Source organism: Bufo bufo, chromosome 6 (assembly GCF_905171765.1).
Source record: "Bufo bufo chromosome 6, aBufBuf1.1, whole genome shotgun sequence".
NCBI lineage: Eukaryota > Metazoa > Chordata > Amphibia > Anura > Bufonidae > Bufo > Bufo bufo.
This window is the reverse complement of record NC_053394.1, coordinates 165706366-165778454: the sequence shown is the minus strand read 5'-3', so window position 1 is coordinate 165778454 and position 72089 is coordinate 165706366. Positions and strand designations below refer to the sequence as shown.

Sequence of the window (72089 nt, the reverse complement as noted above, 5' to 3'; positions counted from 1 at the left end):
TAAAATCATTTTCCTCACCCTGATGGTCCAGAATTTTTTTGTTATGTGTAGCGGATGCGAATGTCTTCTACTTTGAATCGGTGTTGCGCCCTAAATTCTTACTTCCACTGAGCAAGAATAGGTTGTTTCTTGTAGGAAGAATAGGATTGGTGCACTTACGACATACTGGAAGAGTGCAACTGCACTGGATGACGAGGACCGCGTTGCGAACATACTCCTTTTGGACCTTGGAGGAACACATTAAGGTAAAAGTTAATTTTCAAAGCATTTTCATGCCGAACAGTTGAAGTTTCTGGACCGTCGGGTGGTTTGATATCTTTCACTGAGGTGAAAGTAATTGGTGTAAAAAATGCAACAATTCTGGAAATGGATAGCTGGCTGTACTGCATTGAAGAGGGACTTTTTTTTAACATCATGTGCGCAAGTTTTGAAGGCCCACATAAATGTTAAAATCATTTTCCTCACCCTGATGGTCCAGAATTTTTGTGTTTTGTGTAGCGGTGGCGAATGTCTTCTCCTTTGATTCGGTGTTGCGCCCCAAATTCTTGCTTGCACGGTGAGCAAGAATAGGTTGTTTCTTGTAGGAGTAATAGGACCCTGCCATTTGACTTTGCACGAACTGGATAACCCAACTTGGGCTATGTGGAAGACCCTGACAGTGGACTTTAGATCGTGCAAAGGACCCCGTTGCTAGAATTAGGACCAAGTGCAGATCCTCGCCGCTGGATTTTTAACCATGTGAAGGACCCCGCCGCTGGATTTTTAACCATGTGGAAAAATCAGTCGCTAGATTTTGAACCGCATGGAGTTCCCCGCCTCTGGATTTTTCGTGAAACTGAAGGATCCCACCGCTGGATTTTTCACTAAGTGGAGGACCCACTTTTTAAAATCTGCATTGCATCCAAATTCTTGCTTGCAATGTGGGCAAGGGTAGGTTGTTTCTTGTAGATAGAAGAGGATTTTAATAATTGTAAAGACAGTATGAGTGGGACTGCAATGCACAAAGAGAACCTAGATCCATCTACACACCCATTGGACCTTGGAATAATATACTAAGGTAACTTCAGACACCTAGTCCATGCCGGACAGTCGTAATTTCCGGACCCTCAGGCTGATTGCTATCTATCAGTTAGGTGAAAGTAATTGGTGTTAAAAAGGCACCAATACCAAAGATGGTAAAGCTAAATCTAGGGGGTTAAAGATTTTTTAAAACCATGTGTGCATGCTTTAAAGACATAGACACAGGTTGCTAAATTGTTCGTACTCATCCTGATGGTCCAGGATATGTTTGCTTTGTGTAGCAGAGGCAAATGTCTTGCATATTGAATTGGCTTAGCTCCTCAAAATTCTTGCTTGCACTATGAGCAAGAATAGGTTGTTTCTTGTAGGAAGAATAGGATTGGTGCACTTAAGACATACTGGAAGAGTGCAACTGCACTGGATGACGAGAACTGCGTTGCGAGCATACTCCTTTTGGACATTTGAGGAACAAATCAAGGTAAAAGTACATTTTCAAATCATTTTCATGCCGGAAAGTTGGAATTTCTGGACTATCAGGTGGTTTGGTATTTTTCACTGAGGTGAAAGTAATTGGTGTCAAAAATGCAGCAATTCTGGAGATGGATAACTGGCTGTACTCCATTGAAGAGGGACATTTTGTTTAACATCATGTGTGCAAGTTTGAAGGCCCACATTAATGTTAAAATCATTTTCCTCACCCTGATGGTCCAGAATTTTTTTGTTATGTGTAGCGGATGCGAATGTCTTCTACTTTAAATCGGTGTTGCGCCCTAAATTCTTACTTCCACTGAGCAAGAATAGGTTGTTTCTTGTAGGAAGAATAGGGTTGGTGTGCCTACGACGTACTGGAAGAGTGTAACTGCACTGGATGACGAGGACCGCGTTGCGAACATACTCCTTTTGGACCTTGGAGGAACACATTAAGGTAAAAGTTAATTTTCAAAGCATTTTCATGCCGAACAGTTGGAGTTTCTGGACCGTCAGGTGGTTTGATATCTTTCACTGAGGTGAAAGTAATTGGTGTAAAAAATGCAACATTTCTGGAAATGGATAGCTGGCTGTACTGCATTGAAGAGGGACTTTTTTTTAACATCATGTGCGCAAGTTTTGAAGGCCCACATAAATGTTAAAATCATTTTCCTCACCCTGATGGTCCAGAATTTTTGTGTTTTGTGTAGCGGTGGCGAATGTCTTCTCCTTTGATTCGGTGTTGCGCCCCAAATTCTTGCTTGCACGGTGAGCAAGAATAGGTTGTTTCTTGTAGGAGTAATAGGACCCTGCCATTTGACTTTGCACGAACTGGATAACCCAACTTGGGCTATGTGGAAGACCCTGACAGTGGACTTTAGATCGTGCAAAGGACCCCGTTGCTAGAATTAGGACCAAGTGCAGATCCTCGCCGCTGGATTTTTAACCATGTGAAGGACCCCGCCGCTGGATTTTTAACCATGTGGAAAAGTCAGTCGCTAGATTTTGAACCACATGGATTTCCCCGCCTCTGGATTTTTCGTGAAACTGAAGGATCCCACCGCTGGATTTTTCACTAAGTGGAGGACCCACTTTTTAAAATCTGCATTGCATCCAAATTCTTGCTTGCAATGTGGGCAAGGGTAGGTTGTTTCTTGTAGATAGAAGAGGATTTTAATAATTGTAAAGACAGTATGAGTGGGACTGCAATGCACAAAGAGAACCTAGACCCATCTACACACCCATTGGACCTTGGAATAATATACTAAGGTAACTTCAGACACCTAGTCCATGCCGGACAGTCGTAATTTCCGGACCCTCAGGCTGATTGCTATCTATCAGTTAGGTGAAAGTAATTGGTGTGAAAAAGGCACCAATACCAAAGATGGTAAAGGTAAATCTAGGGGGTTAAAGATTTTTTAAAACAATGTGTGCATGCTTTAAAGACATACACACAGGTTGCTAAATTGTTTATACTCATCCTGATGGTCCAAGATATGTTTGCTTTGTGTAGCAGAGGCAAATGTCTTGCATATTGAATTAGCTTAGCTCCTCAAAATTCTTGCTTGCACTATGAGCAAGAATAGGTTGTTTCTTGTAGGAAGAATAGGATTGGTGCACTTACGACATACTGGAAGAGTGCAACTGCACTGGATGACGAGAACTGCGTTGCGAACTTACTCCTTTTGGACATTGGAGGAACAAATCAAGGTAAAAGTACATTTTCAAATAATTTTCATGCCGGAAAGTTGTAATTTCTGGACTATCAGTTAGTTTTGTATTTTTCACTGAGGTGAAAGTAATTGGTGTCAAAAATACAGCAATTCTGGAGATGGATAGCTGCCTGTACTCCATTGAAGAGGGACATTGTGTTTGGCATCATTTGTGCAAGTTTGAAGGCTTATATAAATTTTAAAATCATTTTCCTCACCCTGATGGTCCAGAATTTTTTTGTTATGTGTAGCGGATGCGAATGTCTTCTACTTTAAATCGGTCTTGCGCCCTAAATTCTTAATTCCACTGAGCAAGAATAGGTTGTTTCTTGTAGGAAGAATAGGATTGGTGCACTTACGACATACTGGAAGAGTGCAACTGCACTGGATGACGAGAACCGCGTTGCGAACATACTCCTTTTGGATGTTGGAGGAACAAATCAAGGTAAAAGTACATTTTCAAATAATTTTCATGCCGGAAAGTTGGAATTTCTGGACTATCAGGTGGTTTGGTATTTTTCACTGAGGTGAAAGCAATTGGTGTCAAAAATGCAACAATTCTGGAGATGGATAGCTGGCTGTACTCCATTGAAGAGGGACATTTTGTATAACATCATGTGTGCAAGTTTGAAGGCCCACATAAATGTTAAAATCATTTTCCTCACCTTATGGTCCAGATTTTTTTTGTTATGTGTAGCGCCCTAAATTCTTGCTTGCACTATGAGCAAGAATAGGTTGTTTTTTGTAGGAAGAATAGGGTTGGTGTGCCTACGACGTACTGGAAGAGTGTAACTGCACTGCATGTTGTGGACCGCGTTGCGAACATACTCCTTTTGGACCTTGGAGGAACACATTAAGGTAAATGTTAATTTTTAAAGCATTTTCCTGCCGAACAGCTGGAATTTCTGGACCATCAGGTGGTTTGATATCTTTCACTGAGGTGAAAGTAATTGGTGTCAAAAATGCAGCAATTCTGGAGATGGATAGCTGGCTGTACTGCATTGAAGATGGACATTTTTATAACATCATGTGTACATGGTTTAAAGGCCCACATAAATGTTAAAATCATTTTCCTCACCCTGATGATCCAGATTTTTTTTTTAGATGAGGTATTGGTCATTTCAAAGACAACGTATAAGAAACTGGTTATACTAAAATCTTGTTAATGTGATAGTTTGGTAGATCGCTACTTATTGGCACCAACATTAAAGTCCACTAAAATCTGTCTAAATTCAGATGTAGCAAATGGACTTGAGGGCATGGGTGTGCATATTACACCACAAATCTGTCATTACACTCAATAAATTACTATTGTTAGGGCAGTTTTCAAATGCCTTAGTGATTAGGGGCCTTTCTAGTGACAAGTACATTGAAAGGGTTAATACTTGGGACCACTGTGGCTGACTTCATAGTTAAAGTGCATGAGGTAGGTAGCAATAATAAGCCCCTGTAGTAACTATGGCAACTGTGCTGCTGATGTCATAGATGCATAAGTCTATGACATAAAGAACCCACAGATGAAGGTTCCATAACAGAAGGACAAACGGCCATTTGCAGAGCCATGCTTGATGTGTCTGGAGACCTGGAGCTTCACCATCTGCAGAGGGAGGAAGGGAACGCCCGCCTTGTACTGTATATAGTGTAGTATATGTAGTGTGTATATAGGATAAGTGTTGTCTTTATGTTTTGCATATAGGATAAGTGTAATCTTTATAGTTAGTCTGTATATAGTGTATGCATAGTGTTTATATAGGGTAAGTGTTGTGTAATTTATATAGTGTCTGTATATAGAGTAAGTGTAGAGTATAATTTGTATGTATAGGATAAGTGTAATTTTTATAGTGTCTGTCTATGCGGTAAGTGTAGTGTATATAGTGTATGTATATGATATGTGTAGTTAATATAATGTGAGCATACTGAAAGTGTAGTGCATATAATGTGTATATATTATAATTAATCTACATAGTGTCTATATATATGGTAAGTGTAGTGTATTTAGTTTATGTATAGTGTATATAGTGTTATATAGGGCAAGTGTAGTGTCTATAGTGTATGTGTAGGGTAAGTGTAGTCTACATAGTGTGTACATAGGTATAATCTATATAGTGCGCTTATAGGATAAGTATAATCTATTTAATGTATGTATATAAGTTAAGTGTAGTATATATAGTGTGTATATAGGGTAAGCAATTTATATAGTGTCTGCATATAGGATAAATGCAGTGTATATAGTTTATGTATAGGGTAAGTGTATTGTATATAGTATATCTGCATAGTGTCTATGTAGTATGTATATAGCATAAATGTAGTATTTATGTTTTGTATATATAAGTGTAATCTTTATAACTAGTCTGTATATTAGGTATGTGTAGAGTTGATAGTAAATGTATAGTGTATATAGTGTTTGTACAGGGTAAGTGTTGTTTAATTTATATATTATCTGTATATAGGGTATGTGTTGTGTGTGTGTGTATAAATATATATATATATATATATTATGTGTGGTAATTGCAATGTATATATTGTATGTATAGGATACGTGTAATTTATATAGTTTCTGTATATGGGGTAAGTTTAGTGTATATAGTGTATGTATATGATATGTCTAGTCATTATAGCATTACATTATCTTTTGGGAGACACCTATATCATTTCCCATCAAAAAATCACTTGCTGGTCGAATAAAAGTAACTTTTTAAGTCAAAATTTGCCAGGGGTATGAATAATTATGGGCAGCACTGTATATAGTGTATGTATAGTGTATATAGTGTGTGTGTATAGGATAAGTGTAGTGTATACAGTTTATGTGTAAAGTAAGTGTAGTCTACATAGTTTGTACATTGGACAGGTGTAATCTATATAGTGTGCTTATAGGATAAGTGTAATCTATTGTCTGTAAAAAAGGGAAGTGTAGTGTATATAGCGTGTATATAGGAAAAGCAATCTATATAGTTTCAGCATAAAGGATTAATGTAGTGTATATTGCATATGTATAGTGTAGTCAATGTAGTGTGTATATAGGTGTAATCTTTATACTTAGTCTGTATATTGAGTATGTGTAGAGTATATAGTATATATAGTGTATGTAGTGTTTGTATAGGGTAAGTGATGTCAATATTGTGTGTATAGGGTATGTATACAGTATATAGTGTATGTATAAGGCAAGTATAATGTATATAGTGTATATTTAGGGTATATGTACTCTATGTAATATATATTTAGAGTAAGAATAGTCTAGTGTACATTTATGGTAAGTTTAATCTATATAGTATGTATATCAAGTAGGTGTAATGTACAGGGTGAGCCATTTATATGGATACACCTTAATAAAATGGGAATGGTTGGTGATATTAACTTCCTGTCTGGGGCACATTAGTATATGTGAGGGGGGAAACTTTTCAAGATGGGTGGTGACCATGGCGGCCATTTTGAAGTCGGCCATTTTGAATCCAACTTTAGTTTTTTCAATAGGAAGAGGGTCATGTGACACATCAAACTTATTGGGAATTTCACAAGAAAAACAATGGTGTGCTTGGTTTTAACGTAACTTTATTCTTTCATGAGTTATTTACAAGTTTCTGACCACTTATAAAATGTGTTCAATGTGCTGCCCATTGTGTTGGATTGTCAATGCAACCCTCTTCTCCCACTCTTCACACACTGATAGCAACACCGCAGGAGAAATGCTATCACAGGCTTCCAGTATCCGTAGTTTCAGGTGCTGCACATCTCGTATCTTCACAGCATAGACGATTGCCTTCAGATGATACAAGATGTGCAGCACCTGAAACTACGGATACTGGAAGCCTGTGCTAGCATTTCTCCTGCGGTGTTGCTATCAGTGTGTGAAGAGTGGGAGAAGAGGGTTGCATTGACAATCCAACACAATGAGCAGCACATTGAAGACATTTTATAAGTGGTCAGAAACTTGTAAATAACTCATGAAAGAATAAAGTTATGTTAAAACCAAGCACACCATTGTTTTTCTTGTGAAATTCCCAATAAGTTTGATGTGTCACATGACCCTCTTCCTAATGAAAAAACTAAAGTTGGATTCAAAATGGCCAACTTTAAAATGGCTGCCATGGTCACCACCCATCTTGAAAAGTTTCCCCCCTCACATATACTAATGTGCCACAAACAGGAAGTTAATATCACCAACCATTCCCATTTTATTAAGGTGTATCCATATAAATGGCCCACCCTGTAGTATATATATATATACTGTGCATACACAGGGTAAGTGTAGTCTATATAGTGTATGTGAAAGGTAATTGTAGTCTATGTATAGGGTAAATGTATGCAGTGTGTATATAGGATCAGTGTAATTTTATAGTGTCTGTATATAGGTTAAGTGTAGTGTATATAGTGTATGTATAGTGTTTATTGTGTTTGTATAGGGTAATTGTAGTGTATACAGTTTATGTGTAAGGTAAGTGTAGTCTACATAGTGTTTACATAGGATAGGTGTAATCTATATAGTGTTCTTTTAGGATAAGTGTAATCTATTTAATGTTTGTAAAAAAAGGGAAGTGTAGTGTATATAGTGTGTATATATAAGTAATCTATATAGTGTCAGCATATAGGATTAATGTAGTGTATATATTTGTATAGTGTAGTCTATGTAGTGTGTATATCAGTGTAATCTGTATACTTATTCTGTATATTGAGTATGTGTAGATATATTGAGTATGTGTAGAGTATATAGTGTATATATTGTGTATATAGTGCTTGTATAGGGTAAGTGTTGTCAATATTGTGTGTATAATGTATGTGTACAATATATAGTGTATGTATAAGGCAAGTATAATGTATACAGTGTATATTTAGGGTACATGTACTCTATGTAATGTATATATAGAGTAAGAAAAGTCTAGTGTATATTTACGGTAAGTGTTCTCTATATAGTATGTATATCAGGTAAGTGTAATGTAGTATATATATATACTTTGCATACACAGGGTAAGTGTAGTCTATATAGTGTATGTGAAAGGTAAGTGTAGTCTATGTATAGGGTAAATGTATGCAGTGTATATATGGTGTCTGTATATAGGTTAAATGTAGTGTATATAGTGTATGATATCACTTCCTGCGTGATATCCATAAAATGTTACACAGTAATAGGAGAAGAGTTCTGTCCTAAATTTTACATTTTAGAAAAATCAAAGCTTGGCCTCCGCCACATAATGCACCAAAAACAAAAAAGCTTTTCCTCTGCAGTGACTGACTATACAAACATTGCATGGTGTACCAGTTGTACTCAATATTGTTATAACATTACATGGGTTGAATTCTATTTCATATATTAACTTCACGTCTGTTTTGTTCAGTGCTTAATCCCTCCTTGTTTAGGTGGGTCCCTACACTAACACTTTATACATATAACAGGATATATTGAGTGTAACTGGTGTTATCACTTGCAATGTGCTTTTACATTATTTTATATACAGTAGTCAGTTGTTATAGAGAAACACCAATATACTGCTTATCAGTTTGGCTTTTCAAATTAATAGTGCAAATCACTGTTAATCATGTTGTTAAAAAAAAAAGAGTCTTAGTGTAGGGACCTATCTGAATGAGGTCGCCTTGACGTGGCAGATGGGCTCACACAATGTCATCAGATTGTGTGCTAAGAATCTCATATTTTTAAAAGTGTAGGTGACAAGATTCTCAAGTTTTTGAGCTTCCATATCTTAACCACTTCCCATCTGGGCCATTTGCCCCCTTCCTGACCAGGCCTAATTTTGCAAAACGGACATATCTCATTTTATGTGGTAATAACTTTGGAACGCCTTTACTTATCCAAGTCATTCAGAGATTGTTTTCTCGTGACACATTGTACTTCATGACAGTCATAAATTTGACTTAAAATATTTCACCTTTATTTATGAAAAAATCTGAAATTTACCAAAAATTTTGAAAAATTCGCAATTTTCTAAATTTCAATTTCTCTGCTTTTAACCACTTCAGCCCCCAGTGCTTAAACACCCTGAAAGACCAGGCCACTTTTTACACTTCTGACCTACACTACTTTCACCGTTTATTGCTCGGTCATGCAACTTACCACCCAAATGAATTTTACCTCCTTTTCTTCTCACTAATAGAGCTTTCATTTGGTGGTATTTCATTGCTGCTGACATTTTTACTTTTTTTTGTTATTAATCGAAATTTAACGATTTTTTTGCAAAAAAATGACATTTTTCACTTTCAGTTGTAAAATTTTGCAAAAAAAACGAGATCCATATAGAAATTTTGCTCTAAATTTATAGTTCTACATGTCTTTGATAAAAAAAAAATGTTTGGGTAAAAAAAAAATGGTTTGGGTAAAAGTTATAGCGTTTACAAACTATGGTACAAAAATGTGAATTTCCGCTTTTTGAAGCAGCTCTGACTTTCTGAGCACCTGTCATGTTTCCTGAGGTTCTACAATGCCCAGACAGTACAAACACCCCACAAATGACCCCATTTCGGAAAGTACACACCCTAAGGTATTCGCTGATGGGCATAGTGAGTTCATAGAACTTTTTATTTTTTGTCACAAGTTAGCGGAAAATGATGATTTTTTTTTTTTTTTTTTTTCATACAAAGTCTCATATTCCACTAACTTGTGACAAAAAATAAAAACTTCCATGAACTCACTATGCCCATCAGCGAATACCTTGGGGTCTCTTCTTTCCAAAATGGGGTCACTTGTGGGGTAGTTATACTTCCCTGGCATTCTAGGGGCCCAAATGTGTGGTAAGGAGTTTGAAATCAAATTCAGTAAAAAATGACCTATGAAATCCAAAAGGTGCTCTTTGGAATGTGGGCCCCTTTGCCCACCTAGGCTGCAAAAAAGTGTCACACATCTGGTATCCCCGTACTCAGGAGAAGTTGAGGAATGTGTTTTGGGGTGTCTTTTTACATATACCCATGCTGGGTGAGATAAATATCTTGGTCAAATGCCAACTTTGTATAAAAAAATGGGAAAAGTTGTCTTTTGCCAAGATATTTCTCTCACCCAGCATGGGTATATGTAAAATGACACCCCAAAACACATTCCCCACCTTCTCCTGAGTACGGAGATACCAGATGTGTGACACTTTTTTGCAGCCTAGGTGGGCAAAGGGGCCCATATTCCAAAGAGCACCTTTCGGATTTCACTGGTCATTTTTTACAGAATTTGATTTCAAACTCCTTACCACACATTTGGGCCCCTAGAATGCCAGGGCAGTATAACTACCCCACAAGTGACCCCATTTTGGAAAGAAGAGACCCCAAGGTATTCGCTGATGGGCATAGTGAGTTCATGGAAATTTTTATTTTTTGTCACAAGTTAGTGGAATATGAGACTTTGTATGAAAAAAAAAAAAAAAAAAAAATCATCATTTTCCACTAACTTGTGACAAAAAATAAAAAATTCTAGGAACTTGCCATGCCCCTCACGGAATACCTTGGGGTGTCTTCTTTCCAAAATGGGGTCACTTGTGGGGTAGTTATACTGCCCTGGCATTTTCCAGGGGCCCTAATGTCTGGTAAGTAGGTAAATGACCTGTGAAATCCGAAAGGTGCTCTTTGGAATGTGGGCCCCTTTGCCCACCTAGGCTGCAAAAAAGTGTCACACATCTGGTATCTCCGTACTCAGGAGAAGGTGGGGAATGTGTTTTGGGGTGTCATTTTACATATACCCATGCTGGGTGAGAGAAATATCTTGGCAAAAGACAACTTTTCCCATTTTTTTTATACAAAGTTGGCATTTGACCAAGATATTTATCTCACCCAGCATGGGTATATGTAAAATGACACCCCAAAACATATTCCCCAACTTCTGCTGAATACGGAGATACCACATGTGTGACACTTTTTTGCAGCCTAGGTGGGCAAAGGTGCCCAAATTCCTTTTAGGAGGGCATTTTTAGACATTTGGATACCAGACTTCTTCTCACGCTTTGGGGCCCCTAAAATGCCAGGGCAGTATAAATACCCCACATGTGACCCCATTTTGGAAAGAAGACACCCCAAGGTATTCAATGAGGGGCATGGCGAGTTCATTGAAAAAAAAAATTTTGGCACAAGTTAGCGGAAATAGATTTTTTTGATTTTGTTCTCACAAAGTCTCCCTTTCCGCTAACTTGGGACAAAAATTTCAATCTTTCATGGACTCAATATGCCCCTCAGCGAATACCTTGGGGTGTCTTCTTTCCAAAATGGTGTTATTTGTGGGGTGTTTGTACTGCCCTGGCATTTGAGGGTCTCCGCAATCATTACATGTATGGCCAGCATTAGGAGTTTCTGCTATTCTCCTTATATTGAGCATACGGGTAATGAGATTTTTTTTTTCCGTTCAGCCTCTGGGCTGAAAGAAAAAAATGAACGGCACAGATTTCTTCATTCGCATCGATCAATGTGGATGAAAAAATCTCTGACAAAAAAAGAAAAAGGAGGGGAAAGGCGTCTGCCAGGACATAGGAGCTCCGCCCAACATCCATACCCACTTAGCTCGTATGCCCTGGCAAACCAGATTTCTCCATTCACATCAATCGATGTGGATGAATAAATCATTGCCGGGATTTTTTTTTTTATATATACAAAGTGTTTGCCAAAGTATATGAACACCGCCACCTCCTCAGCTCATATGCCTCGGCAAACGTATCTTTTACTGCAGAGGAGAAATCTCGTCTTGCAGCGCCGCATACACCGACTTGCGTGTAATCTGACAGCAGCGCAATGCTTCTGTCCGAATGCACATCAGTGCTGCAGCTAGTCGATCGGTTGGTCCACCTGAAAGGTAAAAAAAACAAAACAAAAAAGAAAAAACCAGGCCGCAAAGCAATAACTTTATTAACTGTTGAACAGAACATAGAAACTTTTTTTAAACTTTTTTAACTGAACATTTAACTTTTTTACTTACCGGTATTTTTTTTTTTGTTTAGTTTTTTTTACCTTTTATAGAACAAACCTCTCCTTCCCCATGGGACAATGTGCAAAGCGCAAATCGCCCAAAGATGTGGCGAAGTACGTTATGCACTTTATCCCAGGTGAAAGGAGAGGTTTGCAGCAGCTGTGAGTGAATGGGCCCTAATAGCCCTGTGTGCCTGTCCTGGTGAGATGTGATCCCTATGCTAGGTGTACCTGTGTGTGGTACTTCCGGAAACACTCTCCATAGCATAGGGCAGGGTGGTCAGCACAGTCAGGACAGAAATAGCGGGTGTCACGTCTTATTCCACTCCTGCTACAGACACGACATCTTTTTCGGGGTGACGGTTGGGTTGAGGTACCAGGAACGACACTGGGGAAATGTCGCTCGTGTAGACGGCTAACTACACTGGTGGATGGGGCCACGGAACCTCCTGGGTAAAGGAGGTTCTCGATGATCTCTTCCTGGAATTTGAGGAAGGATCCTGTTCTCCCAGCCTTACTGTAGAGAACAAAACTATTGTAGAGCGCCAATTGAATTAAATATACAGACACCTTCTTATACCAGCGTCTGGTTCTGCGGGAAACTAAATACGGAGACAACATCTGGTCATTGAAGTCCACCCCTCCCATGAGCGCATTATAGTCGTGGACACAGAGGGGCTTTTCAATGACACGGGTTGCTCGCTCAATTTGGATTGTCGTGTCTGCGTGAATGGAGGAGAGCATGTAAACGTCACGCTTGTCTCTCCATTTCACCGCGAGCAGTTCTTCGTTACACAAGGCAGCCCTCTGCCCCCTTGCAAGACGGGTGGTTACAAGCCGTTGGGGGAAGCCCACGCGACTAGTTCGCGCGGTGCCACAGGCGCAAATCCGTTCTAGAAACAAATGCCTAAAGAGGGCCACACTTGTGTAGAAATTGTCCACATAAAGATGGTACCCCTTGCCGAATAAGGGTGACACCAAGTCCCAGACTGTCTTCCCACTGCTCCCCAGGTAGTCAGGGCAACCGACCGGCTCCAGGGTCTGATCTTTTCCCTCATAGATCCGAAATTTGTGGGTATAGCCTGTGGCCCTTTCACAGAGCTTATACAATTTGACCCCATACCGGGCACGCTTGCTTGGGATGTATTGTTTGAAGCCAAGGCGCCCGGTAAAATGTATTAGGGACTCGTCTACGCAGATGTTTTGCTCAGGGGTATACAAATCTGCAAATTTCAGGTTGAAATGGTCTATGAGGGGCCGAATTTTGTGGAGCCGGTCAAAAGCAGGGTGGCCTCTGGGACGGGAGGTGGTATTGTCGCTAAAATGCAGAAAACGTAGGATGGTCTCAAATCGTGTCCTGGACATAGCAGCAGAGAACATGGGCATGTGATGAATTGGGTGCGTTGACCAATATGACCGCAATTCATGCTTTTTTGTCAGGCCCATGTTGAGGAGAAGGCCCAAAAAAATTTTAAGTTCGGAAACTTGGACTGGTTTCCACCGGAAAGGCTGGGCATAATAGCTTCCCGGGTTAGCGGTTATAAATTGTGTGGCATACTGGTTGGTCTCTGCCACGACTAAGTCCAAGAGCTCCGCAGTCAAGAACAGCTCAAAAAATCCCAGGGCCGAACCGATTTGAGCCGTCTCAACCCGAACTCCAGACTGGGCGGTGAAAGGGGGAACTACTGGTGCGGCTGAAGTTGGTGACTGCCAATCAGGATTTGCCAGCACCTCAGGGACTCTAGGGGCTCTACGGGCCCGTCTTTGCGGTGGCTGCGACGGGGTAACTATTGCACGTGCCACCGTACCAGCTTCAACTGCCCTTCTGGTGCTCGCTACTTCACCATGTTGTACGGCAGTGCTGGTACTAGGTCCAGGAAGGGCTGCGCTGCTGGTGTATGCCTCACCACGTGATCCGGCAGCGACAGCCCCACTCTGCTGCTCTTGAAGCGGATCCTGCGTAACCTGTGGTCTAGCGACATGGGGCCGGGTACGCCTGGTGCTGCCAGGGACCTCCACCTCCTCGTCCGAACTTTGGGTCAGAGAGCCACTGCTTTCCACAGGTTCATATTCTGACCCGCTAGATTCGTCAGATGAGGGTTCCCACTCCTCATCCGACTGGGTCAGAATCCTGTAGGCCTCTTCAGAAGAATACCCCCTGTTTGACATTTTGGACTACTAAATTTAGGGGTATTCCCTGAGACTACCCAAGAAAAAAAGCAAACCTGTCTTACAAAGGGGAGGCTAGCGAAGTACCGGAGGCTGCTGCGGTTGATAAAAAATATCAAAACTGATTTTTTTATCGCCGCAGTGCGTGTAAAATGAATGTACAGTGATCAAAAAATATATATTTTTTGTCACTGCGGTGGGGCGGGCGTGGGTGAACGCACGTGTGGGCGACCGATCAGGCCTGATCGGGCAAACACTGCGTTTTGGGTGGAGGGCGAGCTAAGGTGACACTAATACTATTATAGATCTGACCGTGATCAGTTTTGATCACTTACAGATACTATAAAAGTACAAATGCTGATTAGCGATACGCTAAACAGCGAATAAAAGTGACTGCGGTGCGGTGGGGTGGGCGCTAACTGACGCTAACTACCTAACCAAGGGGCCTAAACTATCCCTAAAACCTAACAGCCAATACCAGTGAAAAAAAAAAAGTGACAGTTTACACTGATCACTTTTTTTCCTTTCACTAGTGATTGACAGGGGCGATCAAAGGGGTGATCAAAGGGTTAATTGGGGTGCAGGTGGGTGATCTGGGGCTAAGGTGTAGTGTTGGTGTACTCACAGTTCAGTCTGCTCCTGTGCTGGATCCAACCGACGAAAAGGACCAGCACAGGAGCAGACAAGCCATATAACAGATCATATTTACTAATATGATCTGTTATATGACTTTGGATTGGATTTTTTGAAAATCGCCAGCCTGCCAGCCAATGATCGTTGCTGGCAGGCTGGTGACGAAATACTTCTTTTAATTTTGCCGGCCCGCGATGCGCATGCGCGGGCCGGCTTTGAGCGAAATCTCGCGTCTCGCGAGATGACGCGTATATGCGTGACTCTGCGCAGCGCTGCCACCTCCGGAACGCAATCCTGCGTTAGGCGGTCCGGAGGTGGTTAAAACAGAAAGTGATACCTCATAAAATATTTATTACTTAACATTCCCCATATGTCTACTTTATGTTGGCATCATTTTGGAAATGTCATTTTATTTTTTTAGGACGTTAGAAGGCTTAGAAGTTTAGAACAATTCTTCAAATTTTTAAGAAAATTGCCAAAACCCACTTTTTAAGGACCAGTTCAGGTCTGAAGTCATTTTATGGGGCCTACATAGTGGATACCCCCATAAATGACCCCATTGTAGAAACTACACCCCTCAAGGTATTTAAAACTGATTTTACAAACTTTGTTAACCCTTTAGGCGTTCCACAAGAATTAAAGGAAAATGGAGATCAAATTTTTAAATTTCACTTTTTTGGCAGATTTTCCATTTTAACCACCTCAGCCCCCAGTGCTTAAACACCCTGAAAGACTTCTGACCTACACTACTTTCACCGTTTATTGCTCGGTCATGCAACTTACCACCCAAATGAATTTTACCTCCTTTTCTTCTCACTAATAGAGCTTTCATTTGGTGGTATTTCATTGCTGCTGACATTTTTACTTTTTTTGTTATTAATCGAAATTTAACGATTTTTTTGCAAACAAATGACATTTTTCACTTTCAGTTGTAAAATTTTGCAAAAAAAACGAGATCCATATATAAATTTTGCTCTAAATTTATTGTTCTACATGTCTTTGATAAAAAAAAAATGTTTGGGTAAAAAAAAAAGGCTTTGGGTAAAAGTTATAGCGTTTACAAACTATGGTACAAAAATGTGAATTTCCGCTTTTTGAAGCAGCTCTGACTTTCTGAGCACCTGTCATGTTTCCTGAGGTTCTACAATGGCCAGACAGTACAAACACCCCACAAATGACCCCATTTCGGAAAGTACACACCCTAAGGTATTCGCTGATGGGCATAGTGAGTTCATAGAACTGTTTATTTTTTTGTCACAAGTTAGCGGAAAATGATGATTATTTTTTTTTTTTTTCTTACAAAGTCTCATATTCCACTAACTTGTGACAAAAAATAAAAACTTCTATGAACTCACTATGCCCATCACGAAATACCTAGGCTGCAAAAAAGTGTCACACATCTGGTATCTCTGTATTCAGGAGAAGTTGAGGAATGTGTTTTGGGGTGTCTTTTTACATATACCCATGCTGGGTGAGAGAAATATCTTGGTCAAATGCCAACTTTGTATAAAAAAATGGGAAAAGTTGTCTTTTGCCAAGATATTTCTCTCACCCAGCATGGGTATATGTAAAATGACACCCCAAAACACATTCCCCAACTTCTCCTGAGTACGGAGATACCAGATGTGTGACACTTTTTTGCAGCCTAGGTGGGCAAAGGGGCCCATATTCCAAAGAGCACCTTTCGGATTTCACTGGTCATTTTTTACAGAATTTGATTTCAAACTCCTTACCACACATTTGGGCCCCTAGAATGCCAGGGCAGTATAACTACCCCACAAGTGACCCCATTTTGGAAAGAAGAGACCCCAAGGTATTCGCTGATGGGCATAGTGAGTTCATGGAAGTTTTTATTTTTTGTCACAAGTTAGTGGAATATGAGACTTTGTATGAAAAAAAAAAAAAAATCAGCATTTTCCACTAACTTGTGACAAAAAATAAAAAATTCTAGGAACTCGCCATGCCCCTCACGGAATACCTTGGGGTGTCTTCTTTCCAAAATGGGGTCACTTGTGGGGTAGTTATACTGCCCTGGCATTTTCCAGGGGCCCTAATGTGTGGTAAGTAGGTAAATGACCTGTGAAATCCTAAAGGTGCTCTTTGGAATATGGGCCCCTTTGCCCACCTAGGCTGCAAAAAAGTGTCACACATGTGGTATCGCCGTATTCAGGAGAAGTTGAGGAATGTGTTTTGGGGTGTTTTTTTACATATACCCATGCTGGGTGAGATAAATATCTTGGTCAAATGCCAACTTTGTATAAAAAAATGGGAAAAGTTGTCTTTTGCCAAGATATTTCTCTCACCCAGCATGGGTATATGTAAAATGACACCCCAAAACACATTCCCCAACTTCTCCTGAGTACGGAGATACCAGATGTGTGACACTTTTTTGCAGCCTAGGTGGGCAAAGGGGCCCATATTCCAAAGAGCACCTTTCGGATTTCACTGGTCATTTTTTACAGAATTTGATTTCAAACTCCTTACCACACATTTGGGCCCCTAGAATGCCAGGGCAGTATAACTACCCCACAAGTGACCCCATTTTGGAAAGAAGAGACCCCAAGGTATTCGCTGATGGGCATAGTGAGTTCATGGAAGTTTTTATTTTTTGTCACAAGTTAGTGGAATATGAGACTTTGTATGAAAAAAAAAAAAAAAAAACAGCATTTTCCACTAACTTGTGACAAAAAATAAAAAATTCTAGGAACTCGCCATGCCCCTCACGGAATACCTTGGGGTGTCTTCTTTCCAAAATGGGGTCACTTGTGGGGTAGTTATACTGCCCTGGCATTTTCCAGGGGCCCTAATGTGTGGTAAGTAGGTAAATGACCTGTGAAATCCTAAAGGTGCTCTTTGGAATATGGGCCCCTTTGCCCACCTAGGCTGCAAAAAAGTGTCACACATGTGGTATCGCCGTATTCAGGAGAAGTTGGGGAATGTGTTTTGGGGTGTCATTTTACATATACCCTTGCTGGGTGAGAGAAATATTTTGGCAAAAGACAACTTTTCCCATTTTTTTATACAAAATTGGCATTTGACCAAGATATTTCTCTCACCCAGCATGGGTATATGTAAAATGACACCCCAAAACACATTCCCCAACTTCTCCTGAGTACGGCGATACCAGATGTGTGACACTTTTTTGCAGCCTAGATGCGCAAAGGTGCCCAAATTCCTTTTAGGAGGGCATTTTTAGACATTTGGATACCAGACTTCTTCTCACGCTTTGGGGCCCCTAGAATGCCAGGGCAGTATAAATACCCCACATGTGACCCCATTTTGGAAAAAAGACACCCCAAGGTATTCAATGAGGGGCATGGCGAGTTCATAGAATTTTTTTTTTTTTGGCACAAGTTAGCGGAAATTGATATTTTTAATTTTTTTCTCACAAAGTCTCCCGTTCCGCTAACTTGGGACAAAAATTTCAATCTTTCATGGACTCAATATGCCCCTCACGGAATACCTGGGGGTGTCTTCTTTCCGAAATGGGGTCACATGTGGGGTATTTATACTGCCCTGGCATTCTAGGGGCCCTAAAGCGTGAGAAGAAGTCTGGAATATAAATGTCTAAAAAATTTTACGCATTTGGATTCCGTGAGGGGTATGGTGAGTTCATGTGAGATTTTATTTTTTGACACAAGTTAGTGGAATATGAGACTTTGTAAGAAAAAAAAAAAATAATTCCGCTAACTTGGGCCAAAAAAATGTCTGAATGGAGCCTTACAGAGGGTGATCAATGACAGGGGGGTGATCAATGACAGGGGGAGTGATCAATGACAGGGGGGTGATCAATGACAGGGGGGTGATCAGGGAGTCTATATGGGGTGATCACCACAGTCATTGATCACCCCCCCTGGAAGGCTCCAGGGAGACGCCTGTATGTGTTTTGCGGATCCGATCCATCTATCAGTGGATCCGTAAAAATCATGCAAACATCTGAATGGAGCTTTACAGGGGGTTGATCAATGACAGGGGTGTAATCAATGACAGGGGGGTGATCAGGGAGTCTATATGGGGTGATAACCACAGTCATTGATCACGCCCCTGTAAGGCTTCATTCAGACGTCCGGATGCGTTTTGCGGATCCGATCCATCTATCAGTGGATCCGTAAAAATCATGCGGACATCTGAATGGAGCTTTACAGGGGGTTGATCAATGACAGGGGTGTAATCAATGACAGGGGGGTGATCAGGGAGTCTATATGGGGTGATAACCACAGTAATTGATCACGCCCCTGTAAGGCTTCATTCAGACGTCCGTATGCGTTTTGCGGATCCGATCCATCTATCAGTGCATCCGTAAAAATCATGCGGACATCTGAATGGAGCTTTACAGGGGGTTGATCAATGACAGGGGTGTAATCAATGACAGGGGGATGATCAGGGAGTCTATATGGGGTGATAACCACAGTCATTGATCACGCCCCTGTAAGGCTTCATTCAGACGTCCGTATGCGTTTTGCGGATCCGATCCATCTATCAGTGCATCCGTAAAAATCATGCGGACATCTGAATGGAGCTTTACAGGGGGGTAATCAATGACAGGGGGGTGATCAGGGAGTCTATATGGGGTGATAACCACAGTCATTGATCATGCCCCTGTAAGGCTTCATTCAGACGTCCGGATGCGTTTTGCGGATCCGATCCATCTATCAGTGCATCCGTAAAAATCATGCGGACATCTGAATGGAGCTTTACAGGGGGGTAATCAATGACAGGGGGGTGATCAGGGAGTCTATATGGGGTGATAACCACAGTCATTGATCATGCCCCTGTAAGGCTTCATTCAGACGTCCGGATGCGTTTTGCGGATCCGATCCATCTATCAGTGGATCCGTAAAAATCATGCGGACATCTGAATGGAGCTTTACAGGGGGTTGATCAATGACAGGGGTGTAATCAATGACAGGGGGGTGATCAGGGAGTCTATATGGGGTGATAACCACAGTCATTGATCACGCCCCTGTAAGGCTTCATTCAGACGTCCGTATGCGTTTTGCGGATCCGATCCATCTATCAGTGCATCCGTAAAAATCATGCGGACATCTGAATGGAGCTTTACAGGGGGGTAATCAATGACAGGGGGGTGATCAGGGAGTCTATATGGGGTGATAACCACAGTCACTGATCATGCCCCTGTAAGGCTTCATTCAGACGTCCGGATGCGTTTTGCGGATCCGATCCATCTATCAGTGCATCCGTAAAAATCATGCAAACATCTGAATGGAGCTTTACAGGAGGGTAATCAATGACAGGGGGGTGATCAGGGAGTCTATATGGGGTGATAACCACAGTCATTGATCATGCCCCTGTAAGGCTTCATTCAGACGTCCGTATGCGTTTTGCGGATCCGATCCATCTATCAGTGGATCCGTAAAAATCATGCGGACATCTGAATGGAGCTTTACAGGGGGGTAATCAATGACAGGGGGGTAATCAATGACAGGGGGGTGATCAGGGAGTCTATATGGGGTGATCACCACAGTCATTGATCACGCCCCTGTAAGGCTTCATTCAGACGTCCGGATGCGTTTTGCGGATCCGACCCATCTATCAGTGGATCCGTAAAAATCATGCGGACGTCTGAATGGAGCTTTACAGGGGGTTGATCAATGACAGGGGGGTAATCAATGACAGGGGGGTGATCAGGGAGTCTATATGGGGTGATCAGGGGTGATCAGGGGCTAATAAGGGGTTAATAAGTGACGGGGGGGGGGTGTAGTGTAGTGTAGTGGTGCTTGGTGCAACTTTACTGAGCTACCTGTGTCCTCTGGTGGTCGATCCAAACAAAGGGGACCACCAGAGGACCAGGTAGCAGGTATATTAGACGCTGTTATCAAAACAGCGTCTAATATACCTGTTAGGGGTTAAAAAAAACACATCTCCAGCCTGCCAGCGAACGATCGCCGCTGGCAGGCTGGAGATCAACTCTCTTACCTTCCGTTCCTGTGAGCGCGCGCGCCTGTGTGCGCGCGTTCACAGGAAGTCTCGCGTCTCGCGAGATGACGCATATATGCGTGACTGTGCGCAGCGCTGCCACCTCCGGAACGCGATCCTGCGTTAGGCGGTCCGGAGGTGGTTAATTAATTTTTTTCTTTAACAGATCGATGGTTAACAGCCAAACAAAACTCAATCTTTATTACCCAGATTCTGCGGTTTACAGAAACACCCCACATGTGGTCATAAACTGCTGTATGGGCACACGGCAGGGCACAGAAGAAAAGGAACTCCACATGGTTTTTAGATGCCATGTCCAATTTGAAGCCCCCTGATGCACCCTTACAGTAGAAACTCCCAAGAAGTGATCCCATTTTGGAAACTAGGGGATAAGGTGCCAGTTTAATTGCTACTATTTTTGGGTATATATGATTTTTTTGATCATTCATTATAACACTTTATGGGGCAAGGTGACCAAAAAATCGGTTGTTTTAGCACAGTTTCTATTTATTTATTTTTACAGCGTTCACCTGAGGGGTTCAGTCAAGTGACATTTTTATAGAGCAGATTGTTACGGACGTGGCGATACCTAATATGTATACTTTTTCTTATTTATTAAAGTTTTACACAATAATAGCATTTTTGAAACAAAAAAATTATGTTTTAGTGTCTCCATGTTCTAAGAGCTATAGTTTTTTTTATTTTTTGAGAGATTTTCTTATGTAGGGGCTAATTTTTTTTGCAGGATGAGGTGACGGTTTTATTAGTACCATTTTATGGGACATACGCATTTTTGATCACTTGGTGTTGCACCTTTTGTGATGTAAGGTGACAAAAATTGCTTGTTTTGACACCGTTTTTTTTTTTTATGGTGTTCACCCGAGGGGTTAGGTCATGTGATATTTTTATAGAGCTGGTTTTTACGGACGCGGCAATACCTAATATGTATACTTTTTTTCTTTGTTTCACTTTAACACAATAATAGCATTTTTGAAACCCAAAAAATTATGTATTAGTGTCTCCATGTTCTAAGAGCTATAGTTTGTTTTTTTTTTAGAGATTTTCTTATGTAGGGGCTCATTTTTTGCGGGATGAGGTGACGGTTTTATTGGTACCATTTTGTGGGACATACGCCTTTTTGATCATTTGGTGTTGCACCTTTTGTGATGTAAGGTGACAAAAATTGCTTGTTTTGACACCGTTTTTTTTTTTTTTTTTTTTTTTACGGTGTTCACCCAAGGGGTTAGGTCATGTGATATTTTTATAGAGCTGGTTTTTACGGACGCTGCAATACCAAATATGTCTATTTTATTAAATTTTTTCTATTTAAAAAAAAATATATATATTTCTTACTTGGGGAATTTTTTTTTTTACATGTGAAACCTTTTTTCTATTTTATTTTTTCAACCCTTTATTTATATATTTTTTAATTTTTTATTTTACACTTTTCGTCCCCCATAAGGTCATACAAGACCTCTGGGGGACATTTACTTCACTTTTTCTTTTTTTTTTCACTGTTGATTTCTCCTGTAACTGGGGCTGACATAGTAGCCCCAGTTACAGGAGAAATACACCCCCCCAGAGAGGCTGTACAGCGTAATTCTGCGCTGTACAGCCTCAGAGCAGGGCTGATCGAGGTCTCTGAAAGACCTCACACAGCTCCTGCACTCTCCGGTGACCGCCGGGACGGAACAGGAAGCGCATAGCGCTTCCTGCTCTGCATACACAGCGCTCGGTGAGCGCTGTGTATGCAGCGATCTAGAAGGCAGGGACACCTGGGCACTGGCCCTGCCTTCTCTCTGGGTTGCCCTGCTGTCACTGACAGCGGGCAACCCGATCAGCAGCTGCACGATTAGCGTGCAGCTGCACTTTCTGAACGGACGTTCTGGAACGTCCGTTCAGAAATAGAGAACCACCTCCTGGACGTTTATAGTCAACGGGCAGACGGGAGGTGGTTAAGGAATTAATCAGTTGTCCCTCTTGAAGGATAGATACGTTCATAGAGATAGATGGCATAATTTATTTTTATTAAGGTTAGGTTTGAATCTGACCAATAACAACATCTGCATGGAGTTAGTATGTTCTTCCTGTGCTTGTGTGGGTTTCCTCCAGGTACTCCAGTTTCCTCCTACACTCCAAAAACATACTGATAGGGAACTTAGATTGTGAGCCCCATTAAGGACAGTTGGATGCTAATGTCTGTAAAGAGCTGCAGTATATAGCAGCGCTATATAAGTGCATAAAATAAATAAAAAATTAGGTCTGGACACCTCGGGAGACTTTTTGAAGAGTATGGGTTTCTACTGTAAAATACCAGAAATGCATTTTCATTCAGACAAGGTGCAGCAAATAATGACTGTTGGGCTCCACGTTTACCCCTCTCTTTTATATACAGGGTGGCCCACGAAAAAGTAGCCCACCTCCAGCGATAATATGACAAGATGAATGAGCAAGTGGATTGCTATTTTTTTAATTACCCACAAGTCACAAAAGATGCTGAAAGTGGTCCCTGTTCCGGTCTATGCATCTTTGGGCACATCGGATTATGTTGGCTGATACTGCTTGCAGCTCTACAGCAGTGATGCTGCAGAAACAAAAATGTCCTGCTCTTTCTAACAAGATGGGACAACATGCCAAACCTCACTTACATGGATTCATGAACTGTTGATGTAGGAGCAAACTGTGAGCAAGGAGTTATGGCCACCACGTTCCTCAGACTTGTCCTCATGCAATTTTTATCTTTTTTGGAAATTCAAAACAGAAAATGTCCGCTAACAATCCACATCCCTGGATGAACTCAAGGAAAATATCACAAACACTATCCGCAACATCACAAGTAGTATCAGTCGACATAATCCGAAGTGCCCAAAAATGCATACATATGAATGGGAGCCACTTTCTGCATCGTGTGGCATGTGGGTTATTAAAAAAACAATCCACTTGCTCATTCATTTTGTCATATTATTGCTGGAGACTGTCTACTTTTTTGTGGGCCACCCTGTATTACCCCTTCTCAACATAGAGAAGGGATACATGATGACCTTTCTATGTGTGTCATTCCGTTGCAATGACCTACGGATGGAGTAGAGTTAACACTCCTGTTTTCTGAGATTTCTGAGTTGTGTTATCTAATCTAAGCAAACACCTTCAATTGCTTTTCAATGGCTTTTGTCTCACGATAACACGACGAGTTAACAAATTTGAGTTAAGAACTGGAGTGCTAACCCTGCTCCATCTTTATTTGCATATATTCTCCTACTAGTGACATCACTGTGTGCATTATTGCTATTTTGTGACATAAATTATCTACATTATGTACAATAAAGTGACTTCAACTTTTACATTATCCTTGTGCATCAGGGAGACCATAATAATCATAAAATTCATGTACTGGAATTGCTGCAAAAGGTGGTCATGATAGAGTGGGGCCCAAGTCAATTTTGCTATGAAGCCCCACGGTTACTTGCTATGCCCCTGGAATGTACATTACATATAAAAATTCTGCAAGCAGCTACATTCGGTCAGGGAGCTGTCAGAATGGCTAGAGCTGCTGCACAGATTTAGGGGGTCATTTACTATACTGAAATACTCCTAAATTAGGCTTATTTCAGGCGCAGATGGCGGGTCAATGCTTAGTTGCTGTTTTAGGCGTAGAAAGTGGATGCGCTGAAGATATGCAGAGGCATGTGCCTCTTCATAACTTCGGCGGATACCCCGCTAGCTACAGGCTTTTATTATGACCGGCGACTAAAACGCCGGCCCTAATAAATGTGCCCCTTAATTTCAGCAGAACTTAAAGAGAACCTGTCACCTCAGCACCTGGTGGCCAGGACTGTGGGAGTGCACATAGGCCAGTGCCTTTTCCTATATTGTGTAATCACGACCACCACTGCTGGATTACAGGGTGGTCGTAACCATGGAAATGAGCAGTGTATAATGTGACTGAAAAATGAATCAAGCCAGCAAAGGAGGCAATAATTGATGGGAGGATCATGAAACCAGTCATGGAATGCCCAGTGTATAGGAGTCGAAGACACTCCTTTGTGAGTCCAGAAGACTGGAAAGCAACAAAATAGTCTCCCATTTGAAAGGCTGACCTTTCTCCCCTGGCAACTAGAGATGAGTGAGTTTTTCAAAAATGCGATTCGCCGTTTCGCAAATTTTTTTAAAAAAAAGTTTGATTAGATCCGAATAAACTCCCAGCAAATTACGTTTAAAAATTGCTATTTCCTGGCTGCAGAGAGCCTTTATGGTGGTGTAGAACACTATGCCTTGCAGTTACACGCATATGGAGTCTGCTTTGGTAGTGAAATAATATTGTGAGTTCGTATGACATGCAGATGACAGGCATCACTGCACACTTCACTTATTTGGGCAGTTACGGGGGCCAAAACTGACCAAATAACTCAAGTATGAACTCAGCCTTACAGGTCAATGTTAGCGCCAACAAGAAGCGCACTCCTTTTACAACGTGGACAGCTGATTCCACATAGATGTCTACAGAACCTGTTCTATTAAATGCTTAGGCCCCTTTCACACGAGCGAGTATTCCGCGCGGATGCGATGCGGCAGGTGCACCCGCACTGAATACCGACCCATTCATTTCTATGGGGCTGTGCACACGAGCGGTGATTTTCACGCATCACTTTTGCGTTGCGTGAAAATCGCAGCATGCTCCTCTTTGTGCGTTTTTCACGTAACGCAGGCCCCATAGAAATGAATGGGGTTGTGTGAAAATCGCAAGCATCCGCAAGCAAGTGCGGATGCGGTGCGATTTTCAGGCACGGTTGCTAGGAGACGATCGGGATGGAGACCCGATCATTATTATTTTCCCTTATAACATGGTTATAAGGGAAAATAATAGCATTCTGAATACAGAATGCATAGTAAAACAGCACTGGAGGGGTTAAAAAAAAATAAAAAAATCATTTAACTCACCTTAATCCACTTGCTCGCATAGCCGGCATCTCCGTCTGTCTCTTTTACTGTATAGGACCTGTGGTGAGCATTAACTATAGTTCAAGGACCTGGGATGACGTCACTCCGGTCATCACATGGTACGTCACATGATCTTTTACCATGGTGATTCACCATGGTAAAAGATCATGTGACGTACCATGTGATGACCGGAGTGACGTCATCCCAGGTCCTTGAACTATAGTTAATGCTCACCACAGGTCCTATACAGTAAAAAAAAGACAGACGGAGATGCCGGCTACGCGAGCAAGTGGATTAAGGTGAGTTAAATGATTTTTTTATTTTTTTTAACCCCTCCAGTGCTGTTTTACTATGCATTCTGTATTCAGAATGCTATTATTTTCCCTTATAACCATGTTATAAGGGAAAATAATACTATTTACAGAACACCGATCCCAAGCCCGAACTTCTGTGAAGAAGTTCGGGTTTGGGTACCAAACACGCGCGATTTTTCTCACGCGAGTGCAAAACGCATTACAATGTTTTGCACTCGCGCGGAAAAATCGCGGGTGTTCCCGCAACGCACCCGCACATTTTCCCGCAACGCCCGTGTGAAAGAGGCCTTATACAAGTAGAGGCCCCTGACAGAGTGGAAATGGTGTCAGCAGTGAGTTTGTGTTGATGTCACTGATTATTTTGCCCTTCCTCTGATCCGTCAGATCAATAACCGAATGAACCGAAGTCCATTATCCTTTCATTGTTGACATTTTTTATGTGAAACAGGCTTTTTTCTGGAAAATTCATGGGTGATTGTAGACCTCCTTTGGCTGTATGGACCAAATTACATCGTCGTCGGTCCAGCAGCAAACATAATGAAGACGCTGATGACAGCACACCAACAGACTTTGCCTTTACCATCTATTCACAATTAAATCAGGCAGCTTCAGTAAGTTGAAAATATTTATGTTATCAGTGACTGCCTGACTCTTGCACTGATCGGGCGGGCGCACCTTCTGCACCCGCTGGATCAGCCACAGTACATGCACAGCGCTGGTCCTTAAGGTGTTAAATCAAGCAGCTTTAGTAAGTTGAAAATATTCATGTGTTTTTATCTGCTTTGTCTGCATTCAATTTCCACAGCACACAAGACATAACAGGCGAGCCTCTGCTTTGGTGTCCAAGTCCAGTTTCTTAAGATCAGGAGTTCCATCAGAATTGTGCATAACATTCTTGCTCTCTGTGCAAAGCCAAAACAAAAGGACTCCGTAGGCATACACATCAGAGGAAGTTGAAGCTGGTTGCCCCAATTTGAATTTAGGAGCAATAAACAGCGAGAAGCAAATAACGGCGGCTGAACTCTGCTGCTCTGTATCTCTTGTGAAGTCAACGTCTCCAACTATGCCCCTCTCGCGATTTATTGAGAGATCCAAGAATTATGTTGGAGGCATGTAGTGTATGCAAGCCATGTGCGACCCCTCTCATCGCTCTTATGCTGTTCTGCACCTGGTTTGCCTGGGCGAACAGAGTCACACTAAAGGCTACACTACACTAAAGGCTTTTCAACATATAACCGGCTCATACAGAACAAAGTCTACAATCAACCATCAATAAAATAAAAAAATGCCTGTTTCACATAAAAATTTTCACCACTACTTAAATCGGTCCATACCGCAAAAAGGGCTTTAGACTTTAGAATATATAACTGCACAGCTGAACGGCAATTAGGCCTTAATTTTTTTCCAGTACTCTTAAGGCTTTTCAACCTATAAGTGCAGCTCTGTGCGGCAAATATATTTTTTCGTTCTCAGCTAATAAACGTCACAAAAGGCTTTACCACAGATAACTGCACTGCTGAGCGGCAAATATACACTCACCTAAAGAATTATTAGGAACACCATACTAATACGGTGTTGGACCCCCTTTTGCCTTCAGAACTGCCTTAATTCTACGTCGCATTGATTAAACAAGGTGCTGATAGCATTCTTTAGAAATGTTGGCCCATTTTGATAGGATAGCATCTTGCAGTTGATGGAGATTTGAGGGATGCACATCCAGGGCACGAAGCTCCCGTTCCACCACATCCCAAAAATGCTCTATTGGGTTGAGATCTGGTGACTGTGGGGGCCATTTTAGTACAGTGAACTCATTGTCATATTCAAGAAACCAATTTGAAATTATTCGAGCTTTGTGACATGGTGCATTATCCTGCTGGAAGTAGCCATCAGAGGATGGGTACATGGTGGTCATGAAGGGATGGACATGGTCAGAAACAATGCTCAGGTAGCCCGTGACATTTAAACGATGGCCAATTGGCACTAAGGGGCCTAAAGTGTGCCCAGAAAACATCCCCCACACCATTACACCACCACCACCAGCCTGCACAGTGGTAAGAAGGCATGATGGATACATGTTCTCATTCTGTTTACGCCAAATTCGGACTCTACCATTTGAATGTCTCAACAGAAATCGAGACTCATCAGACCAGGCAACATTTTTCCAGTCTTCAACAGTCCAATTTTGGTGAGCTCGTGCAAATTGTAGCCTCTTTTTCCTATTTGTAGTGGAGATGAGTGGTACCCGGTGGGGTCTTCTGCTGTTGTAGCCCATCTGCCTCAAGGTTGTGCGTGTTGTGGCTTCACAAATGCTTTGCTGCATACCTCGGTTGTAACGAGTGGTTATTTCAGTCAACGTTGCTCTTCTATCAGCTTGAATCAGTCGGCCCATTCTCCTCTGACCTCTGTAGCATCCACAAGGCATTTTTGCCCACAGGGCTGCCGCATACTGGATGTTTTTCCCTTTTCACCCCATTCTTTGTAAACCCTGGAAATGGTTGTGCGTGAAAATCCCAGTAACTGAGCAGATTGTGAAATACTCAGACCGGCCCGTCTGGCACCAACAACCATGCCATGCTCAAAATTGCTTAAATCACCTTTCTTTCCCATTCTGACATTCAGTTTGGAGTTCAGGAGATTGTCTTGACCAGGACCACACCCCTAAATGCATTGAAGCAACTGCCATGTGATTGGTTGACTAGATAATTGCATTAATGAGAAATAGAACAGGTATTCCTATTAATTCTTTAGGTGAGTGTATATATATATTTTCCGCTAATGCACGTCACAAAAGGCTTTACCACAGATAACTGTACCGCTGAACAGCAAATATATTTTACTTTTGCCACTAATACTCGATAATTTTAGCACTTCACCACACAACGGCTAATAAGCCCTTTTTTTCCCACTAAAACAAGCCAAAAAAATGCTTTAGAACATAAAACTGCACCGCACAAGGGCAAATAAGACGTATAAATATTGTCTTGTAATAGACCCTGTTAATACCTCTATCAATCAGCACTTGCACCCTAATAAGAACGGTTTGCTGTAATTAAAGAGCTGTATAATGGCAATTTGGATCCCCATTCAGTGCATCATTGCAGCAAGGCGTAATAGGAGTGTTCCTATTACCCATGCTGTAACCTCCCCTACTCCTACTGAACCCTTTTCAACATAAAAGCTGTGGAATGATTCCTCCTTATCCTTTCCATACACCTTTCATAAGGTTGTCTCTCCCTGCACTAAGTACACTGGTAAATGGCAGAATCTAAGATTGCTGCCGCTATTTATAGGGCTGCAACATGACAGGGCTGGTTCATTCCAGCTTAGCTCCCCCTCTGTGGAGGTGTGGACTATTCCCACAGCCTACACCCTGGGTGGAGAAGGAAGTTAGTGAGAAGTTTAGCCCAACCCCTGCTAGGAGTAGGGTGTGTGTGTTAGGAGCTCCAGATATAGGGAACCAAGCCAGGATCTTGTCTCGGCTGAGACATTGATCACAATCCCCAGCCTGAGCCCTGCAGCCTCAGCTGGATAAAGCAAGCAGACAACCTCCAGTTCCAGGAAGACATCATTCCCTGAGAATATAACTGTGGTTCCGCAATACACAGGGCACCAACCGTGTGCACTCCACATCATGGATGCAGACCCATTCACTTTAACGGGTCTGCAAATACGGAGATGTAGTGTGGTGCGGAATGGAAGCACGGAATGGAACCCCACGGAAGCACTACGGAGTACTTCTGTGGGGTTCCGATTTGTGCTTCCGTTCCGCAAAAAAACTGTACTTGTTCTATTTTTTTGCAGAACGGACGGATCATGGAACCATTGTCTGGATTCGTCCTGGCTGCTGCACGGACGTTTGCCTGTGCATCGGGAACCGCAAATTGGAGTCCCCAATGCACGGAACGGAACCACAACGGCCATGTGCAAGAGGCTTTAGTGCTCATTCACACGACCGTGGTTTGGTTCCGCACCCGAGCACCATTTTTTGGGGCTCGGGTGCGGACCCATTCACTTCAATGGGGCCGCAAAAGATGCGGACAGCATCCGTTGCTCCGTTCCTTAGACCTGCAAAAATTTTATATCATGTCCTGTTCTTGTCCGTTTTGCTGACAAAAATAGGCATTTCTATAAAGGACCATCCATGTTTTGCGGATCCGCAATTTGAGGCCCGCAAAACACTGCACGTTTGTGTGAACAAACCCTTAATCTGAAGATATGCTAACAAATCAGAGTCCTTTGGCTAAAACTTTTCAAAAGGGTATTCCGGTAGGTGAAAGTTATCCTGCTCTATCCATTTCTATGGAAGTTCCGGAGATAGGCGAGTACAGTGCTTGGCTAGCTCCGGAACACAAACAAAAATGAATGGAGCGGCCGTGCGCATGTGCGACTGGCCGCACAGATCATTTCAGGGGAGCAGCAGGGGGCTTGCCGGGGGTACAGGGCCCTGTTCTTGTGATTGGTGGGAGTCCCACCGGTAGTACCCCCACCAACCTGATCTGATAACTTTTTCCTACCGCAATACCCTTTTAAAGGTATATAACTAAATTAGTACATACTGTATATCAACTCATGATTTAATACCTTGTGCAATCCATCTCTAAAAGGAGATGTTAGGATTAATATGCCTAATGTAGTTGTATATCTGATAATTCCAGTCTGGCTCAACATCTTCCTCCTTGAGTCAGCCTCCACACATTAAAGTGGTTTTCTGGGAGTTTTATACTGATGTCCTATCCTCTGGATAGTTCATCATTATCTGATCAGTGGAGGTCTGACATCCGGGACCGTTGCTGATCAGCTGTTTGAGAATGCAACAGACCTTCTCACAGTTTACCAATCAGAGCGCTGTACATTGTATAGAGCTGCGCCTAGGCCATGTGACCAATGAATGTGAAGTCACATAGCCTAGGGAAAGCTGAGAGAAAGCTGTGGCACTACTTCCTTCTCAAACAGCTGATCGGTGGGGGTCCCGGGTGTAGTGATGGACGAACATTGGCCGGGACGGATCGCGAACGCAACTGCGCTAACGCGATCAAATGTTTGCGAACCGGAAGTTCGCGGCGGGCCCCATTCACTTTAAAAGCAGGCAAACCTGGAATACCTCACAAATAGTACCACAACATGGACAGTGACATACCAGATGTATTATTAGAATTTGTGATTTCCATTCATTATTTTTTTCAATGCGAAATATCGGCAATGTAATTTTCGCCTATGCGCATGCGCAAAATATGCACGGCCTACTACAGAAACTGGGTTTCCACCAGACCGAAGTTGGATGCGATCAGAAAAGATGGTTGGCAACAGTTTTTGCGACATTGAGAAAGAATTTCTGATCACTGTAAGTAATTTGACATTAAAGCAGTGTATTTTTTTTATTTTATTATTTAATCTTTTTATTTCATTTTTGTGAAAACATATACACAAATCACAACAATACTACAATATAAAAGTCCATATTACAACTTAATAAATATTATCCTTTTTATTCATATTATTCATTTTAACCCAAATACCCACCCACCACCCCTTAGAGAGAGAGAGAGAGGGACGAGAAAAAAATAAATAAAATCCAGGCCTAGTATGGCCATTTTTTCCATATTTCATTAGATTTTTTAGTATAACTCTTAGTCACCCGTTGAACTTTAATAAGGTTAACAACTGCTTCTCGCCACTGTTCCACTGTGTGGGGATCTTCCTTTACCCATTTCCTAAGTATAAGGAGTCTAGCTTGAAATAGTACTTTACCCAAAACCAATCGTACTTCTTTGTTTAACTTCAGATGTTCAGTTGCCCCCAGTATACAAACTACTGGATCTTCAAAAACTTGAACATGCAAAAATACTAGTACAATCTCTGCTATCTCTTTCCAATATCTAAAAAGTCTGGGGCATCTCCAAAAACAATGCATAAGATCTGCATTCTCTCCCCTACATTTTGGGCACTTATCTGAAGTTCTCACACCCATTTTCTTCAATATCCTAGGAGATCGGTGTAATCTATGTACTATAAAAAACTGTGATATCTTATGTGAACCCTTATCCGACACCATAGCATAACTTCTAAGAGCATCTTTCCATTTCTCCGTAAAAGACTGAAGTTCTTTTTCCCATTTTCCTCTAGCAAGTATTGTAATCCATTTTTTTTTTCCCCTCCATCAAAATTCCATATCTTTTTGCAGATATTACTCTTTTTTTCTCCTCCATTGGTGAATTGATATATTCTATCTGATTGTTCCCTTCTATATTTATCTACATGCACCACTGTCGTCAAATCATTCCTAAGCTGGAAATATTTATAGATATCCTTTTGGGGGATCCCAAACTCCCTAGCCAATGTATTGAAGTCCTTCAGTTTATCTTCCTCAAATACTTGATATTTCATCCCCTTTTTTTCCCAGTCGATGTAAGTCCTAATCGTTTGCAATTCCTTTAAATAATTTTTTTTCCAAATAGGTGTATACTGCAAAAAACCTTTAATCTCAAATTTTTTTCAACTTCCACCCATATGTACTCCAGTGAATTCCGTATTCTATTTCCTATAATATTTTTCCCTAGTATGCCAGATTCCAATACCTCTAAGTGATTCCATTCCCCTCTCCAACCCAAATTATTTAATTCCTGTCTTCCCACTAAACCATTCAGACTACCTCTTATCTGACTATATTGTGTTATTAAATAATATAAAAACCAGTTAGGAACCGCCAATCCACCCTCTCTTACTGGGAGCTGAAGCACTTAATTTTTTTATCTTAGGGATAGCACCTTTCCAAATAAAATCCCCCATTAGGCTATCTAATAACCTAAAAATCTTCTGTGGCAATCTCAATGGGGCATTTTGTAAGACAAAGTATTTTTGGAAGAAAAATCTTTTTTATTAAGTTTACCCGACCCTGAATTGACAGGAGTAATATTTTCCAGATGTGTATTTCAGTTCTAAGTTCTTTTATTACGGGGAAGTACGTTTAACTTTTCATATTCTTCTATATTTCCGGAAATTTGTATACCTAAATATTTAAAACTCTGGTGTTTCTCAAGCACATGCACCCTTGAGTCCTTCTGTGATTGACCATCTCCCAATAACATCTTATGGGATTTCCCCCAATTAATATTTAAACCAGAAAAAAAATGAACTTATCTATTATATCTATTACTCTATTAAACTGATCCCCAATATTGTGCATAAATAATAAAATATTATCAGCATACATTAATAATTTTTCGTCTCCTTCCACATATTGAAAACCTTTAAACTCCCTATCATTTCTTATTATACTTGCCAGGGGCTCGATGGCAAATAGTAATGGGGAGAGAGGGCATCCCTGCCTAGTGCCCCGATACAGGGCAAGAGGCAGGAACAAGCTCCCATCCACCATCACCCTAGCCCTCAGGTTGGAATATATAAGCTGAATCCATCTTATAAATCCCTCCCCTATGCCAACCCTTTTTGAGACTGCCCATAAATACTCCCACTTAATACAATCAAATGCCTTTTGAGCATCCAGTGAAATTATAGCTTTCTCACCAGTTTCTGTTCTATTAGCCTCAATATTAAGGTACAACCTTCTTATATTTGAATATATCGTTCTACCGGGTATAAAACCTGTCTGATCTTCATGGATTATACCTTTGATCACCTTAGAGAGCCTACCTGCCAAGACTTTTGCCCAAATTTTAACATCCGTGTTTAACAAAGATATTGGTCTATATGACCCGGGGTCTAATTGTTCTTTACCCTTTTTTGGAATTAATGTAATAATTGCCTCTTTCATGGAGTCTGGTAAATCCCCTATTTTTTGAGCCTCACTCAATGTTATTTTTAATTCTGGTATTAACACCTGGGTAAAAGTCTTATATATTTCAAAGGGGAGGCCATCACACCCTGGTGTTTTTGCAAGATTCACCTTACCCAAAACCTCGTTAATTTCTAAAATTTATATTTATTTTTCCAAGTAATCCTTTTGGGCCTGAGACATCTCTCTCAAGGCAATCTGGTCTAAATATAAGTCCAAATCTATTTTTAAATATTGCACCCTAGACTTATAAAGTTCCTGGAAATAGTCCACCAAAACTTTTTTAACTCCTTCCGGTGAACTGATTATTTCATCCATATTATCTCTAATCACCCCTATCCAAGATTTCCCTCTTTGATTTTTTACAATACTTGCTAAAATTTTACCAACCTTTTCTCCCTCTGAGGCTAACCGAAACCTTTGGAAGAGCAATTCTTTCCTACTTCTATCTAACTGGTATATTTTTAGCTTTTCCTGTTCCTCCTCCCATTCCTTCCTATTGTATTCAGTGGGGTTCATTATACGTGCTATTCTTGCTTCTTCTAATTTTTTTTTCCAATGCATTACCTCTTTCCTTAGTACTTTTCTTCCAGTAATTCACCTTTTTAAACAACAATCCTCTCAAGTATGCCTTAGCGGTATCCCAAACTATCAATCTGTTAGTGGAATTATTATTCTCCTGGAAAAAAAAATGTTATTCCTCCATTATACTCTCTTTATCTGAAATCAATGATAACCAATGCGCGTTAAACTTAAACATTGGCAAGTTATTCTTTCTATTCAAATCCAGTTCCATTACCACCGCACTATGATCGGATAAAGCCATAGGCAAATACTTTATCTTAATCCTGTTTTGAGACATTAGATTTTTATTTCCCAAGACCATATCTATTCTTGACCAGGTTTGGTGTGATTTAGAATAGCAGGAATACATGGTTTCTTCCGGATTCTGATAGCGCCAAACATCAATCCAGTTAAATTCCAAGGCCAGTTTAAACAAATCTACATTTTGTATTCTTCCCCCTCTGCTAGACATTCTATCCCTGAGTGGGTCCATTACAGCATTATAGTCTCCTATCGCAATCATTATGCATTCTTGTCTATACAACATGAATCTATGTAATTCATACAAAACACCTGGCTTATATGGTGGTGGAATATATATATTTGAGATTACTCTTTTTGTAATCAATAGTTTTTTTATTCAATTTTTTCAAGAAATCATTGACATACATTATCGGTATTAAAGTACCGGCATACAATTATACTGTATTTCGTTGAGCAAATTGACATAATCAAGTATGAGAATGAAGAAGGGTAGAGGGGAGGGATTGGGAGGGAAGGAGGGGGGAGAACAGAAACAATATATGGGAGAACATACATGAAAGCAAATAGATCAAGTTAGGTACGTGCATATCAGCGTGTTAGGTACAATTACACTTTGTTCAGCAACAACAAGAATCGTTATACTCGGGTGGGAGGTTGATACACTGAGTCAGGTCAATTGGAGCTTTGCTCTATAGCCTCCCCAGCTTTGCCATGCTTTATCAAACTTCAAAGAGGGTGGAAAGTTATATGCCAGGATCCTTTCATATGAGTGGGTTTTGTCTACCCTGTCAATTATTTCTTTAGCCGTGGGGATTGTCTGTGACTTCCAATATTTGGCTATAGTTATCTTAGTTGATATAAGGAGGTGTGCTACACTCACTCGGTGAGATGGTGGGAACCTTCCTATATCAATCAGGAGCAATGCTAGTAGTGGGGTTGGTGGTGTTGAGATTCCGGTCAGGTCAGAAATTATCACAAAAATCTGTTTCCACAGGTTATTTAGAAGAGGACACTGCCACAAAATATGAAGCAATGTACCTTTGCATACACATCCTCTCCAGCAAAGGTGCGATGAACCTGGGTATATTATGCTGAGTCTATCCGGGGTGTTGTACCATCGTAAGACTGTTTTCATATATGACTCATAATGGAGAGTGCATCTAAAACATTTGGCAGCAAATTGAAGGGCATATGTCTATTGAGCCTTATCAATCGGTAGTTGTATTTCAAGCTCCCATGATTTAAAAGGGGTGGTTTTCACAAATACCTCTTTATCTCCCAATGCGGCATATAAGGGTTTTATGCCTTTCTTTGTTGGAATTGCTTGAGACCAGGATTTAAATATCTGGTGATCAGCTTTTACAACAAGCGGGGCATTAGAAGTCAGGAAGTGTCTAATGCGGAGGTATTTATAAAAATCACGATTGGAAATATCGTATACATGGTGAATGTGTTCAAAACTGCACACTTGGTCACCCATATACAAGTCAGAAATCTTATTTAGCCCTTTTTTCCTCCATGAGGACAGGTCTATGTCTGCTATGCATATCTCTAGGAATTCTATGTGGTTCCATTTGCATATTGATTTTTCCCCATCTGACCCCTCTGAATGATACTCTTTCCAGTTGATCAGGGAAGCTGAGACGCTGCATGGTATATCTTTGGGTATTTTAAATGGTGTGCATAAGGTAGCCAGGAGAAGGGCTTTTAGATTATGAGATGGGGACAAGGCGGATTCGATAGACACCTAGGGGTATGTTTGGGCATTCGCCCACCAATGTCTCAAATGTGAGATCTGGGTGGCAAGATTGTAGTGTTTGATATTGGGAAGACCTAGGCCTCCAGCTTTCCTATCCCTTACCAGAATGCTATAGGCTATACGGGGTTTTCTTTTATTCCAGACAAAGTTTTTTAGGGCCAGATGCGCTTTATGGAAGAAGATCTGTGGTAAAGTGATCGGAAGGTTCCTGAATAGGTACAACAATTTCGGAAGTATAAGCATCTTATATGATGCGATCCTCCCCAACCAAGACACTTCACATTTGGTTAATTGATCCATCTCCGCATCCAGATTCGCCATCAATGGGATGTAATTAGCAGTATAGAGGGACCCAATCTGTGTGGTGATATATATCCCTAGGTATTTGATCTTTTGGTCTTGCCAGTCTAGTGGAAATTGCCGTTTCATTTGTTTCCGTGTTTCGTCCGGAATTTGTAAGGGCAATACTTGAGACTTATCTAGGTTAAGTTTGTAATAAGAGAGGGTGCCGAAGTTTTCTATAATTTTCAGTGCCGCGGTTAGGGAATTAGGGGGGTCAGTGAGAGACAATATAATGTCGTCTGCATACAAGGATATGCGGTGGTCTAGCCCTCCTATGTTCACCCCTTGAATGTGTGTGCTCTGTCTAATCGCCTGTGCTAAAGGTTCTATAGTGAGAATAAAGATGATGGGAGATAAGGGGCAGCCTTGCCTGGTTCCATTTGTTATGGCAAATTCGTCAGACATAGTGCCATTGACAAGGACTCTTGCCGTAGGCTCTGTTTATAATGCTTTTATCATGGAGATGATTTCCGTTGTAAATCCCATTCTGCCCAACACTGAAAATGCAAAGGACCAGCTTACACGGTCGAAAGCCTTTTCTGCATCTAAGGCCACTAGCGTTGAAGGTAGTTTTTGTTTATTTACAAAATCCAGGATATTTACTATTTGTCTCGTATTGTCAGAGCCACATCTACCCTGGACAAAGCCAACTTGGTCAATTGTCACTAATTGTGGGATGATCGAGGTCAATCTGTTTACTAAAAGTTTGGTGTAAAGTTTAGTGTCGGTGTTTAAGAGGGATATGGGGCGGAAATTTTGGGGATAAATGGGGGTCTTTTCCCGGTTTAGGAAGGGTCACTATTGTAGCGTTTAGCATTTCCTTTGGGAGGTGGCCTGTAGAGCGAATATCTTCTAATATGTTACGCAGATGGGGTATCAGCTCAGGCATAAATGTTTTATAGTATTGGGTAGATAATCCGTCTGGACCTGGGGCTTTGTGAGAGGGAAGTGTTTTAATAGTGTTCTTTATTTCCTCGTTGGAGAAAGGTATAGATATGGATCTTGCTTGTTCTTCTTGCAATTGCACCCGCAACTACTCCAATATTCACAGCTTCTGTTAATTGTCTGTTACCTGCTGTATATGGTCACATTATCCCCCATTGTGATTCTCCACATTGCAGAGCCCTTTTGTGGCCCAGTCTCAATGTTCTGTCCCTTTTGAGTCTCACCTGTAATGTCCATGTGATTTATAATTAATAAAATGAGATTTTTTTACCTTGTTAAATCCTTGCTCTTTTTTTGTACATCTTGCTTGTTCTTCAGACATGCGAGGCAAAGATACAGAGTCTAAAAACCTGTTAACCTCTTCTTGAGAGGGGATGTGAACATTGGAGGAAGCTAGGTTATATAAAGAGGAGTAGTAATCCCTGAATTTGTTGGCTATGCTTTTAGGGTCATATATTTTTGCTCCTGTAGCATCTTTTATCAGGAAAGGGATTTTGGTTTTGTACGTTCTGGCTTTTAGTCTACGGGCTAGCAGTTTGCTAGCTTTGTTATCCTGCGAATAATATTGAACCTTCAAAGATCTCATACTCTTTTCATAATTAAGCAAAAGGCACTCATTTAGCTGGGTACGCAGCTGTCTTATTTTGTCTATTAGGGAAGGTGAGATATCTCTCTTATTAAGTGACTCAATGCGTCTAATCTCAGACATGAGATCTGTGAATCTTTTTTCTCTTTTTTGAAGCGGCTACCTAGTTTGATAAAAAATACCCCTAATGAATGCTTTGTGGGCATTCCATAAGATAGCTGAGTCCTTTACAGAACCCGCGTTTAGAGCGAAGAACTCCTGTAATTCTTTGGAGAATTCGGATTGGTACCTTTTATGTGTCATGAGATACTCATTGTTCCTCCACTGGGGAGACACCGATGGCTAAAATTTTTCTGTAAGTGTTAAATTGATGGTAGCATGGTCCGACCATGTGATAGTATCAATGGATCCGGAGATGGAGCATGGCAGGAGAGACCTGGAAATTAAAAACGGATCAATTCTAGAATACATTTTATGTCTGGGGGAGAAAAACGGATAATCTCTTTCAGATTCATGTAGGATGCGCCAGATATCATACAAATCTTGCTTACATAGGAATTTCGCTAGAGAATGGGATCTCCAGGTGGATGAGGAGGTGGTATCCCATTGGCAGTCATGTATTGTATTGAAATGTCCTCTTCTAAGTTTGCCAATCTTGTTCATAAGCTTATTAAAAAAGGAAACCTGATGCCTATGCGGTGCATAAATTATTAAATTGCCACAATTGTATACTGTACACTGTTGATAGTACCCGCTAGTATTATGAACCTGCCTCCTGGGTCTATGGCAATCTCTGTTTGATTAAAGGCGACTGTGTCTTTGATAGCCAATAACACTCCCCTTTGCTTTTTTGCGCAATTTGCTTGGAAGATGTGCGGAAATTTAGGATGGTGCATTCTGTGAGCATCAGAGGCCACAAGATGAGTCTCCGACGCACAGAAAACGTCAGATCTTTGGGAAATGGCCTCCTTCCACATCAATGAGCATTTGAGTGGGCTATTCAGACCCTTAACATTCATGGATGCGAGTTTAAGCGGCATGATATTGGCACAAATTGCTAGGGGGAGTTGCATGTACCTTCATCAAAAGATTTAGGGGATAGTACCTTTGAGCCCAAATGCAATATAGAATCATCGTTACATATGCAGGTGAGTACCGGCGACAGTTGATGTACCTAAAAGAATGTGCTGAAGTGAAAAGAACAAAAATGAAAGAGAAAAACAACAGAAAACAGTTGCACCTTATAAGATAAAGGAGCAAACATATTAGAGAATAAGCAATCAACAAAAACGGTTGGTTGCGTTTCCTTTGGGGGTAACAACCTGTCATAGGAAGTCTCTGGTGGCAACTACTGACCACCTCAGGTGTAAAGGTGAGTGTGAGTAGTGTCCTCGTTCGCCTGTCAGCGTGGTTTATTCGCCGTTTTCCACTCCGCAGACATGTGCTTTTGCTTCTCATTTTCTGCTGGACGGTGGTTGGTGGAAATTGAGATCCCCCATTCAAACAGCAAGCGTGTCCCTTCTGTGACCGAGGAGATGTTGTGTAGCTTTCCATTTCGGGTTATCTGCAACTTCACTGGGAATCCCCAGCGGTAGGCGATATTATTATCTCTTAGAGCAGAAGTAATAGGTAGTAGCTGCCTTCTCATGCGAAGAGTAGTAGCAGAGAGATCTGTAAACATTTTGATTTGATGATATGGTGAGGGAAGTTCTTTCAGAGACCTGGCAGCCGCCATGGCCCTTTCTTTGACGTGAAAGAAATGAATCCGTGCCAGCACATCCCTGGGTACGGAATCTGGAATATGCTTGGGTTTAACTATGCGGTGCGCACGGTCGATCACCAGCTCTCTTGGTTCACAGCCTGGAAGCAGCTTTTTTAATAAAGTCTGTAGGAATGCAGACAGATCAGCAGACGGAATTTCTTCTGTAATGCCTCTAAACTTTATATTATTTCTTCTTGATCTGTCTTCCAGGTCAGTAACTTTTGCCCTTAGTGCTTCTACTTCCTCTGTGAGCTCATAGTGAGAATCAATAAGCTGATTGTGGGAGTTAGCATATTCCCCCATCTTATGCTCGATGTGATCCACTCTGCTGGAGACATCTTGTAGCTGTGTGTGAAGAGGGGTATACAGCTTGGTGATGTCTTGATGCAGCAACTTATTAAGCGCTAACAGCAGGTTCTTAATTAACGAGCCAGATGCAGGCTCATCTGAAGTCTCTATAGAGGAGAGAGTGTCTGTGAGGGCGTCAGGAAGTACAGAGGTATGTGAGACTAATGCATTTACCTCATTGATGTCGTCTGGTGCTGCCGCCATGGATTGTTGCGTGGCGGGAATTTCGGCTGGCAAAGATGGCGCCTCCCTCTCCACTGAGTCTCCTTCTCCTCCTGTAGCCTCCCACGTCAGCGGGGAAAATCTGGATCCGCTGTCTGAGGATGACGGCAGTTTCTTTTGTGGGGCATGCTGGTTGATCTCTGCATCGGCAGCAGCGTTTCCCATCTTGTGAGCCGGGGACGGAGGCTTCTGCTGTGAGACGGGTAGGTTCGTGCCTTCCTCCATGAGCGCTCCGGACTGCTCCCGGTCTTTTTCGAAGTAGAAGTCCAGTTTGCCCTGCGCCTTGTTCGTCTTTCTTCCTCTGGTCATCATGTGGTTTATCACCAGATTATTTATCCACAGAATGGGGCAGAAAGAGGGTGATATGCAGCATAAAACCTGAGGTGATGTCGGAGCTCCTCTAACGTGCGGCCATGCAGGTCAGCGGCAAGCCACGCCCCCCCCCCTTGAGATTACTCTTTTAACCCCTTCTATAATGCATTGTAAGAAGAGGTACCTACCACAGTCGTCGGCCTCGTATGCAACACACTCAAATTTGATCTTATTATGTATCAGAATTGAGACCCCTCTTGAGTAAGTAGTGTATACCGAATGGCACCCTTCCACTATCCATCTCTTCTCCAACCACCTTAAGGATTCTTTATCTAGGTGTGTCTCTTGGAGGCAAGAATCTCTTCATTCACTCAAGGATAGCATATCTCTTTACTCTCTCTCTTAAACCTTTCACGTTCAATGAAAAGAATCCTAACCATCTAGCAGAGAGGGAAGAAAAAAATAAAAATAAAAAAAAAGTCCCCTCTCTCCGTCTTCTCCAAATTACCTCCCCCTTCCCCTAAATAGCCCCCCTCTCTGATTATCAGCAGTCGGGGCGGCTCTATTACTTAGCATAATGGCTCCTTATACCCCCCTCATACCCCCCTCAAAGGCCCATCCCATCCGTCCATTCGCTAACCTCAAGTGGTGTCTGAAAAAAATCAATCCTTCCTTTGTATTCCACCCTTAATTGTGCCGGAAAAAGTAGACTATACTTCAAACCTGCCTCCCTTAGTCTCTTTTTAACAATTATTAACTCTTTTCTAAGTGCATTGGTGTCAGCTGAGTAATCTGGGAAGAGTCTTATCTTTTCACCATGTATCTGATATTTTTCGGAGGTTCTAGCATCAGACAGTATTGTATCTCGATCCTTAGCAAGTAAGAATTTAAGCAACATATGTCTGGGATAGTCCCCTGGTACCCTCTTTTTTGTGGGGACCCTATGTGCTCTTTCGATAGCGAACAAAGGGGAAAGAGTACCCTCCCTACAGTTCTCCTTTATCCATCTCTCCATAAATTCGATACAGTTATCTCCTTCTGCCCGTTGTGGGATCCCTACACATCTTATATTTGTTCTTCTCGCTCTATCTTCTTGATTTATAAATTTTTTGTTCCATCTTGCTATTCATCTGTTTTAAAGATACAACCTCCTTCTCTAGATTCTGAACAAAGAGCTCCTGAGCGGAAATCCATCTCATGTAATCGCTGCCTTATTTTCTCCATCTCATCCCGTATTACACTGATATCAGTTTGCACTGCCCCGATCTGTATCACTATATTCCCCATTACATGTTCCATCCCCGAGAATAATATATGTCCTTCATCATTTATACATCTACCTCTGTAAATACCGTAGAGGGTCCCCGCTCTCCCACTCCACCCGAAGATCCATTCTCCTGCGTCAGAACCTGGGACTCTACATCTATAGCTTTTTCTTTCTGTAGAGAACTAGAACCTGGGGAGTTTGGGACCAGAAATTCATTTAAACCCTGTTGTTTAGACACAGTCTCTAACCCTGTTACTAATCTCCTACCACTACCACCTGTAGGGCCACGCTGTTCCTCCTTTTTCTTAGGGGGCATTTTTAAACTAGCTCTTATCTCTTTTTCCCTTTTCCAGTACTCCTTCCTCCCCTTCCCTCTTCCTCGCTACCTCCTCCACTACCTTTTTCCCTTATTTTCCTTCTCTCCCTCCTCTCCTCCTCTCTCTTCACCCAGCACTGTCACAACCCTTCCCAACCATTCTCTCGCAAATACAGATGTAGAATCGTCTTATTCAGAGACATTAAATCTGTTAACATATAATAACTCTAGAGTTTGCAATATGATAACATATTGTAACAAACAATCCAATTAGACACAGCCGTATATTACAGCTTAGACCAGAAGGAAAAAGATTATTTGAAAGAAAGGGTATTAATAATAGGAGAAAAAAAAAAGTCCAGCAGTGGAGTTATAGACGTTTTCCTAGTGTCCAGAAGTATCACATACGTTAACTCCGAAGAAGCAATGTCCAGCGATCCGAGCTCGTTTGGTCAAAAGAGGAGAGAAGGAAAGGTTGCAAATTCAAAAAAACAAGTGCCAGCCTTGTACCTTTAGTGAGAGGGTTAAGCTACATTAGAACGAGTTAATCCCTGGTTAGTCCGGGAGAGTTTGGAGGTGTTAGAGGGGGTTAGTCTTGTAGTAAGTCCTATGGAAAGATTTTCTTCAGAGGGTTAGATTCAAAGGTCAAGATCGAAATTACGATAGGGGTATAAATATAAATACAACGATCACTGTACTCTGTAGTCCACAACCGTCTAGTTATCTTCACCCCTTTTATTTATTTTTTCCTTCTTTCTTTCCTTCTTATCTCACTTGTTACTTTCTTCCTCCCACAAAGAACGCTCAAAAGGACACTCAATCCCCACATACAAGTACTTCAAAGTTTTAAATAACAACTTCCAATTTCCACTCTCCACACTCCAGCTTCCAACCCCTCTCTTTTTCTCCTTTTTTTTTTCTTCCTTCTCCCTCACCCTCTCCTCCACTTCTTCTTTCACCCCCTTTAACAATATCACTAGATTGATTATAGGATGGGGGGCATCCAAGCGGTCTTCAGGACAGTGGACTTCACTCTAGGCGGCCGCTCATTACCAACAGCGCCCCTCAGTGGCATTAAACTAACAATTCAGACCCTCACAGTTAAGACCCTCCAGGGAACATCCAGGGAGGGGGGGGGGGGGCGGGACAAACAACCTCCTCTGATCCTCAGCTCCTCCAGACCAGGGACTCACCACCCTAGGAACGACCACGGCATCGGCATCCACAGCAGACTCATCAGACCAGCAGAAGTCAGCGCCCAGGTATCCGCAACAACCTCAGCGTCTGTGTCCCCGGCAAGCGCATCGAGGCGGCAGCAGGCGAGCAGACCAGACAAGACAGGCAGCGTCTACTTCACAGGCAAGCAGACCGGACCGGCCAGGCGGCGTCTAGATCACCATCGGCGTCCCCCGGCAAACGCCTCGGGCAGAAGCAAGCGGACGGGCCGGGTAACCAGCGAGCAGCAGGGGAGGGGGGGGCGGAGCCTTTCGTCAGACGCTACCATGCTGCCCTTCAATGTATTGCAGTGTATTTGATTACATTTCACATTTCACATGCATGTTATAACAATCGCTGTATATGCAGATCGAGTTTTTTTAAAAAGCGCCATTGCGAAAATCCCTAATGATGCGATTTATTTTTTCGCGGTACACACAACTTCACATTTTATAAGGTCTCATGAGATATTAGTGATTGGTGCACTAAGTATTGTACTGAGAACTTGCCACTCCAGGACAGGCCCCAAAAATTAGCCAATAGGCATTCACCTGACAGCACACAACTTTGTAGGATTCTGTGGCTGGAGGTACATTAGGCGGTCACAGGATAAATATGTAACTGTAGGCCAGTACAGGCCCCAAAAATTAGCCAATAGGCGTTCACCTACCAGCAAAGAATTTTGGATTCCGTGGCTGGAGGTACATTAGGCGGTCACAGGATAAATATGTAACTGTAGGCCAGTGCAGGCAGGGCTGGCGTCAAAACACGCAGCATACCCGGGCAAATGCCGGGGCCCGCCTCTCCTGGGGGGGCCCACTGCGCTGCTATGAGCGCTTCCATCAAAACAGATGGAAGCGCTCAGTGGCGTAGCTACCAGGGAAGCAACTGTTTAGGCCCGAGCTGAAGAGGGGCTTTTGTCAGGCCGTCTTAATTTATGAAAGGAATGCAGCGTCGGACTAGCCTACTGCAGAGATACTTAGCGTTTATGCATTGCCCCCAGCCGCGCTGCCTATGTGTATTCTGTCTCTCTGCTTGAGAAAGAGCATAGAGAGTGAGGGGCAGGGCAGAAGCGAAGCTTAACCTCTGATAGGGTAAGTTGCCTCGGTGTGTAATGAAGTACCTGAGGGCCCCCCTCCGGACAGCACGCTTCACAGATGGCCCCAGTGCAGGCTGACTATAACTCTTCACACAGCAATGCTGTCACTGACCTCCCCAACCTGAATCGGCTTGTTTTTAGCACTGGCAATGTTTCTGCAGCACAGATGTCCCAGTTACTAACCTCCCTGACCAGCACACTCCTGTTATCAGCACTGTCCCTGGACACGATGGAGATACTACAGCCTGTGATAACCCAGCAGGCAGGGAGGGTAAAGAGAGAAAACAGAGATGATGCACTAATGACTAATCTACAGAATATGGATCCCTCCTGACAGCTAGCATTCTGTGCAACAAGATGTACTGTATTTGTGTGTTGCGCCTGCAGGCGTGGTTTTGTGGCACTGATCTGAGACCACCATAGAAAGAGAGAAACTAGCATACTCTTGCTCGATGAAGATGGACTACAGGAGGACATATCCAGTGGCATGCTCATACAGCGGTAGGAAAAGGTGCGGTATGCCAGACCTTGCAGGGGAATTATGTGTGAGGTCATGGTGTGAGCAATAGTTTACAGTTCTGGTTACTCACGGTTATGTCGTCCCTGGGCAGGCTCGCATAAGTGAAAAGGAAAACGGCACAAGGATTCTCTGGGGCACACTCAGGGGCGGATTAAGTGCATGATAGGCCCGGAGCTGTCTACCCAACTTGGGCCCCTACCTCTATTTTAGTTTAGTTTTTTTTTGTATGAAGAGGCTGCGGTGCTTTATGAGCGCCACCGTCTCTTCTTAGGCCATGACATCTTCAGACTAAAAAAAATACCCCAAATTGGGTCCAAAACTGAAAAATTTAGTTGCCAAATTTAAAATACATATAATTATAATAAAAAATACATGGAGGAGAATACAGCACCACATACCTCTTACATCAAGTGTAATCTCCTGTCATGTAGACCTTCTTTTTCCTCTTCTCCTCCATTTGACCCAAACAACCATGGCAAATTCTTTCAGCCGCATCTCGTCTCTATAGTTTGTAACACAGACACGTTAGATTTCTCAATTTTTCCATCAACCTCCTCATCCTGGTGTCCCCACAGTGTCATCCTGCTGCCACCCCCAATACTGTGCCCGTTTTGCTCCCCAATGTCCAAGGTACTATACTGCTGAAAAGATGTGACCCTAATAGACATAATTATAGTCATTTATCAAACTGGTGTAAAGTAGAACTGGATTTCCAAAAGAGCTGTCAAATATGAAAGGTGAGATCTGATTGGCTGCTATGGGCAACTAAGCCAGTTCTGCGTTACACCAGTTTGATAAATGACCCCAAATGTTCCTATAGTGTCCACAGCAGCTATAATGTCCCCTAGAGTGCCCCCAGTAATAATACCACCCTCTATTGTGCTCCAGGCAATAATCCCTGTATAGTGTCCCCAAAAATAATAGAATTGCCCCTACAGTGCCTCCCCAATAGCAACACCCCCATATAGTAATTTCCACCACACTGCCCCATATAGTAATCCCCCATAGTAATTTGCCCCACACAGTAATTTCCCCCAAACTGCCCCCATATAGTAGTTTGCCCCCACACAGTAATTTCCCCTACATAGTAATTTCCACCACACTGCCCCCACATAGTAATTTTCACCACACTGCCCCCACATAGTAATTTCCCCCACACTGCCCCCACATAGTAATTTCCCCCACACTGCCCCCACATAGTAATTTGCCCCCACATAGCAATTTCCCCACACTGTCCCCACACAAAATAGTTTTCCCCACACTGCCCCCACACAATAGTTTCCCCCACATACTAATTTGCCCTCACATAGTAATTTGTCCCCACATAACAATTTCTCCACACAGTCCTCACATAGCAATTACCCCACACTGTCCCCACATAGCAATTTCCCCACACTGTCCCCACATAGAAATTACCCCACTGTCCCCACATAGAAATTACCCCACACTGTCCCCACATAGCAATTTTCCCCACACTGTCCCCACATAGAAATTACCCCACTGTCCCCACATAGAAATTACCCCACACTGTCCCCACATAGCAATTTTCCCCACACTGCCCCCACACAATAGTTTCCCCCACACTGCCCCCACATAGTAATTTGCCCCCACACTGCCCCATATAGTAATTTCCCCCCACATAGTAGTCCCTCCCATAATAATTTGCCCCCACACTGCCCCATATAGTAATTTGCCCCCACATAGTATTCCCTCCCATAATAATTTGACCCCACAGCCCCCACATTCTCCCCCTCCGCATGTACTCGATGTCTCTTAATATGTCCTACTGTATGTCCCCCACCCCCCACATGTCCCCCAAAGTAGGCACATGAAATAAAAAAATAAAAAATGAAAAAAAATTAAAAGCTAAATACTCACCTAGGCTAAATACTCACCTAGGATATGTCCAGGGCCAGGCTCGCAGAGGAAGGTGGGATGAGGCAGTGCTGCGTCCCGTCACAGGCGCGCGATGACGTCATCACGCATGCCTGTGCTGGGATTTAACTACCGCATAGGCCTCAGGCCTATGTGCAGCCTGAAGCCTATGGCGGTGATCGGCGATGGGACAGGGAGCTATGCGCTCCCGTGCCCCGCCGCAGTATGTGGGCGTTCGGGTCGGCGTTGGGCCCCCCAGCGGTGCTGGGCCCGGGGCTGCCGACCCGAACGTCCCTATTGTAATCCGCCACTGGGTGGTGGGCAAGTCTGCTATGTGTGACCTTATTGATCCTCTACATGTATGCAACACACATATGTTTATATGTCACTTTGGGCGAATCTACTGTTCTCCCATCCCTATGCGGTTTTACACCTAGTGTTTATGACACTTTTTCCCTGTTAGTCGGGTATATGTAAGGGTGGTTGTTTACGGTCCCATTACACGGGGCGTCCCACTGTCCTTTACCTTGTGCCTTCGTGTCATATTAATTGTATTGTGTCTTAATAAACTACATATATATTTTATATGTGTGTTCTCTCATTTTCTATGGGGTTATTGTTTTTTTCTCGTTGGTTGGTTCAGTGTTGACGTGACACCTCTGGGACTGTGTTAACTGCACACTGCTCTTTGGAACCCACTCCCAATAGTCTTTAAATTACAAGCATTTTAACAAGGCCTCATGCCACAGATGTCATCTTCTTATACTCAGAAGGGGGGCCACTGTAAACCTAGCCGCTTCAGCAACAACCTTTCACATCATCAGCTTAGCCTATCCCAACCCAAGTACTCTAAAGTGTCTTACTGTCTACTTCCCAGTGTTGTTCTGCAGGGTCCCACAGGATGGCACCTGATGGGGCTGCCTCTGGATCTCTCTAAACCACTATTGGTCACCCAGTACACTTTTTGTCTACCATCACTGAATATAATTGTTTTATTTATTTACAACCATTAGTATTATTAAATAGTTATAATACGTGCTCATAGTATAATGGAATTGATTACTGATGATGATGGAATTGATCACTGATGTGTCGTTAGTATGTGCTCATGGTGTGCTGGGATTCAGTCATTATGCAGAGGTAAAATTAAAGGGGTTTTCTGGGATTTTGATACTGATAACCTATAGTCAGGATAGGTCATCAGTATCTAATCAGTGGGAGTCCTCACTTCTATGAGGCTGAGCGTAATACCAAGCACAGCTACTATGCAATTTACAGCGCTGTTGTCACGGTTTCTAACGTGACAGGTATCAGAAGATCTAAGAGACTGGCTGAACGTGATATGATCTGACAGCTTATTTGGCTTCACTGGTTTAAGTGTGGTTGCTGGTAAAGACCACATCTCTTGTCTCAGGTGTAGCTTAGTGGTCATTCCAATTCCCCTATTTAGTCTGGCTTCACCCATCATGCTATGCGGTTGATAGCTTCAGTTTGGTATTGAAAGTGCTGGTGTATGGTCCTCTTCTGAGTTCCTGCTCATCCATTTACTTAAGTGTTAAACTTCCCTTTTATATTTTGTTCTGTCTTTTGTGACTAGGCCTCAGGAAGACGCTTGTTCTTTCATATTGGAAGGAACAGATTGTCTCAAGCCCAGACACTACTCCAGGGAAATTCAGGGTTTCCAGGGTCTCAGTTTCCATTGTATGAACATTCCTACCCTCAAGGTCCGTTCATACGGATAGGATTTAGGGCTAAGATTAGGGTTTCAATAGGTGGTGTCTGTTTTCCTTACCCTAGCTTTGAGGCCTAGTTCCTTTTCCCTTCCCTCCTGTTGTCCGTGTGGTGTTCCCTCCCACATCACTATGTGACAGCTGTGTTTGGCAAGCACGGAGAAGGCCACCGCAGTCATCAAAGCATCGGTGCCTTCTCAAACAACTGATCGGCAGGGTCCCATGTGTAGTATGCCCACTGATCAGATACTGATAGAGGATAGGTGATCAGTTTAAAAAACCCTTTAAGTAATAGTGTGAAAGTATGGTTTGTATGGTGGTATGATTGTATATGTGCAGGTAGTAGCCTTATCATGTCATTTTTGCTCTCCAGTTTGTCTCTAAAAATATGTTGGATTGCCAAGGAAATAGAAAAAAAATTAAGTTGACAATAGGGTTTCCCATCAACCTTCTCTCCTACAAAGGATAAGTGGTAGGTGGGTGAACAACCATTCGGTAGTCTTAAAGGATTATTCTCATCTCAGCCTTTCATGTCCAAGATGGTAATAAACACAGAAAGTGCCAGATAGGGGTGGACAGACTTATAGAAATATCCCATAAAAGTAAATGGGAGGTGCACAAACATCGTAGCACAGCAAGCTGTTTCCATAGCCATTTCTGTAATTCTGCCTACCCCTGCCCGGTGCTATGAAAGACCGAGATGGGAATAACCCTTTAACCTCAAATGAGCGACATGTAATGGAAGTAATCACATTATAAAATACCTTAAGGGAAATGTGTCACCAAAAATTGTATTAGCCAATTAAAACCAGATAGTAACACATCTCCCTTTTTTTCTTTTTTTTTTATGATCACAGATTTTTTTAATTTCCTGAACATTATTATGGGGGCTGCCATCTTGCTTGAGCTGTGCTTAACATTTACACAGCATTAAAAACAATTGCTTTACAGCAGCCACATGGGCCATAGGCACAATGACAGGAGGGGTCCCTATTGCCTTCTATGGGAGAGTTTTCTAGGCATGCTCTGTGCCCTATGCAGAGGTGGATGAATAGATAAGCTCTGACAATCACATATTGTGAATAGTGGATCTTGTCTTATCTATACATGAAGGTGATATCATTACAGGCTGGATTAGAATGAATTAACTTCAGTAAAATGATCTGTACAGACCAAAAAATAGCGTCAATTATTAGACATAGTGGCCAGTGCAAACACTGCAGGATTTTTTGTTGTAGTTTAAATATAAAAAGTGACATGGAAAACTAAAAATATCAAAAATTATAAAAAATATGTTAAGCATAAAAAAGTTATTATTTTCTGATGACACATTTTCTAGTGGAGGCAATGGCATGATTTCAGTTAAGGAACTCTAATCTATGTTCGATAAACATTTTTTTCCATTAATTCCTCCTTTAAAGCATATCGTTTACAGGAGCCACTATTCATTGGGATGATGTATTTTTTTATGTGAGATCAATCCAGAGACGTGAGTAAATGATGTTCCACAAAGTATGCATTTATAGGGCTTTTCTCCTGTATGTATCCTTTTGTGAGCTATAAGATTGGAATTACAGCTAAAGCATTTCCCACACTCCACGCATTCATATGGCTTCTCTCCAGTGTGGCTTCTATAATGTATGTTTAGGCTTTTCTTGCAAATAAAACGTTTTCCACATTCTGTGCATTGGAAAGGCAAATCGCCATCATGGATCTTCTTATGTCTTGAAAGTTCAGAGTTCACTTTAAACCGTTTATCACATTCAGAACAAGCAAAGGGTCTCTCCCCTGTGTGATTCTTCTGATGGTTCACCAGAGCGCTACTATCTTTGTATCTCTTTCCACACTCAAGACAATTGTAAGGCTTCTCTCCTGTGTGAGATCTCTGATGTGAAAGAAGTTGTGTTTTGCGAAGAAAGGCCTTTCCACACTCAGAACACACACATTTCTTTACTCCACCATGAATTTTCTTGTGTCTAAACAAACAATCATTATCTCTGAAACGTTTACCACATTCTTGGCAAGCATATGGCTTTGCTCCAGTGTGGATCCTTTCATGGACAAGCAGACGTGCCTTGGTTCTGTAAGACTTGTCACATTCTGAACAAGAAAATGGTTTCTCACCTGTGTGGACCATTTTGTGTTTCTCAAGATCACTCTTCATCACAAAACTTTTATCACATTCTGAGCATTTAAACTGTTTGGTTTCACCACTATGTATGCGTTGTTCATGCAAGATCAGGGCTATTTTCTGCGTAAAACATTTGCCACAGGTTTTGCACTCAAATGGTTTATCACCTGTGTGGATTCTCTTGTGCTGTGAAAGATGACTTTTCTGGTTAAACACTTTATTGCATTCTGCACATTGATACAATTTTTCATGGGTCTTCTTGTGCTCTATAAGTTCAGACTTGTCCTGGTAACATTCTTGGCATAATGGACACTGAAATATTTCCAACCTAGTATGGATTTCTTCATGATGAGCAAGCTCTGATTTAGTATAGAAACACTTTTTACACTCACTACAAGCAAATGACTTTCCACCAACATGAATCTTCTGATGACCACAAAGATGGGATTTTCTGGCAAAACATCGGCCACATTCCAAGCACTTAAAGGGTTTCTCCCCAGTGTGAGTCATCTTATGGTAGTAAAGTTGTGAAGTCGTTTTAAAGCATTTCCCACATTCAGGGCACTCAAAGGCTCTCTCTCCTGTGTGGACAACTTGATGCTGACGTAGTCGGGTCTTGGTAGGGAACCCTTTACTACATTCAGGGCATGGAAATAAATTTGAAGATGTGTGCGTGACTTGGTGGGCTTGAAGAGAGGATTTGGTAATGTAGCTCCTTTCACATTCAGAACATTTGTAGGGTCTTTCTCCTGTATGAATTTTTTGATGCAATGAAAGCTGGAATTTTTGTGCAAACCTTCTGCCACATTCTTCACACTTATAAGGTTTTAATCCTGTGTGAGTTTTCTCATGGGACGCAAGATGTTGCTTCTGAGTAAACTTTTTTCCACATTCCGAACATTCAAAAGGTTTTTCTCCTGTGTGCAGCCTGAAATGAATGTTTAGATAGGACTTTGAGGTAAAATGCTTTCCACATTCTGAGCAGGAAACGTACCCGTTGTCAGCAGAGTTATGTTGCTCATCAAGAGAATTATCACTTTCTGAAGAGATGCTTCTAGCCTGCATACTGTGGACATTCTGTGGATCCATATCACTGGAAGGAACAGGAATGCTGAAGATAAGACTTGTTCTTCCTTTATAGTACGGACTTCAGCTGTTCACCAGTATCAGTTAATATCAGTCTAACAGGATTTCGTACAGCTCTCCGAGAATTATGGATCAGTTTCAGACAAGTTTTAGTTTTAATCCCTCATGTACAAAACCACGGCAATGGATTTGATTGTGGCCAATCATATACCTGTTGGGAAATACATAATTAAGTTAAAATAATAATTAATGTAATCAACACTCATCTATAATTAACAGTCTGCATTGGCTTACTTTAATCCACATTTATCAACTCTTGCATGCTCTTTGTTGACTATGCTGCACTTTTAAACCTAACATTTTATTTAGGTTTATTCTTAGGTAATTAAGCAATCCTGTAATTTACAAGAAGTCAGCTACACAGGAGAGACTGGCCTTCTGTCTACACAGGAGATCCAGGTCTGGACTGGTGATTAGACTGGAGGTGAGACAGATGCCCATAATTAAAGGATTCAATATGTATGGATGCAGCTGAGCTGGAATTAAGCAAATTACACAGCTATACTACTTCTGGTGTGTTAGCATTATAAGTACCCTCCCCCCCACCCCCCCAAAAAAAAAAAAATGCAACTTTTTGTTGCAATACTTTTAAGAAAACGCCTGACAAAACATTTACCCTGTGCTATGCCTACTGCAGTGCCTTTTTGTTCTTTCAGTCCATGTGTCATTCACTGCCTCGGAGGCTCCGCACTAGGCATAACAAAGTGCAACATTTTTGCAAAGGAGTGTTGAAAATCTGGTCAGATGAAACAATAATTTCATGGTTACTCCTAGAAAAGTGTAGAAAAGAAATTACAGCAAGCTCATCAAAAGTTAAAAGCCTAACTCAAGTTTACACGTAAAAATGCAGGTGTCTGATATGTTAAAGGGCAATACTGACCAGAGATGATTATTTAAAAACCCTAGCTAGGTCAAAGAGCTAGGAGCCAGTAACAAAAAGCTGTAGGCAATACAAATCACTGCAACACGGCAGTGAGTAAAGTATGGGTCACTTACACCCCTGGTAGTCATAGAGATCCCACCCCTCTTTTAAGAAACATTTTGTTTCCCACTCTCCCCTCCCCATAACTCCCATTAATACACAGTAGTTATCTTCCCCAACTTTCCTAGTTGTAACAGTAGCTGTCCCTAGCTCCTGTTACTAGGAGTCACAGCAATCCCACCTTAGCAGCTTCTGAAGTCCCAGCTGATGGTTCCAGCAGCACAGCCATTTGCTGTGCAACGAAAAAACAGCCCTCTATTAAGTGGCTGTGAGATTCACAACCCAAATAAAATTGTGACTACAATGTGTATGCCCTACTATACATGAGATGCTACCTCCTCTCTTTCTCTATCCACCTCACAGTAGTCACAGCACGTCTTCTCCTCAGCTTCATCAGTAGTCACAGCACGCCCCACCCCAATGTTCTTGATAATCACAACAGCTTTCACAACTCCCCCAGCAGTCACAGCAGCTCATACCTGCTTCCCCAGGAATCACAGCTACCACCACACTAGTAACATAGTACATAACATAGTACATAAGGCAGAAAAAAAGACATTTGTCCATCCAGTTCGGCCTGTCATCCTGCAAGTTGATCCAGAGGAAGGCAACAAAAAAAAAACCTCTGAGGTAGAAGCCAATTTTCCCACTTTAGGGGAATAAAAAATTCCTTCCCGACTCCAATCAGGCAATCAGAATAACTCCCTGGATCAGGGACCCCTCTCTAGTAGCTATAGCCTGTAATATTATTACACTCCAGAAACAAATCCAGGCCCCTCTTGAATTCCTTTATTGTACTTACCATCACCACCTCCTCAGGCAGAGAGTTCCATAGTCTCACTGCTCTTACCGTAAAGAACCCTTTTCTATGTTTGTGTAGAAACCTTCTTTCCTCCAAATGCAGAGGATGTCCCCTAGTCACAGTCCTGGGGATAAATAGATGATGGGATAGATCTCTGTACTGACCCCTGATATATTTATACATAGTAATTAGATCTCACTTCAGTCTTTTTTCTAAAGTGAATAACCCTAATTTTGATAATCTTTCAGGGTACTGTAGTTGCCCCATTCCAGTTATTACTTTAGTTGCCCTTCTCTGGACCCTTTCCAGCTCTGCTATGTCTGCCTTGTTGACAGGAGCCCAGAACTGTACACAGTACTCCTTGTGTGGTCTGACTAATGATTTGTAAAGTAGTAGGAATATGTTCTCATCACGGGCATCTATGCCCGTTTTGATGCAACCCATTATCTCATTGGCCTTGGCAGCAGCTGCCTGACACAGTTTTTTGCAGCTTAGTTTGCTGTTTATTAAAATTCCTAGATCCTTTTCCATGTCAGTGTTACCCAGTGTTTTACCATTTAGTATGTACAAGTGACTTGCATTATTCCTTCCCATGTGCATAACTTTACATTTGTCAGTGTTAAACCTCATATGCCACTTATCTGCCCAAGCCTGCAATCTATCCAGATCCCTCTGTAGTAGTATACTGTCCTCTTCAGTGTTAATTACTTTACACAGTTTAGTGTCATCTGAGAAAATTGATATTTTACTATGCAAGCCTTCTACAAGATCATCAATAAATACAGGGAGTGCAGAATTATTAGGCAAGTTGTATTTTTGAGGATTCATTTTATTATTGAACAACAACCATGTTCTCAATGAACCCAAAAAACTCATTAATATCAAAGCTGAATATTTTTGGAAGTAGTTTTTAGTTTGTTTTTAGTTTTAGCTATTTTAGGGGGATATCTGTGTGTGTAGGTGACTATTACTGTGCATAATTATTAGGCAACTTAACAAAAAACAAATATATACCCATATCAATTATTTATTTTTACCAGTGAAACCAATATAACATCTCAACATTCACAAATATACATTTCTGACATTCAAAAACAAAACAAAAACAAATCAGTGACCAATATAGCCACCTTTCTTTGCAAGGACACTCAAAAGCCTGCCATCCATGGATTCTGTCAGTGTTTTGATCTGTTCACCATCAACATTGCGTGCAGCAGCAACCACAGCCTCCCAGACACTGTTCAGAGAGGTGTACTGTTTTCCCTCCTTGTAAATCTCACATTTGATGATGGACCACAGGTTCTCAATGGGGTTCAGATCAGGTGAACAAGGAGGCCATGTCATTAGATTTTCTTCTTTTATACCCTTTCTTGCCAGCCACGCTGTAGAGTACTTGGACGCGTGTGATGGAGCATTGTCCTGCATGAAAATCATGTTTTTCTTGAAGGATGCAGACTTCTTCCTGTACCACTGCTTGAAGAAGGTGTCTTCCAGAAACTGGCAGTAGGACTGGGAGTTGAGCTTGACTCCATCCTCAACCCGAAAAGGCCCCACAAGCTCATCTTTGATGATACCAGCCCAAACCAGTACTCCACCTCCACCTTGCTGGCGTCTGAGTCGGACTGGAGCTCTCTGCCCTTTACCAATCCAGCCACGGGCCCATCCATCTGGCCCATCAAGACTCACTCTCATTTCATCAGTCCATAAAACCTTAGAAAAATCAGTCTTGAGATATTTCTTGGCCCAGTCTTGACGTTTCAGCTTGTGTGTCTTGTTCAGTGGTGGTCGTCTTTCAGCCTTTCTTACCTTGGCCATGTCTCTGAGTATTGCACACCTTGTGCTTTTGGGCACTCCAGTGATGTTGCAGCTCTGAAATATGGCCAAACTGGTGGCAAGTGGCATCTTGGCAACTGCACGCTTGACTTTTCTCAGTTCATGGGCAGTTATTTTGCGCCTTGGTTTTTCCACACGCTTCTTGCGACCCTGTTGACTATTTTGAATGAAACGCTTGATTGTTCGATGATCACGCTTCAGAAGCTTTGCAATTTTAAGAGTGCTGCATCCCTCTGCAAGATATCTCACTATTTTTGACTTTTCTGAGCCTGTCAAGTCCTTCTTTTGACCCATTTTGCCAAAGGAAAGGAAGTTGCCTAATAATTATGCACACCTAATATAGGGTGTTGATGTCATTAGACCACACCCCTTCTCATTACAGAGATGCACATCACCTAATATGCTTAATTGGTAGTAGGCTTTCGAGCCTATACAGCTTGGAGTAAGACAACATGCATAAAGAGGATGATGTGGTCAAAATACTCATTTGCCTAATAATTCTGCACTCCCTGTATATTGAAGAGAATAGAGCCCAATACTGACACCTGAGGTACTCCACTAGTGACAGTGACCCAATCTGAGTGTGTACCACTAATAACCACCCTCTGTTTTCTATCCCTCAGCCAGTTACTTACCCACATACAGATATTTTCTCCCAGTCCGAGCATTCTCATTTTATATACTAACCTTTTATGTGGTACAGTGTCAAATGCTTTGGAGAAGTCCAGATATACGACATCCATTGATTCGCTGCTGTCAAGACTAGAACTTACCTCCTCATAGAAACTGATTAAATTTGTTTGGCATGACCGATCCCTCATGAAGCGATGCTGATATGGCGTTATTTGCTTATTTCCGTTGAGATGCTCTAACATAGCATCTCTCAGAAAACCTTTAAACAGTTTACCCACAACAGATGTTAAACTTACCGGCCTATAGTTTCCAGGCTCTGTTTTTGGACCCTTTTTGAATATTGGCACCACATTTGCTATGCGCCAATCCTGTGGGACATTCCCTGTCAGTATAGAGTCTGCAAATATTAGAAATAAGGGTCTGGCTATGACATTACTTAATTCCCTTAGGATATGGGGGTGTATGCCATCCGGTCCTGGCGATTTGTCTATTTTAAATCTTTTTAAGTCGCTGTTGTACTTCTTCCTCGGTCAGACAGGACACTTTTAATGGGGAATTTATTTTTACATTCAGCATTTCATCTGTCAGTTTATTTTCCCCAGTGAATACATTGGAGAAAAAAATATTTAACAGCTTTGCTTTCTCCTCGTCGCTCTCTGCAACTCCCCCCTCATTACTCTTTATTTAGAGGGCCGACACCTTCAGATTTATACTTTTTAACATTTATATAATTGAAGAACATTTTAGGGTTAGTTTTACTCTCTTTGGCAATTAATCTCTCGGTCTCTAGTTTGGCCGCTTTTATTAGTTTTTTACATGTTCTATTTTTTTCCTTATAGTTTTTCATGGCTTCTGTGCTACCCTCCTGTTTTAGTGTTTTATATGCTTTCTTTTTGTCATTTATTGCTTTCTTTACATTTCTGTTTATCCACATTGGTTTCTTTTTGTTCCTTAACCTTTTATTCCCATACGGTATGTAGCTCTCACAATGAGATTTTAGGATGCTTTTAACCACCTCAGCCCCCAGTGCTTAAACACCCTGAAAGACCAGGCCACTTTTTACACTTCTGACCTACACTACTTTCACCGTTTATTGCTCGGTCATGCAACTTACCACCCAAATGAATTTTACCTCCTTTTATTCTCACTAATAGAGCTTTCATTTGGTGGTATTTCATTGCTGCTGACATTTTTACTTTTTTTGTTATTAATCGAAATTTAACGATTTTTTTGCAAAAAAATGACATTTTTCACTTTCAGTTGTAAAATTTTGCAAAAAAAAACGAGATCCATATAGAAATTTTGCTCTAAATTTATAGTTCTACATGACTTTGATAAAAAAAAAATGTTTGGGTAAAAAAAAAATGGTTTGGGTAAAAGTTATAGCGTTTACAAACTACGGTACAAAAATGTGAATTTCTGCTTTTTGAAGCAGCTCTGACTTTCTGAGCACCTGTCATGTTTCCTGAGGTTCTACAATGGCCAGACAGTACAAACACCCCACAAATGACCCCATTTCGGAAAGTACACACCCTAAGGTATTCGCTGATGGGCATAGTGAGTTCATAGAACTTTTTATTTTTTGTCACAAGTTAGCGGAAAATGATGATTTTTTTTTTTTTTTCTTACAAAGTCTCATATTCCACTAACTTGTGACAAAAAATAAAAACTTCTATGAACTCACTATGCCCATCACGAAATACCTTGGGGTCTCTTCTTTCCAAAATGGGGTCACTTGTGGGGTAGTTATACTGCCCTGGCATTTTAGGGGCCCAAATGTGTGGTAAGGAGTTTGAAATCAAATTCTGTAAAAAATGACCTGTGAAATCCGAAAGGTGCTCTTTGGAATATGGGCCCCTTTGCCCACCTAGGCTGCAAAAAAGTGTCACACATCTGGTATCTCCGTACTCAGGAGAAGGTGGGGAATGTGTTTTGGGGTGTCTTTTTACATATACCCATGCTGGGTGAGATAAATATCTTGGTCAAATGCCAACTTTGTATAAAAAAATGGGAAAAGTTGTCTTTTGCCAAGATATTTCTCTCACCCAGCATGGGTATATGTAAAATGACACCCCAAAACACATTCCCCACCTTCTCCTGAGTACGGAAATACCAGATGTGTGACACTTTTTTGCAGCCTAGGTGGGCAAAGGGGCCCATATTCCAAAGAGCACCTTTCGGATTTCACAGGTCATTTTTTACAGAATTTGATTTCAAACTCCTTACCACACATTTGGGCCCCTAGAATGCCAGGGCAGTATAACTACCCCACAAGTGACCCCATTTTGGAAAGAAGACACCCCAAGGTATTCCGTGAGGGGCATGGAAAGTTCCTAGAATTTTTTATTTTTTGTCACAAGTTAGTGGAAAATGATGATTTTTTTTTTGATTTTTTTTTCATACAAAGTCTCATATTCCACTAACTTGTGACAAAAAATAAAAACTTCCATAAACTCACTATGCCCATCAGCGAATACCTTGGGGTCTCTTCTTTCCAAAATGGGGTCACTTGTGGGGTAGTTATACTGCCCTGGCATTCTAGGGGCCCAAATGTGTGGTAAGGAGTTTGAAATCAAATTCTGTAAAAAATGACCTGTGAAATCCGAAAGGTGCTCTTTGGAATATGGGCCCCTTTGCCCACCTAGGCTGCAAAAAAGTGTCACACATCTGGTATCTCCGTACTCAGGAGAAGGTGGGGAATGTGTTTTGGGGTGTCATTTTACATATACCCATGCTGGGTGAGATAAATATCTTGGTCAAATGCCAACTTTGTATAAAAAAATGGGAAAAGTTGTCTTTTGCCAAGATATTTCTCTCACCCAGCATGGGTATATGTAAAATGACACCCCAAAACACATTCCCCACCTTCTCCTGAGTACGGAGATACCAGATGTGTGACACTTTTTTGCAGCCTAGGTGGGCAAAGGGGCCCATATTCCAAAGAGCACCTTTCGGATTTCACAGGTCATTTTTTACAGAATTTGATTTCAAACTCCTTACCACACATTTGGGCCCCTAGAATGCCAGGGCAGTATAACTACCCCACAAGTGACCCCATTTTGGAAAGAAGAGACCCCAAGGTATTCGCTGATGGGCATAGTGAGTTCATGGAAGTTTTTATTTTTTGTCACAAGTTAGTGGAATATGAGACTTTGTATGAAAAAAAAAAAAAAAAAAAAAATCAGCATTTTCCACTAACTTGTGACAAAAAATAAAAAATTCTAGGAACTCGCCATGCCCCTCACGGAATACCTTGGGGTGTCTTCTTTCCAAAATGGGGTCACTTGTGGGGTAGTTATACTGCCCTGGCATTTTCCAGGGGCCCTAATGGGTGGTAAGTAGGTAAATGACCTGTGAAATCCTAAAGGTGCTCTTTGGAATATGGGCCCCTTTGCCCACCTAGGCTGCAAAAAAGTGTCACACATCTGGTATCGCCGTATTCAGGAGAAGTTGGGGAATGTGTTTTGCGGTGTCATTTTACATATACCCTTGCTGGGTGAGAGAAATATCTTGGCAAAAGACAACTTTTCCCATTTTTTTATACAAAGTTGGCATTTGACCAAGATATTTCTCTCACCCAGCATGGGTATATGTAAAATGACACCCCAAAACACATTCCCCACCTTCTCCTGAGTACGGCGATACCAGATGTGTGACACTTTTTTGCAGCCTAGATGCGCAAAGGGGCCCAAATTCCTTTTAGGAGGGCATTTTTAGACATTTGGATACCAGACTTCTTCTCACGCTTTGGGGCCCCTAGAATGCCAGGGCAGTATAAATACCCCACATGTGACCCCATTTTGGAAAGAAGACACCCCAAGGTATTCAATGAGGGGCATGGCGAGTTCATAGAAATTTTTTTTTTTTGGCACAAGTTAGCGGAAATTGATATTGTTAATTTTTTTCTCACAAAGTCTCCCGTTCCGCTAACTTGGGACAAAAATTTCAATCTTTCATGGACTCAATATGCCCCTCACGGAATACCTGGGGGTGTCTTCTTTCCGAAATGGGGTCACATGTGGGGTATTTATACTGCCCTGGCATTCTAGGGGCCCTAAAGCGTGAGAAGAAGTCTGGAATATAAATGTCTAAAAATTTTTACACATTTGGTTTCCGTGAGGGGTATGGTGAGTTCATGTGAGATTTTATTTTTTGACACAAGTTAGTGGAATATGAGACTTTGTAAGAAAAAAAATAAAAAAATTCCGCTAACTTGGGCCAAAAAAATGTCTGAATGGAGCCTTACAGAGGGGTGATCAATGACAGGGGGGTGATCAATGACAGGGGGGTGATCAATGACAGGGGGGTGATCAGGGAGTCTATATGGGGTGATAACCACAGTCATTGATCACGCCCGTGTAAGGCTTCATTCAGACGTCCGTATGCGTTTTGCGGATCCGATCCATCTATCAGTGGATCCGTAAAAATCATGCGGACGTCTGAATGGAGCTTTACAGGGGGGTAATCAATGACAGGGGGGTAATCAATGACAGGGGGGTGATCAGGGAGTCTATATGGGGTGATCACCACAGTCATTGATCACGCCCCTGTAAGGCTTCATTCAGACGTCCGTATGCGTTTTGCGGATCCGATCCATCTATCAGTGCATCCGTAAAAATCATGCGGACATCTGAATGGAGCTTTACAGGGGGGTAATCAATGACAGGGGTGTGATCAGGGAGTCTATATGGGGTGATCACCACAGTCATTGATCACGCCCCTGTAAGGCTTCATTCAGACGTCTGGATGCATTTTGCGGATCCGATCCTTCTATCAGTGGATCCGTAAAAATCATGCGGACGTCTGAATGGAGCTTTACAGGGGGGTAATCAATGACAGGGGGGTAATCAATGACAGGGGGGTGATCAGGGAGTCTATATGGGGTGATCACCACAGTCATTGATCACGCCCCTGTAAGGCTTCATTCAGACGTCCGGATGCGTTTTGCGGATCGGATCCATCTATCAGTGCATCCGTAAAAATCATGCGGACATCTGAATGGAGCTTTACAGGGGGGTGATCAGGGAGTCTATATGGGGTGATCACCACAGTCATTGATCATGCCCCTGTAAGGCTTCATTCAGACGTCCGGATGCGTTTTGCGGATCCGATCCATCTATCAGTGGATCCGTAAAAATCATGCGGACGTCTGAATGGAGCTTTACAGGGGGGTAATCAATGACAGGGGGGTAATCAATGACAGGGGGGTGATCAGGGAGTCTATATGGGGTGATCACCACAGTCATTGATCACGCCCCTGTAAGGCTTCATTCAGACGTCCGGATGTGTTTTGCGGATCCGATCCATCTATCAGTGCATCCGTAAAAATCATGCGGACATCTGAATGGAGCTTTACAGGGGGTTGATCAATGACAGGGGGGTGATCACCACAGTCATTGATCATGCCCCTGTAAGGCTTCATTCAGACGTCCGGATGCGTTTTGCGGATCGGATCCATCTATCAGTGCATCCGTAAAAATCATGCGGACATCTGAATGGCGCTTTACAGGGGGGTGATCAGGGAGTCTATATGGGGTGATCACCACAGTCATTGATCATGCCCCTGTAAGGCTTCATTCAGACGTCCGGATGCGTTTTGCGGATCCGATCCATCTATCAGTGCATCCGTAAAAATCATGCGGACATCTGAATGGAGCTTTACAGGGGGGTAATCAATGACTGGGGGGTGATCACCACAGTCATTGATCATGCCCCTGTAAGGCTTCATTCAGACGTCCGGATGCGTTTTGCGGATCGGATCCATCTATCAGTGCATCCGTAAAAATCATGCGGACATCTGAATGGAGCTTTACAGGGGGGTGATCAGGGAGTCTATATGGGGTGATCACCACAGTCATTGATCATGCCCCTGTAAGGCTTCATTCAGACGTCCGGATGCGTTTTGCGGATCCGATCCATCTATCAGTGGATCCGTAAAAATCATGCGGACGTCTGAATGGAGCTTTACAGGGGGGTAATCAATGACAGGGGGGTAATCAATGACAGGGGGGTGATCAGGGAGTCTATATGGGGTGATCACCACAGTCATTGATCACGCCCCTGTAAGGCTTCATTCAGACGTCCGGATGCGTTTTGCGGATCCGATCCATCTATCAGTGGATCCGTAAAAATCATGCGGACATCTGAATGGAGCTTTACAGGGGGGTGATCAATGACAGGGGGGTAATCAATGACAGGGGTGTGATCAGGGAGTCTATATGGGGTGATCAGGGGCTAATAAGGGGTTAATAAGTGACGGGGGGGGGGGGGGGGTGTAGTGTAGTGGTGCTTGGTGCTACTTTACTGAGCTACCTGTGTCCTCTGGTGGTCGATCCAAACAAAGGGGACCACCAGAGGACCAGGTAGCAGGTATATTAGACGCTGTTATCAAAACAGCGTCTAATATACCTGTTAGGGGTTAAAAAAAACACATCTCCAGCCTGCCAGCGAACGATCGCCGCTGGCAGGCTGGAGATCAACTCTCTTACCTTACGTTCCTGTGAGCGCGCGCGCCTGTGTGCGCGCGTTCACAGGAAATCTCGGCCATCGCGAGATGACGCGTATATGCGTGACTGTGCGCAGCGCTGCCACCTCCGGAACGCGATCCTGCGTTAGGCGGTCCGGAGGTGGTTAAAGATATCCCATTTTGTGGCTGTATTTTTATTTTTGAGGACTTTGTCCCAGTTAGTTAGGCCTATGGCCTCTCTTAGTTGGCTAAATTTAGCTTTTTTGAAGTTTGGCATTTTTGTTCCTTTATGTAGAAACGCTCTTTTGAATGATAATTGGAAGGTTATTACTTTATGGTCACTATTTCCCTGGTGTCCCCCAACCTGCACGTCTGTTGTTCTGTCAGGTCTATTGGTTAATACTAAGTCCAGTATGGCCGTCCCTCTAGTCGGGTCCTGAACCAGTTGGGAGAGATAATTGTCTTTGGTTATTGCCAAGTACATGTTTCCTTTATGAGATATACAAGTTTCAGTTTCCCAGTCTATATCTGGGTAGTTGAAGTCCCCCATAATAACCACCTCATTATGATTTGCCGCCTTGTCTATCTCGTTTAGTAGTAGATTTTCTGTGGACTCTGGTATATTAGGTGGTTTATAGTAAACTCCTATTAGTAATTTTATTGTTGTTTTTAGCTCCATGTATCTCTACCCACAGTGACTCCACATGTTCATGTCCCTCACTTATATCTTCACGGAATGTGGGCTTTAGACAGGACTTTACATAAAGGCAGAACCCTCCCCCTCTCCGGTTTTGACGATCCTTTCTAAACAGACTGTAACCTTGTACATTAACTGCCCAGTCATAGCTATCATCCAGCCATGTCTCAGTTATTCCCACTATGTCATAGTCCTCCTCACACATCACTAATTCCAGTTCCCCAGTTTTATTTGTCAGGCTTCTGGCATTAGTATACATACATTTGAGAGGTTTATTTATATTTTTTACCCTACACCTTTCACCTTTAGTCACAGTTAGTCCCTACAACTCTCTACAAGTAGCCTCCCTTCTCCTCTTTTTATCCCATCTTATCCCCTTTGTAATCCAATTACAATTGAATCAGATCAATTTTTATTAGACTTTTCTTTAGCTTATACACAAAGAAAAGAAAGAAATGAGAATAAAAGTCATCCAATTACAATGAATGGCATTTATAAATATACAGTATAAATGTACGCATTACACCAGTAAACATCTGTGGCAATTATACAAACTCACATCCTATCAATCTACAAGGAAACATCCTGCCAAGCTATAATAATAGCAATAACATCTGCAGTGTACCCGACAAAGGAAATAAAAAAGATTAGTGCTGCATATGCGACAAAGACAAAATGGGAGAAGACACCATATTCCCATATTGAGGTTTCTGCTCAAAAATACATCCCCCTGTAGGACCTCCTTCCCTTATGCGCACATATATTCAAAAAACATGAAAATCATACGTGAGCATTAAAACCCCAAATGATACTACCTTACAAGATCCTACAGTAAACTAAGAAGCAGATCAACACAACCCACAAACGTTGAATCATGCACAAGACATTGGTCTCCAGCCTTTGATTTAGATCAAGAATGCTCAATATACCTTTATCAGTTGAATGTTCCTTTCTCCGCTCTGCTCAGTTGTCCTGGTCAATGATGAATGAGAACCTTCAGGTTCTCTTTACCTATGGAGCACATTACTGAGCATGCTTGAAGTGTCGGTCATAAAAGTTTTAACTCCAGTTGAGCTTTATATGTTTAGTGGTATCTGCTGCAGTGTAGTTTGCAGGTACCTGATTGGTAGCTCAACATCTATAGTTTATTGGCAGGTTAGCTGTAGACATAATAACCTTGGGTCACCCTTTGTTCATCTGATTCTTTTTGATTGGCCAGTGATGCCTATTCAGGGCTATAGACATGATAATGAGGTAGGTCACTGTGAAACTTAGTGCCATTGTTGCTTGTGTTTTGGGTACTACCCAGCGAACACTGCAACCAAGCAAACTGGTTTTGGGGCATTAGATAACTTTATTCAGCAGAATCAAAGGTGGAAAGAATGGCATTTTATGTACTCATGTTAAAATAGATGTCCTACTCTCTTTGCAGGCCAGGACCCATTTATCCTTAGGAACACTGGGGATCCCACCAGCAGGTCCCTAATGCTCACTATACACATTAGATAATTGCCCAAACATAAGTCCTGATCCAAAATGTATCCATCAAGGTGGGGGTTTTTTTCAGCTACGAGTCTGACGAAGTTATATGGGTATAGCATGTTGTTCCCACAGAATATTGCTATAAAAAACGTGAACTTTTTATGGAGAAAAATGAGTCACCAATGTGAATTAAACATTTGGGCCGATCAGTCACACGTATCACTTATAAATAATATATAATTGAATATTTGATGTTTTTTGATCAGGTGACAATTGCCAAAATAATTTGATAAAATTCTGTATGGGGTCCTTAACTAGCGGAATTCTGTGAATCCCACAGCTTCTGTTAAGACCAAAAGTCGATGGGACATTTACTAATCATATTGCGTCAAAATTATGGTTTAAAATAAGCCAAAAATAATGCAGTTTTCTGAATGTCGAAATGGGCGGGGCTACCAAACTGGCATATATTACGTCAGATTAAAAGAAGCAACATGTAGCATTATATTAAGCTTGCTTCTTTAGTACTATCAATCATTAAAAAGGTGCACGGCAGATCAAATAGATGCGACTTTTATTTAAAAAGTCAAACTTTAGCGATTAAATGTCGCATATCGTACTTAAAGAAGTCGCACATACAAAATCAGTTGAGCACAGATGTATTGTCGCAAATTCAATTAATTGTTGAATCTTAACACTTTATGTAGAGGCTGGCGGTGTCTAAAATGCCGGTCTTAATAAATGTGCCCCATAATTTTTAGGTTAATGCCATAACAGAAAAAAAAAATAGCTAAATTGCCATTTTGGTATTAATACCTACAGATCGCCCCCAAAAATGCCTTTACATAGTTCCAGAGGCAGAAAACTGTTTGGCAGATCTCAGGTTTCCAAAGAAAGTTGCCTGCTGTTTTTCAGTGGCAGACCGTGATTGCCTCACGGCCTTTTAGCCCCTCAGATGCTATGGTCATTTTTGAACTGATTGTGGAACTGAGAGTGCGTTCCTGGTGACTGAAAGTCCCCATACAATGATATTGCAGAAGCAATTCAGTTGCTAGGGCAACCTGCCAATGTTTAAACAATTCTGCAGTTTTCACACTGACCACCAAGCCTACTAATAGATGCCAATTCTTGGTCGGTACGGATCACTGTACTGCAGTCATCTTATTATCATTACTGCCAGGATTAGAATGATAGATATTACCTATATATACAACCTTAATTCCAAAACAGTTGGGACGCTGTGTAAACTGTAAATAACTGTAAATAGAAACAGGATACAATGATTTGCAAATCACAAGAGCCCATGTTTTATCCACAGTAGACCATAGAATACATATCAGATGCAGAAAGTGAGATATTTGACCATTTCACAAAAAAAAAACTCATTTAGAACTTGATGACAGCAACGCATCTCAAAAAAGTTGGGACAGCGCCATGTACTGTATACCATTGTGTAGAATCTAATCTTCTTTTAACAGTCTGTGAATGTCTTGCAAGACCAATTGCTGGAGTTTTGGGAGAGGAAAGTTGTCCCATTCTTGCCTGATGTAGGATTCTAGCTGCTCAACAGTCCTGGGTCTTCTTTGCCAGATTTTTTATTTTGTGATGCAGCAAATACATCATTCATTTTCTATCGGGGAAAGGTCTGGACAGCAGGCAGGTCAGTTCCACACCCGGACTACTCTGTGAAGCCATCCTGTGATGGATGCAGTGTGGTTTAGCATGGTCATGCTCAACTGTGCAAGGCCTTCCCTGAAAGAGACATCTGGATGGGAGCCTATACTGTTCAGCATTGATAGTGCCTTTCCTGATGTGTAAGCTGCCTACACCATAGGCACTAATGCCACCCCGTACAATCAGAGATGCCGGCTTATGAACTGTGCTCTGATAACAAGCTGGGTGGTCCTTCTACTCTTGTGCACAGGACTTGGCATCCATGGTTTCCAAAAAGAATTTCAAATTATCTGAGCACAGAATAGTTTAACGTTTTTCCTCAGTCCATTTTAAAATAGCTTTGGCCCAGAGAAGACTGTGGATCGTGCTGACATGGCTTCTTCTTCACATGAGGCATCTTTAACTTGCATTTGTGGATTGCATGGTGAACTGTGTTCACAGAGTGTTTTCTGGGCCCATGCAGTAGTAATTTCCATTCCAGAATCATGCCTTGTTTTAATGCAGTGCTTCCTGAGGGCCAGTGGATCACAAACATTCAATACTGACCTCCGGCCTTGCCTCTTGCGCACATGACTTCCTCCAGATTCTCTGACTCTTTTAATGATATTATGTACTGTAGATGGTGGAATATTCAAAGTCTTTGCAATTTTACAAGGAAGGACATTTTTCTGAAGTTGTTCAGTAATTTTTAGATGTCGTTTTTCACGGATTGGTGAACCTCTGCCCATCTTTGCTTCTGATACACTCTGCCTCTCTAACAGTCTACCCAGTCATGTGACTTAGTAGTAAATCACTCCTTAAGCTTTTTTTTTTTTTTTACCAGTACCACTTACTTTTACAGTCTTTTGTTGCCCTGTTCCAACTTTTTTGAGATGTGTTGCTGCTATCAAGTGGTAAAATGTCTCGCTTTCAACATCTGATATGCATTATATGATCCATTGTGAATAAAATATGGGTCTATGAGGTCTGCAAATCATTGCATTGCATTTTACATTGCACAGCATCCCAATTTTTTGGGAATTGAGGTTGTGGATAACACAGGATCCACCACAATAGGTGATATCACAGCATACCTACTCCTTCCTGACCTCTGCACAGGTCACAAAGCATGCCCAGAAAACTATCCCATAGAAGTCAGTTAGGTCTCCTCCTGTCCATTGTGTCTATGGCCCATGGTAACTGCTGTAAAGCATATCTCTAAATGCTATTAAGAACAGCTCAGACAAGATGGCCGACCACATAATCATGTTCTGGAAATAATTGTGTTTTAAAGTGTTAACAGGCACTCAATCACCGGGAACTGTACCGAAAACCAGTATTTTACTATACCAAGTGTAAATAAATCAATACAGACATAAAAAAATATGTAAACTGTGGGGCAGTCTGATAACAGTGCACCTATATGCAGAAATTGAAACGGGTGACCTATTATATTTCTCTTTCATACATGTTCTGGAAATAAAATTAAAAAAATCTACATTCAGAAAATAATAGAAAATTCAGCACCTCACCGCTGCAGCCAATTACAGTGACTGGCTGCAGAGGTCACATACCACATAGAAAACAAACAGCGCGAGTATTCTAGCGCCGCCACAGAAAATTGTGCTCGGGGTAAGAGATGGGTATATGATTTTTTAAAAAATTTTAAGACATTTTAGAGGTTGTCTGAGATTTTTTATTTTTTTGGACACCCCATGTAATTATGGAGAGTCATTGCTATGGTAACATGTCTGAATGGAATCTACATATCCAGTATGGAAAAGAATAAGGCTACATGTACATGAACGTTAAAAATGGTGGTGTGATGGGCGTTCATGTAATGGGGCTATTCACATTGTGCGGCCGTTCCGTGCATTGGGGACAGCAATTGCGGTCCCCAATGCACGGGCAACATGCGTGCAGCGGGCCGGAGCCATTCAACTTGAATGGGTCCGTGGTATGTCTGCACCGTAAAAAAATATGACATGTCATATTTATTTGCGGTGTGGGACAATGGAAAGAAACACCACGGAAGCACTTCGTAGTGCATCCGGTGTTCTGTTTTGTGACTCCGTTCTGCATCTCCGGAATTGCGGACCCATTCAAGTGACTGGGTTTGCATCCGTGATGTGTGGTGCACACGGCCGGTGGCCGTGGATTGCCGATGCGCCGCCCAACGGCCATGTGCATGAGGCCTTAGCGAAGGTGCTTCACAATCAAGAGAGGAGGCACTATGGGGACATTATTGCAACTGGGGTCCACTATGGGGGACATTATTACAGCTGGCAGCCACTATTACAGCTGGGGGACATTATGGGGGACATGTTGTATGCTGTGGGGACTGGGACTTTATTAACAAATAAAAAAAGTCAATGAAATTCATCCATTTGTAATGGCCATGAAAAACAGATGCAAAACTGATGCAAAAAGGCCATTAAAAATGGCCAGACGGCCAGAGAATGGATTAAAAAATGGTTGCAAAATGGCTAGTAAAGCCGGACAGTCTGTCTGTTTTTTTTCACTGTTGTGTGCACGTAGCCTAAATGTTTACACTGATTATCATATGAAAAGGTCTTTCAGTGATACACCCCTGATTTACAGATGCTAAATCAGGGGTGTGCCTGTCACTAGCCTGCAGTGTTCGGCGTCGGCTTTTCAGAACACTTGCATGCTAGTACAGTGTATTATGCAAGCAATCAAACTATCGCATATAAAAGTCCCTTTGTGAGACTATTAAGAGGTTTGCTTCGTAGTTATGCGTGCCTCTCTGTTAAGATGGGGGAATTGGAATTACCTCTATTCAAAGGACATGCCATGTAATATTTTATTTTGGAATGTAAGAGGGCTGGGAGACAGAGTGAAGAGGACGGTGGTATTTGATCTTGTGGTCCGTCATCTTCCTGCGATTGTGGTACTACTGGAGACCCACGCTACATTAGATAGGATCTATACACTGAAAAGGAAATGGGCTTCTCTTGAGTACCACGCTTGTTACTCCTCTTATGCAAGAGGTGTCAGTGTATATATCCATCGGGGGATGGAGTTTCAACCGCTAGATAGTCTCATTGATAAAGAAGGGAGATATGTATTCCTTCACGAGTATTGGAAAGGGCAGGAGGTGATATTGGCCTTTATTTATATCCCCCCACCATTTAAATCAATGTTTTTTTTCACAGTTAGCTAAATATATATCCACAAAAAATCAATGTGCGTTACTAGTGGCAGGTGATTTTAATGCAGTGCCTGACCCTGAGCTGGATCGGGTCTCTTCGCTTTCTGGGCGCGGTCACACTGGGTCCCCTTTGACTGCTGTGTGCCAGGAGCTGGCGCTGGTCGACATCTGGCGCCACCTCTATGGCAATAAAAAAACCTTTTCATGTTTTAGCCAGTCACACGGGTCAATGTCCCGTATTGATCTGGCCTTTGCAAGCCGGGATTTGTGCGGCCGCGTCCTGAGAATGAAATACGAACCTCATGGAATTTCGGACCATTCCTCAGTTCTGATCGCGTTTGCGGAGGCCCCAACTGCAGGAAGGACCTTTAAACTGAACCCGCACTGGTTTGATGTGATAGGGGAGCAATCGCGATTAGACCAGGATATTCAGGAATTCTGGGGCTTTAATGTAGGCTCAACCCATATTCATTACGTGTAGGACGCTTTGAAGGCCCATATAAGGGGCTTATATTTTAATAAAATTAATAGGTTTAGAATAGAATTGCGGCGCAGGGAACAACAACTGACAGAGTCAATAAGGAGTCTACGCGCTGCATTAATTGACTGCCATAAGGAGCAATACATTAATCAGTTAAAGGAGGCTAATTCACAGCTTAAGACACTCTTATATAACAAAGCACAACACAAGCTCCTATTTCAAGGCCAGAATCGCTTTTGTGAATCCGGTAAAACGGGCAGGTTTTTGGCTCGTTTGGTGGCCAATCAGGGAGAGGCTACAAGTATAAGAGAAATTAGGAATTCACAGGGTGTTGGGGTGAGATCTGCAGAGGAGATTAGGGAGGAATTTGTGAAATATTATTCTACCCTCTATAAATCTGACTCTATGTTTAGCCGTACTGATATGGATCAATATCTTCAACAATTGGAGCTCCCCCAGCTATCTGTACAAGACAGAGAGATGTTGGACTCCCCCATTCTTTTGGAGGAACTTCAAGCGACTCTTCCATCCCTAAAATATAATTCATCTCCAGACCCAGATGGATTGTCGTTTGAATTGTATAGGTACCATGCCAAATCACTCTTGCCGATCCTACTTCTAGTTTTGAATGAATCCTGTGCATTTGGCTCTCTACCTCCATCATTTAGAGAGGCAGTGATTACCCTGGTCTTAAAAAAGGAGAAGGATCCAGGCGATATGGGGTCATATAGACCTATATCGCTTTTAAATACGGACTATAAGATCTTTGCAAAAATTTTGGCTAATCGCCTGAAGAGGGTTATAGCCTCTCTGGTACACCCCAATCAGACGGGCTTTATCCCGGGCCGCCAGATACAGATGAGTCTATATAGGGTCTATCTGAATTTGTCTGTTGGGGGTAGTATAGACCACTCCGTCCTGTCTTTAGATGCCGCAAAAGCGTTTGACAGGATGGAGTGGCCTTTTTTGTGGGCTACGATGTCTCACTTTGGCCTCGGGAATTTATTTTTGGAAATGACCCAAATGCTATATGAACAGCCGGTTGCATGTATCAATATCAACGGTGTTAGTTCTTCACCTGTTATGATGCGGAGAGGGATGAGACAGGGCTGCCCCCTGTCTCCACTCCTCTTCGGCCTTTTTATCGAACCATTGGCTTGTCTGTTCCAGTTGGATAATTGTATAGATGGCTTTGGGGTGGCGGGAGTAAGTGATAAAATAAGCCTATATGCTGATGATGTGATTCTGTTCTTGGATCAGGGTTGGAAAATTCTCCCGTACGTGATAGAGGTAATAGAAGACTATGGTAAACTTTCAGGCTATATGATCAACTGGTCAAAGTCATCGCTCCTCCCGCTGAACCAAAAAGCTGTAGATGAAGGGAAGCGAGTCCGTGTCTTGGCCCCTAATGATACTTTGGACTATTTGGGGGTTAAGATTGGGGTTCCCATAAATAGGTTTTACGAGCTTAATTTGGCCCCGGTCCTGAATAAAGTTAAGGCCAAGATAAGCGCTTGGCGGAAATTGATGCTGGCACAGACAGATCGAATAGCACTGATTAAGATGATTATATTACCTATAGTCTTGTTCCCGATGTGCGCTTCCCCCATTTGGATCGATGA

The 72089-nt window shown here is 42.0% G+C and overlaps 1 protein-coding gene across 1 annotated transcript; it reads right to left on the bottom strand.

Moving 5' to 3' along the window:
- Window positions 1-50024: 50024 nt before the first annotated feature.
- LOC121004108 (zinc finger protein 160-like) lies at window positions 50025-64679 on the bottom strand. The gene is made up of 2 exons (XM_040436220.1): window positions 64609-64679; window positions 50025-52417 (listed from the first exon to the last, which is right to left on the bottom strand). Exon 2 carries the CDS (start codon window positions 52207-52209, stop codon window positions 50431-50433), a length of 1779 nt encoding a protein of 592 aa, XP_040292154.1. The 5' UTR covers window positions 52210-52417; window positions 64609-64679; the 3' UTR covers window positions 50025-50430.
- Between the last annotated feature and the right edge of the window lie 7410 nt (window positions 64680-72089).

What these genes read in the sequence shown, in the direction of transcription:
- LOC121004108 (XM_040436220.1), bottom strand. Translation starts at nt 52,209, where the DNA reads ATGGATCCACAGAATGTCCACAGTATGCAGGCTAGAAGCATCTCTTCA.